Source organism: Nymphalis io, chromosome 5, assembly GCF_905147045.1.
Source record: "Nymphalis io chromosome 5, ilAglIoxx1.1, whole genome shotgun sequence".
NCBI lineage: Eukaryota > Metazoa > Arthropoda > Insecta > Lepidoptera > Nymphalidae > Nymphalis > Nymphalis io.
Window position 1 is genome coordinate 5,270,885 of NC_065892.1, and position 60,948 is coordinate 5,331,832.

General features: G+C 31.9%; 3 protein-coding genes and 1 pseudogene across 3 annotated transcripts; all 4 read left to right on the forward strand.

Annotated features, from left to right (window-relative positions):
• The window catches only part of LOC126768362 (uncharacterized), a 4,300-nt pseudogene extending 3,018 nt beyond the window's left edge, over positions 1–1,282 (forward strand).
• Positions 1,283–8,215: 6,933 nt separating this feature from the next.
• LOC126768546 (uncharacterized) lies at positions 8,216–9,115 on the forward strand. Its single transcript, XM_050486724.1, has one exon. It carries the CDS (start codon positions 8,216–8,218, stop codon positions 9,113–9,115), a length of 900 nt encoding a protein of 299 aa, XP_050342681.1.
• A 13,526-nt stretch (positions 9,116–22,641) lies between these two features.
• Positions 22,642–41,338, forward strand: LOC126768363 (uncharacterized). Its single transcript, XM_050486387.1, has 7 exons — positions 22,642–22,714; positions 36,495–36,541; positions 37,122–38,528; positions 38,597–38,867; positions 39,666–40,073; positions 40,655–40,745; positions 41,145–41,338. The coding sequence occupies exons 1-7, from the start codon at positions 22,685–22,687 to the stop codon at positions 41,333–41,335; spliced, it is 2,445 nt and encodes an 814-aa protein (XP_050342344.1). The 5' UTR covers positions 22,642–22,684; the 3' UTR covers positions 41,336–41,338.
• Positions 41,339–50,032: 8,694 nt separating this feature from the next.
• On the forward strand, positions 50,033–60,555 carry LOC126768556 (uncharacterized). The gene is made up of 9 exons (XM_050486738.1): positions 50,033–50,189; positions 56,978–57,063; positions 57,744–57,805; positions 58,129–58,235; positions 58,395–58,474; positions 58,605–58,678; positions 59,059–59,218; positions 59,859–59,965; positions 60,359–60,555. Exons 1-9 carry the CDS (start codon positions 50,175–50,177, stop codon positions 60,466–60,468), a joined length of 801 nt encoding a protein of 266 aa, XP_050342695.1. The 5' UTR covers positions 50,033–50,174; the 3' UTR covers positions 60,469–60,555.
• The last annotated feature ends 393 nt before the right edge of the window (positions 60,556–60,948 follow it).

Consider the following 60,948-nt stretch of genomic DNA (forward strand, 5'->3'; position numbering starts at 1 on the left):
CCGGAGTATTTAAGCAACAGAATCGTAGATCGGAATATTTGTATAAAATAAAATTTTCTCGAAGCCATTTAAGTCACTATATTATATAGTAATATATTTTATTTTAAGAGAACAAGCTAATGTCTCTCCTCCTGAACTGCCTCCTAATCGCGGACTTGTTGCACCGGTAACACCTGACAAGGTGCTCAAATGTCTTCGTACAATGAAAAACCGAAAAGCCGTAAACTGAGGCCCACAGGGAAAAGAAGAAGCCGCTGTACATGCCGTTTCTAGACCTTCAGAAGGCATTTGGCGTCCAACGCCAAATTATATTGAGGCTTTGAAGATAAAGAACATGCTACAAATCTATATTGACATTATCCGAGACATGTACCATAATTCGGAATCAATTGTAAGGACCACCGTTGGCGACACACACCCTTTCCCGATCACAGTTGGTGTCCACCAAGGGTCGGCCTTGAGTCCTTTTCTGTTCAGTGTAGTGCTTGACATTGTCACAGTGAAAGCCCATGAGTCGTCTCCTTGGCTCATGATGTATGCTGATGACATTGCACTGGTAGATGAGGACAAACAGGTATTGGAGCAAAAGGTGAACCAGTGGAAGGGTGTGCTCGAGAGGGGAGGTCTGATGCTAAATGTTGCGAAGACCGAGTATATGGCCTGTGGCAGTACGGACCCCGAACCCATAAAGATAGGCGGAGAATCCGTTATCAAGACGGAAAAGTTTAAATACCTCGGGTCCGTACTGAACGAGTCTGGTATAATCGACCACGGCGTCAGAGCTCGAATAAACGCAGCCTGGGCCAAATGGCGGGAAGTCACTGGGGTAATCTGTGATCGCAGGATACCGGTGAAATTAAAGGGCCTTGTGTACAAGTGCATCATCCGACCAGTCTTATTGTACGGCAGCGAGACGTGGCCAGCTCTCGCGAGACTTGTTCAGCAACTTCACGTCGCGGAAATGAAGATGCTGCGGTGGATGTGTGGCGTTACACGACTAGATCGCATTCGTAACGAGCACATCCGTGGTAGCCTTGGAGTTTGCGATGTAGCGGATAAGTTACAGGAAAGCCGTCTGCGTTGGTTTGGCTACATTAGCCGCAGACCACTAGACTATGTCGGGAACCCATGCCTGGACTTTGTTGTCGAAGGCCCTAGATCCCGCGGCAGGCCCAAGAAGCGCTGGCTCGATGTTGTGAGGGACGATATGAGAGAGCACGATCTCACTAAGGAGGACGCTCTAGATCGGACAAAATGGAGGCATAGATGCAGGAAAGTGGACCCTGGCGTTACTAGGCCGGGAAAACGCTAGGCAGAAGAAGAAGAAGAAGATTTTATTTTAAGAGAAACTACAGGGATTCACAGTACACAATAATCATCAATCTAAATATAAATATCCACCTTACCTTACTGTTTTCTGACCAGAGTGACATTACATGCTTCTTACTTTATAATCACAGACGTCCAAACTGTCGTTTATCCTTTTATTATACTTAAGTGCGAATTGTTTTTTTTTTATTGTTATTTCTATATTTTCTTGTAACTTTGAAATGTTCGAGTAAATTGTCCATTCAGTATCCGAATTTTTTTACGCATCTTGCTTTTATTACAATTTGGTTGCAACACCGTGTGGAGTGATCCAAAATACCTATTATTTAATTATTTATAAGTAATGATACTCTTAGTTATAAGTACTAAAACTGATATGCTTGGATTAAAAAAATATTAAGGGTTGTCTTCCACTCGTTACATATTCACGTGAAGACCTTAAAATTCACATAAAGACCGGCTGTCATAAATTTTTATTGCTGATTCTTACATTACAGACACTATAAGTAAGGGTTCCTAATAGAATGAATTAATTGAAAAATTATAATAAAATGATAAAAAAATCTAGTTTCTTACTTATTCCTTTCACTCTATTCTCGTGGTATTCACCCAACTACCTATCTGAATGCCAAATTTAAACTTTCTAGGTCATTTGAAACTTGATTAAATTTTTTATCTATAGGTCAGTCAGTGATAAAAATGACGATGTTTGGACGTTAATAACTAAATAACGGTTTGATATGAAATTTAAAGCACATATAAATCTCGCAATACACGAGCCAAATTTGATATGCTTATATAAATTAGTTTTTGAGTTATAGGGGAGTCAAAAGTGGCTTCAAATGGTTCGTGTACACAAGGTGCTTTTCGGCAGTTCTGTCAGCTTGAACTTGGCTTGACACGCGTGTCTAAATTTATACATATAAAGAAAAATTAAATTGTCTGTCTGTGATTTCAAAATAACAGCCTCTATTAAAGGTTGGTTGGCTGCTTGCGAATTATCAAAATCAAAAATATCATTTTTTTTTGTCTGTCTGTTTGTTCAGGCTAATTTCGGAAACGGCTAAAATTACAAATTGAAATAACTGAACTATAAGAAGTATTTCGAGGTTTCGTTTTGTCTTTACATAATCGGTTGATGTTCTCCAGTTTTAGCCGTTACAAAAAGAGATGGAGGTTTATGACTTTATTTAGAATCATTTTCAGAATTCAGAAAATTAATTTCTGTTACTTTTAAAGATTCATATCCTTTACCTTACACATCGCGGATTTTAGATAATTTACGTGCTGCTAAGCTTATCACAGCAATAGATTTGTCTAAAGCTTTTCTACAAATTCTTATAGAAAAAACTTTCAGAGAGAAGACTGCCTTCGTAATTCCTGGAAAGGGATTTTTCGAATTTGTTCGTATGTCCTTTGTTTTAATTAATGCTCCTGCAGAACTACAAAGATTAGTAGATTAACTTCTTGGTTTAGAATTCGATTCTAACGTATTTGTATATTTAGATAATTGAATATCAATTTCTAGTAATTTTCAAACTCATTTAACTCTTTTATGTAAAATTTATCATAAATTAAAGAAGCTGGTTTAACTATTAATTTGAAAAATTGTGAATTTTGTAAGAACGTTTACGTTACTTAGGCTATGTTGTTGATAGTAATGGTTTACATACAGATCCTTCTAAGTTAACTGTAATAGAAAATTTTCCTCGTCCTACAACTGTACATTCTGTCTGTCCTACAAGTACATAGTTTTCTTGGTATGTGTTCATATTATCGTAGATTTGTAGAAAAAATTGTTGATGTTGCTAATTCTTTAACAAATCTTACTCGCAGTGGTAGAAATGAAAACTAATTTATAAACCCTAAACAAGCTTTATTAACTGCTCCTGTAGTAATCAACATGTCCAGATTTTAATAAAACATTTTTTCTGCATTTTGATGCTAGCTCATGGTAGTGTATTGTGTCCGAAATATGATAATGATAACCAACATCCGGTTGCATTTTATTCTGGAACATTTAATAAATGTCAAATTAATTACAGTACAACTGAAAAAGAACTTTTTACTGTATTCGATTCAATCGACCATTTTAGACCCTATATTGAAGGTATTCGTATGGAATTTACTGTGATAACAGATCATGCTTGTTTAAAGTGGTTATTACATTTAAATAATCCAAGCAGACGCTTAGCACGTTGGGCCGCTCGTACATCTCAATTTACTTTTAATATAATTCATAAAAAAGGTACAGGTAAAGCTTACAAGTTTCGCCTGATACATTATCTCGTATTAAAATTAATGGTATTGATATTCCATTGGAAATAACTTATCCTGATGAAAAAATTGATAATCCTTGGTATCATAAAATATTTTTAGGTTGACAAAAATATCCTTTAAGGTATAAAAATTAAAGAGTTGAAAACCATGTTCTTTATAGATTTTGTAAACCAAAATTTCAATTATATAATAATTTAGCTTGGAAAATAGTTATTCCAAAAGAAAATGTTATTGATACTATTCATAATAATTATGATTCCTTAAATTCATGACATTTAAGTATTCATAAAACTTCAAATAAGTTCAAACTTCACTACTATTGTCCTAATCTATAAATACGTGAAGCAAAAACTTTGTACCCCTTTTATGACAATGGCGTGGAGGAAGAAGAATGAAATATTGCACAGTTAAAGTTTAGATAGAAAAGGAGTGCAAAAAGTATTTTTTTTTGTGAAATATTTTTTATTTAGGGATACATATAGCATAATATAATACACAACCATTTAATAACAAAATAAGTCTCACATAAGCCAACAAAGTTTGGAGTGAACCTAACAAGAACAAGTTATTTAACAAGTAATTAAAGTATATAAAGTAAAGTATTTTAAAGTATTTATTAACAAGTAATTTAAAAAGTAGAACAAAAAAAAGGTAAGAATATTAATGACAAATACAGTTTTTAAGGCTTCTAAGAACTTATACAAATTTACGTTAAAGATCTTACAAAAAGCGAATTTTAGCAAAGTCAGTTACACCTACATACACCTACACATAGGGACATAAAAGGTATGGTTTGAACGGGCAATGGAATGTGGACACTTGATATAAATGTTGTTGACTAAAGACATTGAATGTCGATTCAAGTTATTTACAATTTTGTAATTCTCAATCGACAAAATGTTAAGCTTATTAATAGAATTGGACCCAAATTTACCCGTTAATCTTCTAATAAATATATTCTGTGTATTTTTGACAGCCATAATATCTTTTGAGTATTGTGTATACCAACCCGTTTTGAAGCGAATTCCAAATTAGATTTTACATACAAGTTGATATTTTTAAAGTCTCTTCCCTGGCGATATATGAAACCTAAAATACTGTAAATTAATTAACATGCCTGATCTATATATAAATATGCATTAGAAATAACTTAAATTAATAAAATAAAACATTACACACACTACACACACATGTACGCAATTACGCATATGTATACACATCCATCCTTTTGGTAATGGTTATAGACTTTGGTCAAACTGAAAAGAGATTAATAATTAATCATGTAATATACTCTTTTGCTTATGATTAATCCTATAATTTGTCTAATAGATTGTGTTGTGCGTTATAATATATTTATTTTGCCAATTACGTATACACATCCATCCTTTTGGTAACAGTTATTTTAATAATTATTAGATTTGATCATGTAATATACTCCTTTGCTTATAATTTATCCTATTATTTGTCCAATATATATTTATTTTGCCAATTCGTTAATTATTTATTAAAAGTTTTGCTTTACAACTAAAGATCACTAATTATTATCTGTAGGAACCGCACGCGCACTGTCAAACGCAGTTGTCAAAATCAAAAAGTTTTGCTAATAATTTCGTTTGGCCGTGAAACCGCGTTTGAGACAGAGATAGTTTATTAATGTGTGCGTATAATATTGCCATAGTAACTGCATTTCCTGTTTTGGGAGATAAATAATTTTCAGGATTTAATAAAAACAAAATAAGCTTATTAAATTTTACTTCTTAATATGTAGTTTACACGTAATTATCAAGAAATTTGTAGTGAGCATAGTGCAAATTTACATGCACATATTTAAATAAGTAATTAATAAATTCATCAAAATAAGATAAATATTATTATTTATTTATTTTTATATTTCTAATATTATGATTTGAATTGCGCCTTAAAATAATAAAAAGCAATAATTATTTTAACAAATTTGCTATCAATTCGTTCCTCTGCAAAAACATTTTATTTCTCTTTTTGCAAATACTTGTATGTATGTAATAATTGTATGTAAATTCTACCAACAAACGGTAGTAAAATCAGGAGTTACTGTTTTCTTATCAATAAAAATACATATTATATATATATATATATATATATACTTATATATATTATATATTTTGTATTTATTACATCACAGTAACGAATTATATCATATATAATCTATATATTAATATATTATTTTCCATTAAATTATATACCTTATTTTTATCGAATTCCTTGCTCTTAAAGACTTTTACTTACGTAACTGAGACTTTGTAATAGACGCGTAAAATAAAGTTTTAGTACGAGTTTTAGTAGTATATTTGTGACATAAAATTTGTTCCTATGTTATTTCAAAGGCAAACTAAACAAAAGTTAAAAAATCATTAAAAAAAATACTAACTACTTACCTGTTCCCCGTTCCCATAACTTCTGCCGCCAAAAATTTTCTGGAGAAATTATTTTTATTTGTTCTTTAGATGTGTGAAATAATATATAAAAGTAGTAAAGTAACAGCTTGAAATGTCCCACTGCTAGGCTAAGGCCTCCTCTCTCTTTTGAGGAGAAGTTTCGAAGATTATTCCACCACGCTGCTCCAATACGGGCTTGTATAATACACTTGTGGCAGAATTTCAGTGAAATTAGACACATTCAGGTTTCCTCACGATGTTTTCCTTCAAGATCAAGCATGAGATAAATTAGAAACACAAATCAAGCACATGAAAATTCAGTGATGTTTTCCCGGGTTGGAACTCACTATCATCGGTTAAGGTTCACGAGTAAAATAGAAATAACTACTTTCATAAATTTCAAAATACTATTACGTTTTACTTTAGTATCGAAATAACATCGTAATTTTATAAATTGTTATAATACAAAAACAAAGTTGCAAAACTATCTGTATATAATACAAATACTATACAGTACCTATTTTTAAAATACTTACAATACATACGCATTATATAGTTGCAAATAATTTGCAACTACAGAAACCTTTTTGCATGGTACTAAGATTCAATTCCCAAGTTGAATAAGAAGTTGCTTCGCTAATATGTTCCGGGTTAGCTTAGTTCCCGACTGAGCAAGACAGGTTGGTATTTAATCTATTCAGGGGAACAAAACCTTTATAAACTTTTACATATATCTAATAGTAAGACTGCAATTTACACTATCACTTGTTATGGGAACAATTCAGAAATAGAATAGAACCTGAATTTTAAGCTCGCCTGGGTAGGTCACATTCACTCATTATATTATGTTCACTGTCAAGCAGTAATACTTAGTTTTGTTATGTAGCGGTTTGAGAAGTTAGTAAGCCAGTAAGAGTAAGCATGTAGTTACATGCACGAGGAATTTATGCTTCATTTTCAATAATATTTTAATGTTTCTAATTTCCATAATTATCCATATTTCAAAGTTAAATTTTAGAAGGCATTTTTAAATAACGTCAAGTAGTTCCTTAAATCTATAAAATGAAAAACCGACAAAACGAAGACTGATACCCCATATATTCACAACTGTTCAAGCATATAAAAGTGAAATTTGAAAATGACACTTACATAATAATTTGCACATATGTATATACGTACACACATACATGAAACCTGAAGACATTACACTCCCTTTTTAGGCAGTCGGGTAAAAGCCGTATCACAGTAATTGCATATGCTTACTCGTTTACCTTAAATTAAATCACAATTTTATGTTGATTTTGATCAATTATTTTGAGAAAGTTTTATCACCGTTCCAATCTGAGCTCTGTATTTATATGTTTTAATACCATAATTAAATTAAACACACTTATAGCATTTCGGATTTCTTTACAGTATAATTTAACGGTTTTATCAAAAATATGAATATTAAACAATAATGAACTTTACATGACTAACAGCAGTATTCTTATTATTAAAGCGCTTAAAATTTTTTAAAACAGATTCATATTATATATTCTACACAGAATATCATTTATATATTCTTTTTTAGATAGAATTGATTTCAATTATTTCAAGTATTCTATGATAAAATATTTTTTTTTATTTAAATAAAACATAACACATATAAGGTTTTAAAACAATACGGTTGTTCACACCTGGCTAGTTCACTTAGGTTCAATCAACCCTTTGCGTCTACAGAACTCCTTACTAGACTAGACAGCAGTCAGATCTCGAACTCAGAACGAGCAACGCAAGGTAAGTTTTATCTTTGTAATTACAAAGTTTCCTAAAAGTAAAATTCAATTTTCGTCATTAAAAATATAAATTTAGGTAAAAAATTTTGTTGAAAGTTAGTTACTTAGTTTAGTTTTAAAAAAATCGTACGGGATAGAGATAATAATTCCATCTCCGTGTAAGTGGCAATCGTGTGCTTACTTTTAAAATATTCGGTTGAAGTAAGAAAAAAACTCTTTTTAAATATTATTTGATATTTACTCTTAAAAAATTAAATAAATATTAATTGAACGAATTTGTAAGTACCTACAACGTGACTTAGGCCACTAATACCTCTCTATCAAAAACGTCGTTTATAAAAACTTCATTTATATATTTTTTTAAATAAAACTGAATCAATATATATCTTCATATAGTGTTATCTCAAATTTCAGATGCAGTGTTTCATATGTGTGACATATCTTATGATCATAGTCACCGCGCGTCCACCAAGGGTTCGAGAAATTTCCAAAACAGTTGAAAAGCGGTCTATATTCAATGACGTCATACAATCACTTCGAATGCGAGCACAATTACCCGAAGATATCAATTTAAATGACGAAAATAATTTAGGACTCAATTACGACAGATATGGAATTGAAAATGAATCTCTTCAGTTACCTAATGATCTCGATTTCTTGCCGCGACGAAACGACCGACTAGAAATGCCGCCAATTAAATATCGTTTTCCAAAAAGTCTTATGAGCAACGATAGTATTAATAATCCAGAGAGTTCTAAAGAAGAAATTGTTCTGTATGTGAATACGCCCGGCGAATATAGCGAATTAAATCCTACCACAGAGAAACCAAAGAAACAAAAGCGACCAAGACCACCTGTTAACAAAAACAAATATACAAACAAGAGTGAAGAAGATGTTAAAGAATCAGAAGCAATGAATGATAAACCATTTATGAATACAATGGCTGGACAAAGCCAAATAGGTAATCGAGAATCTCAAACCGTGGTAAAACCGACCGTGATTGTTAATTTCAGAGGATCTGTCATGCACCGGGAAAGTGACATTAGACTTGAAAAAAGACGAAATGAAAATAATACAGTAATACCACAAAATATTTTTAATATAAATCAAGAAATTAAAGTTGAAAGAAATGACGCGCGAATGCAAGCCGTTGACAGCGTGAAGAGCTTAAATTTAAAACAAAATATAAATATTAAAAATCATCCAATAGATGAAGACATGATAATGTGCGAAACTTCTTCATCGAAAGATAAGGAAGAAAAAAAGCGATCAGATCGTAAATATAATGTCTTGCAAATAAGGTTTACAATTTAAAAAAATAACTAAGAAAAAAAAGGTTTAAAGATAATTAAAGAAAATCCATAATGATGTACTAAGTTACTGTACTATAGATCCAGGGTTATAATTTTGATATTTCTCAATCTAGCGATATACTGGTATCTTGGTTTTAATATAAATTTAGTGTAATTTTATGTTAGTGTTATTTGTTTACTATTTAAGTCGAGCCTAAAATAGCTTTAAGTGTACTCCAATAAAACAATTACTTACATTTTTCATGTCTCAATAATTATATGAATACCCGTAAATTTGATTAATTTGTAATTAAATTTATCCAGAATAATAATAATAACGTTTTTTTGTGTTACCAAAAGACTAAATTAAAATGATATTTTATTACAGCATACATTATTTAAATATCAACACATTTTTATATAAACAATTTTATAAACGAATAACATAAATGTTTCTATATCATTCGGGTTTTATTATACTATATATACTTTTTTATTTTACCTGACCATTCAACAGCTGCTATGCATAGACAATGTATGTATATATATATAAATATATATTATTTTTTACTCTTTTCTTTTAAATTACTCCGATGATGATATCTACATCTTCAACGCGCCACTAACCTTGGGATGTTTTAACTATTATACCTGTAGTTAAACTGACTCACTCACAATTCAAACTGTAACACAACATTACTAAATATTGCTATTCGGCTGTAGAATACCTGACGGGCTCGCACAAGCAAGTTTATATCATCATCGAATAGCATACATACGAGTATGTAGGGAGTAATTTAAAAGAAAAGAGTAAAAAATACATACATTGTCTGTAAAGGTAGCGTACCTTGTCCTAAAACTTTCCGACAGGTACTCCCTGAAGGTCGTAAAGGTATATGCGCCAACTTCGACATACTCTGATGATGTGGTCGAAGCGATGTACGAGGACATCGCAAAGGCCCTCAACGACACCTCGAAGGCCCACTACAATGTTGTTATGGGAGACTTTAATGCTAAAGTGGGAGTACAAGATAGCGGTGAATCGAAAGTCGGACCTTACGGCTTGGGCTGCAGAAATCACAGGGGGCAAATGCTGGTAAACTTTCTCGAAGCGCAGGGGCTTTTTTTGATGAATTCTTTCTTTCAAAAGAAGCCTCAGAGGAGGTGGACCTGGCGAAGCCCCGATAACGTGACAAGGAACGAGATAGACTTTATCATTTCGAATAAAAGGCACATATTTAGAGATGTTTCAGTGATCAACAGGTTTAATACCGGAAGTGATCACCGCTTGATTCGAGGCACTCTAAATATCAACTTAAAAGCTGAAAGATCGAGAATGATGAGGTCTACTCTCGGACCTACCATGCTCCAAGCTGCTCAAGGCTCCGAAAAGTACCAAATGGAACTTCAAAATCAATTCACCGCGTTGGAACCCATAAGCAGCATTGATGAGAGAGCCGACACGCTGGTCAAAATACTGCAAAACACATCCCGCAAGTGTTTTCCGCCACAGAGAAGAGACAACGTACCAAAACTCTCTGCTGAGACACTCGAGCTCATGAGAAAACGATGAGAACTACCATCGTTTTTGTCAGATAAGGCCTTAAATCGAATAATAAAAACGCTGACTCGACGCGATCTCCGACGCTCCAATACCCGTGCCATCAAGGCTGCGATTGAGCAAAATCGGGGATCGAAAGTGTTCGCTCGCAAGTTTGGGAGGCCGCGTCTGACAAAACTTAAAACTGAAAATGGTGGGGTCGTTACCTCTAGGCCTGAGATTGTCGGAGAAGTAGAGAGGTTTTATGGGCAGTTGTTCTCTTCAAGATCGGATAAACCCGTGGGAATCAGTATTGATGACCAGCGCGCCCCTCTTATTTTTATTTTTATTTATTTTATTTTATTTATTTATTTTATTTAGTGTACAGGAAACAAACAGCGAAATAATTACAATAAAATAAAAAATATAAAACAATTCTTAAACCAAAACAGTTTCCATTTATAAATTAATCATAAGTAATTACAAAACAAGACATTTTTTATATTTAATAGGTGCATGAAATTATATAATTCATTTATATAATTTAATTTAATATAAATTTAATTTTTAAATCAAGAAAAAATAATTTAATAGTAAATAATCAAATTATAATTAATTAATTAAAAATGCATGAGTAAATTAAGGCTCTTCAGAGTATAATATTTCTTTTACTTGCAGTTTGAATTTTTTAAGGGAGAGATGAAATATATCACATTCAATAAATGTTTTATTGTACTGTTTAGATGATCTATTAATAAATGCATTTGCTGCATATTTAGTCTTTGTCAATGGAAAATCAAAAATAGATTTGTTGCGACTACCAGGGCGAGGACACTTGATATTTATTTTAGAAAGGAGATAAGGGGAATCAAATATGTTGTGGATCAATTTATATAAGAACACCATATCACGTTCAAGTCGTCTCTGTTCAGTTGTCGGTATCTTTTCTATTTGATTCAAATTATTTATAGACGAAAATTTTAAATATTTTAAAAACTTTTCCTGAATATTTTCGATGAATTCTATATATTTACTACACTGTGGATTCCAGACAGTGCAAGCGTATTCTAGAATAGGTCTCACAAATGATTTATATAAAAGAGCAAAAGTTGAAACACGCTTAAACTCTATGGAAATCCTCAGCACAAATCCTAGCATACGAAACGCTTTAGAAGTTATGGAATTTATGTGTTCATCGAAAAGAAGTTTAGAATCCAGTGTTATTCCAAGATCTTTGACCACTGATACACGTTTTATATCATCTTCCTTAAATCGGTAGTTGTAAATGATCACTTTTCTTTTTCTGGTATATGTTATACAATTACATTTCTTAATATTCAAAAACAGCGAATTGGTAGTACAATAATCGCTAAGTAAATTCAAATCTTTTTGCAGACTAATACAATCATCAACACTCTTAATAATTTTATAAGTTTTTGTATCATCAGCATATAATAGAAATTTAGAAGATGCAAATACCGAAACAACATCATTTATATATATATTAAAAAACAGTGGTCCAAGATGTGAGCCTTGAGGGACTCCAGATGGAACGGGTAGAAAAGATGAGCAATATCCTTTCACAGTCACGGCTTGACTTCTATTCAATAAATATGACTTGATCCATCTAAGGAGGTCACCATGTACACCGATGAACTCCATTTTTGCTATTAAGATAGAATGAGAGATTTTGTCAAACGCTTTGGAGTAATCGGTGTACACAACGTCCACCTGATATCCTTTGTCCATTGCAGTCATAACATAGTCAGTGAATTCACACAAATTAGTTTCAGTTGATTCTCTTATGCACCATTACTCCGAGGAGCTCCCGGTCGTTGACCAAGGCGAGATTAGGGCGGCTCTAGAACAGCTTAAAAACAACAAAGCTCCGGGAGATGACGGAATCACAACAGAGTTGCTTAAGGCAGGCGGGACTCCGGTCCTGAAAGAGCTAGCAAGCCTCTTTAATTCCGTCATCCAACATGGCAAGACCCCGGAAAGGTGGAGCGGGAGTGAAGTGGTACTGTTTTTCAAGAAAGGTGATAAAACTCTCTTAAAAACTACAGACCAATCTCCCTCCTGAGTCACGTGTATAAGCTGTTCTCAAGAGTCGTCACTAACCGTCTCGCCAGACGACTTGACGAGTTCCAGCCCCCAGAGCAAGCCGGCTTTCGATCAGGCTACAGCACCGTGGACCACATCCATACTGTTCGGCAGATTGTGCAAAAGACCGAAGAATACAATCAGCCGCTGTATATGGCATTTGTGGACTACGAGAAAGCCTTCGACTCCATCGAAACCTGGGCAGTGCTCGACTCATTGCAGAGATGTCATATCGATTGGAGATATATCGAGGTACTGAGATGTCTGTACAACGCCGCTACAATGACTGTCCACATCCAGGACTGTAAGACGAAGGCGATCCAACTGCGCAGAGGGGTGAGACAGGGGGATGTAATATCCCCGAAACTATTCACCAACGCGTTGGAAGACGTTTTCATGACGCTGGATTGGACTAGGTATGGAGTCAATGTAAACGGCGAGTACATCTCACACCTTCGATTTGCCGACGATATCGTCATCATAGCAGAGTCGCTGGAACAATTCACCGAAATGCTGCGTAGCCTAGGCGAGTCTTCCCGGTGTGTCGGTCTCGGTATAAACTTGGACAAGACCAAGGTCATGTTCAATAGGCATGTCGTGCCGGGACCGATATACGTCGAGGGGAAACTTCTCGAAGTTGTTAGTGAATATACCTACCTAGGACAGATAATACAAGTCGGTAGCAACAACTTCGAGAAGGAAGCCGATCGAAGAATTCGCTTGGGATGGGCAGCATTTGGCAACCTTCGTCAAGTCCTCAAGTCGTCTATACCGCAATGTTTGAAGACGAAAGTCTTCAACCAATGCGTCTTACCTGCCATGACATACGGTGCCGAAACGTGGACACTAACTGCGGGACTAGTCCACAAATTCAAAGTCGCTCAGCGTGCTATGAAGCGAGCAATGCTCGGAGTATCTTTGAAGGATAAGATCAGAAATGAGATTATCCGGAAAAGAACCGGAGTCACCGACATAGCTTGCAAAATTAGCAGGCTGAAGTGGCAGTGGGCTGGTCACGTATGTCGTAGGACCGATGGCCATTGGAGCAGACGAGTCCTAGAGTGGAGACCGCGAATCGGCAAGCGCAGCGTAGGGCGCCCTCCAGCCAGGTGGACCGACGACCTTAAGAAGGTGGCGGGCACCAACTGGATGCGGAAGGCGGAGGACAGGGAGCTTTGGCGCACCTTGGGAGAGGCCTATGTTCAGCAGTGGACAACGATTAGCTGTTGATTGATTGATTGATTGATTGAAGTCTGGCTGGGCACCATGCTCTCACTATTAATACTCCCACCAAATAGCAATACTTTGCTTTGCTGTGTTGCAGTTTAAAGGGTGAGTGAGCCAGTACGATTATGCATGACGGCATAAAAGAGCGTCATGCCGTTTACCAGCACGACTAACGAGCCGGTGCCCAAGACGCGCCAATACATTTTTCAAATAAACAGTAATTACATTTCTACGCATAGCTATGTTTGGTTTGGAATGTGCATTTTACTGAGAATACCAGTACCAAGAATATAGTAATTATTCATTTAGACTTGTTAAGATATACACCTTATAGATATTTATATCTTACTGCAGATAATTGACATATAATACCTCCACCTTATTTTTTCTTTAAATAACAATTACGTATATAATAATGTGTTTTGTTTAACCTTATTACAATACAAAAAAATCTTGAGGCAACTATCTATATAAATATAAATGAATGTCTGTATGTTTGTCCTCTATGCGTTACTAAACCATTCATCCGATTGTGGTGAAAATTCGAACTTCGAACAACTCATATTTCTGCGTCTGCCCGTAAAGGATTCTGGCGCAAAAACAAAAGTATTTTTCTTTGTATGTTTGGCCTTCAAAAATAAAAACAAAAAATTAAAAAAACAAACTGCATATATTTTAACCTTGCGAAGCAGGGAGCTAATATATATTAGAAATGAGAGTGTCCATAGAATTTTTAATAATGTTATTACAAATGTGTCATCAAAACATAGCCGTTTATATGTATAAATGAATCACATCAGTTACTAATATGAAAACTTGTATTGCCTTTTCGATCCGAGCAATAATCCCGTTACATACTAATACGTCGACAACAAAATAACTAATTTAGAAACCTTTTAAGGACATTAAAAATGAAGTTCCCGCCTGTAAATGACCCACTGCTTGGCTGAGGCCTTTTGGAGGAGAAGGTTGACTTGGACCACTCATTACATATTCTACCGCCAAACCGTAATATTAATTTTTTTGTGTTCCGGTTTGAAGGGTGAGTGAGCCAGTGTAACTACAGACATAAGGAACATAACATCTTGTTATCAAAGGTAGGTTAATGATTAATATTTCTTACAATGCAAATATCTATGGGCAGTGTTGACCACTTACCATCAGGTGGCCCACTAATCAATCTGCTTACCTAACACCATTAGCTTATCCCACCACGCTGCCTCATCATGTGTTAGTGTGTTGTGACACATTTTATCTGAAACATGCAGGTTTCAGAGACAAGCACAAGAAAATCAGCGGTGCTTACCCTGGTTTTGAACCTAGTATATTCGCTTTATATTGTTAAGCTTGATGCATAACGTTTACTTCTCAGACACGAACTAACTATCAAATGCGCCTTTAAAATAATTTTTTTTACATAATGACCCCGTTACAAGCACTATAATACATAACATTTTGGTTAAGCGTTTCTGTTTATTCCTTGAGAAAGACACAAAACTCACAACGGTACACAACATACAGATTTTGATTGAAAATTTTTAACTTTTTAGACAACAAAAACAATAGAGTAATATGTTTTTTTTATATTTATGTTCTTATTTGATAACGTCATACACGGTACCACAAACAACCCGTAAATATCCCAGTGGACAGTCAGAAGGTCTAGCAACTGACCTTATGAAAACGAGACGCAATTGTCGTCGAGATTCTTCTTTAAAATTACAACGTTAGAAATACACAAGAACCGTTAATCGAACAGTTTTTTAAATTATATTTTTATTAACTGTCCATCTTCGCTTCGCACGGAAGTAGTTAAGATTTAATAATTATAAAATATGTAATATATACCTAACATAATTCCCAACACATATTATATTATGTACATATGTTCATTCGGATTACTATCGCGCCTTTCCTAATTAATTTATCATTACACGTATATGCGTATATATATATATATATATATATATATATATATATATACGCATATAGCGTACACACTTCCAATTATATATATATATAATTGGAAGTGTGTACGCTCCCGTGCCTCAGAAAGCACGTAAACCCGTTGGTCCTGCACCTGAACTCTTTCCGGTCGTGTCGGATTGCCGTCCCATCGGATTATGAGAGTAAGGGAATAGAGAGTGCACCTGTGTTTGCGCACACACTAGTGCACAATAATATCTCCTGCGTAGTTGGCTATCTCTCTTGAGATTGGCCGCCGTGGCCGAAATCCGATTTCGATTTTCCAATTTTAGGCATAGTATACATAATTATAATAATGTTTTTATACATAGTATACCATAGTATACTATGTATAAAATTGTGACATTTAAGCCCGTATAACAGAACGACACTTAGTCGTGAATCTAGTTTAGTCTAAGTCTTACTTGTTTAATCTGTATGTAGCATAAAAAATAAATATTCAATCAAGTCTAGGACGTCAATTTTAACTTCTAATCTATACTAATATTATAAATGCGCTAGTAATTCGGAGAGCCGAGATGGCCCAGTGGTAAGAACGCGTGAATCTTAACCGATGATCGTGGGTCCAAACCCGGGCAAACACCACTGAATTTTCATGTGCATAATTTGTGATTATAATTCATCTCGTGCTATTCGGTGAAGGAAAACATCGTGAGGAAACATTCAGGTTTGTCTAATTTCACTGAAATTCTGCCACATGTGTATTCCACCGACCGGCATTGGAGCAGCGTGGTGGAATAAGCTCCACACCTTCTCCTCAAAAAGGGAGAGTTGGCCTCAGCCCAGCAATGGAACATTCACAGGCTGTTACTTTTACTGTACTGGTAGCAATTCTGTCTCTCTGTATGTCTATTACTCTTTCACGGCTAAATTCTGAACCGAATTTTTCAAACCAACTTTTGAAGATTTTGCAGCTAATTTCTATAACAATAAAATATTTTCGTACCATAAATATGATCTAATGATACAACCAAGAAATGGTTGTTTTAACTTTGAGCTCATTTTGTTTGTTTTTTTAATATACATATGTTTCACAAAACGTGATTTTCTATTAAATTTAAATTACAATAAAAAGTTTACAAGCTGAACACTATTAAAGGACAGTCAATAAACGGTACTTTGACATTGTACGTTCTTACAAAGAAAATCATTAGTATAAAAGTCTGTCTATTGGTCACGATAATAAAACAGTTATATTGTATATATAAACCTTATGGCGTTTTCTATAGCCTTTCTAAAATACTTAAATGGTAATGAGTAATCTTAACATGGTTAGGCAAAGACTTAAAAAAGTTCGATAAAATTTGTCCGCTCACAGAAATAAATTTAACGGTATATTAATACATATAAAAATTATAACGGTATCGTGGTTGTGCATGAAATATCATTATACAGCAAAAAAAAGGTTGACAATTGTAACAGCTTTAGGGTTCCTTCAAAAATGCTATTCAATGAATATTTATACGCATTTTTTATAGTATAGGTAAGCGGACGAGCATATGGGCCACCTGATGGTAAGTGGTCACCAACTCCCTTAGACATTGGCATTGTAAGAAATGTTAACCATCGCTTACTATTATTGTCGCCAATGTGCCAACAACCTTGGGAACTAAGATGTTATGTCCCTTGTGCCTCTAATTACACTGGCTCATTCACCCTTCAAATCGGAACACAACAACACCGAGTGCTGTTTTGCGGTAGAATATCTGATGAGTGGGTGGTACCTACTCAGACGAGCTTGCCCTATTCTAATATAAAGCCCTACCACCAGTAAATAGTAAAATAAAAAATAAGTAGTTTTGAAACATCAAGCGTTACAACCGATACGGAATATCCAATTAGTATAACTATTGTCCTATCAAAAATTTTATAATAGAGGCTAGAAACATTTTTTGAAGTATTTTCCAGCTGGTTTTTCGAAGTATAATATGATCGATCGGGCTTAAATCTATACAGGTTTATTTTGTTATTTGACGTTGAAATATTTATTTTTTTATATAATAAATATATTTTAAATAGAGTATTCTTAAAATAGTTTAAATATTGTATAAAAAGTTATCATGTTTTACGTGTAACGATTCGTGACGCTCAAACGACTTAGAAGAATTTAGTGAGGTGTGATACTGTTTTGAAATAAATAAGGGGGCACATTTTCTTAACATTCGTATCAATTAAAATATTTTTTAATTTAGGCTTATTGAACCTCTGTATTATACAGATAAAGTGCTTGTAATATTTTTTTTTTGCGAAATTTAATTATGTTTTACTTAAATCATTAATATTTGCGGAAAATATAATTAAATTTTGTCATATCATCATTGGCTATGTGTGGTGCATTTAGAATTCTACCTTGCTGTATTTAATATGATTAATTGAAACTACCTACTCGAAAATGAAAATAATAATAATATTACGAAGATATTGTTTGTTTAGTTCGAGCTTGTCACGATCACGTAAGTGCCTTATTTTTGGTTCGTGTTAACTTTAAGAAAACTTTTAATTTACATCTAGACTTAATTTTACAAAACTAATTCCTTATAGCTAAGCTGTTAGCGGTTATTTATTTAAATACCGATCTTACGTAGAAACGTAATTTATCGGGTGATTAGTGTGTCAATATTGTGTCTTCTTCTTTCGAATGTCAAATCAATAATGACAGAAAGAGCGAAATCAGTGTAAAAACTAAACAGCCAACGTTTATAAGTGAAGCAGATGAACATCAAATCAATTCAATCAATTTATGGTCGATTTTATGTCAATTTTATACTTTTTACATGATATTTAAAGCAGAATGTTTCTTATGTTTACAACAAACATACAATTAATTAAATCTAGTTTGTGAAGCGACGAGTCAATGAACTAATAAATATACTAATATAAAATCAGATTTATGTACTTCCTTTATAATTATATATACTTTTATAAAACCAAACTCGTATATTTTAAATACGAAGATAAAAATAATTATACATACTTAAATAAGTATAGGTACAGTAGTGCTATTCGCTTCGTATTTGTAGTTTTGAAAACCGACATACGCTATTTTGATGCGTGTGTATCATTTATATTAGCATTATTAAGTCAATGTCGCATATCACATTTTGACATATCAAGATCCTGTTCTGCGGTGAGTTTCGAGTTTGTTCATACAGAACAGCGGTGCTATTCTATAACTAACACTTAATTACTCACCCGTTAAATCTTGACGACCGATTTGTGACCGATTTAGATACGTGTATTCTTGTAATGTTATAATTATTATGGACAATATAGCATATAACTCTCACGACCATTTTCTGCGGCGAGTTTCGAGTTTGTTCTAACAGAATAGCCCTTCTTTTTTATAAATTTTAAGTGTTTGCCCAAATACTAACTAACATTGGTAGAACTTCACACCTATTATTTTGTAGCGTTTATTTTCTTGCATCTAAATTAAACCTTATGTACGATAGACTATATTCAAATAAACCCGTCTAATGAGCTGACATTTATCGACCTTCTTCTTTCTTCTTTTGTTTTAAACTGTTGGTAGTTTTCCGTTTCCATCATCAACATCTTAAACATGTTCATGCCACACAGCATTGTTTCTCCCTGCACTGAATACGATTTTTTACACAATGAGGTTAAATTGATTCTTACCAGATCACACTAATGATCAGTAAAACTGGTGGATCTTTTATTACCAGAGCGATCACCTTCCGGATCATTGATTCATGAAATCATTGAGCCTAACGAGCTCGTCACATAAAATACAATACTAGTATTTAATACTATATTGGATATTCTTATTCTTACCATTTTATAAAAGTATTATAAAATACTTTTAAATCCTTTTAATATTTTTATCACTCTACGGATTTTTTGTTTGAAAATAAAAATGATTCTTATTGTTAATAATGATTAACATTAGGTACTTAAATTTTGCTAACATCGCACGTTATTATTTGTACGCGCGGCGTCGATTAAACTTCATTAAAGTAGCTTTTATATGTCTGCATAGGTTGGAATTTCGGGTCGGCCCAATAAAATTTATTGGAATTTTCTGTAGAGATATTCACAGTAGCACCTTGAAGTTGGAAAGTTAGCAATGTTTCATATCCGTGTCTCGTAAATCACATAAGTAATGTTATCTTCTACACGATTGGATAATATTTGAAATTTCATCATGACTCGGTCAGGTGGACATAGACAGGTTAATTTACATAGTATAATAATACCACAATGCTCCTTCATCTTAAGCGTTACCAATCTACTCCACTCCACTTTCTGGTAAGAGGATGTTGTCCAAGCAACCCGTTAGCCTATTATTTTTCGGTATTTATTATATTTATTATGATATATCCTGGACTTATTTCCGGTTCTTCTCGTTAGCATCTACATTTCGTACTTGTGCGGTATATTTCAATCAGCGTGAAAATGTTGTGATTTGAGAGTATACTCTTAATGGTAAAATACGTTTGGCGCCAATTGGTATACATAATTGAATATCTTGATATATTAATCACAAGAACTTGTAAAGGTTTATCGGTTATTATATTATCTTGGTTTTTTTTTTCAAGTTACGAATGATGTTATAGACCTGCTTATAATAAACATAAAAATTTGTATACAAATCTTCTAATTTCAGTTCAATTAACGATAATTATAATTTATTATTTGTAAATTATGACGGTATGATAATTAATTCTGAAACGAACACGTTAGCCACGCAGTGGTAGTGATGTACTGCCGTAATATATGTTTGTTTCGGTTTTCGATTATCGATAGACACTAAACATACGAAACAATCAAATGTCTGTAGAGTATTTTTCAAGGTGTGTCCTGAGATGAGATGTGTGTCCTGAGAGAGAGTGCGTACGCAAGCACAGATGCACATCTCAGATTTTCATTCCCTCACTTTTATCCGATGGGACGGCAATCCGACACGACTGGAAAGAGCTAAGCCGCTAAGCCAATGGCTCCACGTGCTTTCCGGCACGAGAGTGCACACACTTTTAACAATTTCGACTCCGGTCTCCGGCCAAAATCGATCAGAAGGACATGATCATCATTTTTAATGAGTTTTTATTAAAAGATTGTTCAAATTAAAACAAGTGTCAAAAGTATGACCCGTTACAGTATACAAATGGAATATTCCGGTACCCACCAAGAAGTTAAAGAGGAGTCTACTGAAATTAAGTAGAAATATTTTGGCATAATGACATAGTATTTGGTATAGGCCACGCCTCTTCCCTCATCTCCTATCGCAGTTTTGGTGGGTCCCGAGTCTTAACAAGGAAACCAGTCAAGCAAATTAACCACCTGATTGATGGTAAGCTTGTGGTATAAACTATTCCTAATATTGACAATGAACTGCTAAACAAACATAGGATCTAAATTGCTGGATAATTACATTATTTTTTATGGTATGGTTTGGTTAGGTTATTGAGTATATTTTAAATTTTTCCTATTATTTGAGTTTGTTTGTGAAATGAATTTAAAAATTACCTATCAAATTAAGGTATTAAAAAGTCAATATCAAAATGTATGTTCCTCGATTAAGTTAGATTTAAAATTGATTTTGCGTCGAATGTTTTATTTATTTTTTAAAATGAAAAATTTAATAGATACACATTTAAATAACTACTAGTTAAATAATTATCAACGGACAAAAGAATAGATGTTTTTTTTTTATTATTACACCATAAGCTATACATATTCGTATGTCACTATGACTTTCACATCCCTGCTCGGTAACTATAGAAACACGAATCGATCTCGACTGAATTTCCTTATGAATTACGTTCAATTTATTAATCAACAATGTGAAAAAAGCATTATATTTTTCTTATTAACGTAGCTTTCATCATCACAAGCTTAATTACACGAATACTTATTTATCGTATAAAACACCAAAGGAACGATTAAAATATTAATACTATATACAGCTATGATAATTAAAAATTATTTAATAATATACAGTAATGTATTCATTTAGTCAAAAAATGTTTCATAAAAATAATGATTTTCATAGAAAATATAAAGGCAAATAGTACGTAAATAAAAATTGATCTTGCTGCGATCAATACTATGTGTATGTGTCAAGCCCATTCCCGTTCAAGACGTTTTACTAAAAAAACACAGAATCGAAATCTCGTTCCCTGAGATTGTAGCGATTTTAAAATTTGCCTTACATAAATCCAACAGGTTACAAAATTGGAAGTGAGTGTTAAAGTTGAGTTTCTTTTGCCGGTTCTCCTCAGGTCTGAAGTGCTATTTTCGAATCGTGGTAGAATTTTTGACAACCAATATGTAAGTGATACTTCTACATTTGATAAATAGTTTCACCTTGCCTTTAAAATCCTACATCTATACTAATATTATTAAAACGGAAGTATCTCTTTCTGTCTGTTATGCTTTTACAGCTAAACTAATTGAACCGATTTTAACGAAATTTTATATCAGGCGAGCTTGAACCACGAGGAAGCATATAGCCTACTTTTTTAGACCCTTATAGGCGAGCGAAGCCGCAGACGAAAACTAGTACTCCATAAATCAATATAATCAAAAACATTGATATGTTAAACAAAACACACCTTTAAGTCGTAATCGAAAACTATAATAATAGTAGGAACGCGACGGCTTGACCGCGAAATTTAGAAAAAGCTTCCGAACGCTCGCCTCATCAAACAACAAACCAACACGAGAGAGAACGCACGTATCTGAAATTATAACAGATTTTGTTTACAACAAAAAATGCCGTTGAAATATTCGATAGCAGTTTTGGTGAGTTAATTCTGTTAATATTTTGAATGTAGCCTTAATTGTTATATATGTTTTATGTAACTTTCTTTCAATTAAAGCGTATTGATTTCTTGCCACAATAATTTAAGAACTTCTGGGAATTTCTGTGTTAATTTAAACAGGTATTAATTCTCTCTTTTTCTCGTCTTGTTTACCATTATTTATTACAAAAATAAAAATTCAAATAAATGTTCTCAATATGATTCGAGTAATCATATCATTGTTTTCAAAATTTAAGTAAGAATTAAAAAATATTTAAAAAATATATATAAACAAAAAGATATTTAATGATATAATATATTGTGATATGTGTGATATAATGATACAAAAATATATTTTATGCCATTCCGCCATAATTCCGCCTCTTTGCTTAAAATAGTTTAAAATCGGTTTTAAAAACGACTCATTCTCAATATTTTGCATGTTATTTTATGTTAGGTTAAATCATGTATAAATAAATAAAACTAATAGTTAATTTATAAAACAATGAAAGGAAATTAAAAAAATTTAGTTAATTTTAATTTCAAGTACAATCGTTACATTAGTGTAGGTAGGTAAGCCAAGATATTTTATTGAAGTATTAATTTCGTACCAAGTCTGATAAATATTTGTATGCACGGTACGTTTCAGATTAATTTATATTAAACTCAAGTCCTGTTCTATCTTTTAAATATATAGCTTACAAAATAACGAGAACACTAGCTTCTGCTGCCCGTAATTGTATCCGAGATTAATTTGAATTTAATTAATTATTAATCACGTGTTTCAAATCCATGATCGACTTGAAATTCAAAATCGAGGCTTGTTATAAAATGTATTGTTTACATAAATTGTTTTCATTTCTTTATTTTTATTTTAGTCAAGTATATATACAATTAACTTGAAATATATTAATATTTAAAAATCGTATCGCGATAAATAACTCTTAATAAATATTTCACACAAATACGATACAACTCCATATAGTTCTATATAATAATATTTTATACAGAATGCAGTAAAATGACCTTTTAAACAAAGCAGCAAATAAACACAATACGATAATAAAAAAAAAAAACAAATCAATGATTGATCAGAATGCATACAAAAAATAACACTATTTCATCTTATTCTATGGTATAGCAAAGTGAACTCTATCACGATGGTAATAAAAACTAAATTTTGTTAATGTTTGTTTAACTTTCTCAGTAGGTTCTCTAGACGCTTGCGAATTACGAAAAACTATACCATCTCTTATATAAAAAGAAAATAATATATAATGAGGATAACAATCGCAAGTCGGACTAAAATGAGGGTAATGCGTTTTGCAGTTACTGTGAAAGTAGGCATCTATCAAACAGCTCTTTTGAGTTTATCACAATATGTAGGTAATATATATCAAGTTGTAAGTCTTATTGTGTGTTCTTAAAACGAACGAGACAATGGAATTTGTAACGGTTGCTATAATCCGATGTACTTATATGATACCGTTTATTTAATTGGAGGATTTTGTTTCCATTGCCATAATCTCACAATTTGACAGATGGACCTTTCTATGAAGATTGACATAATGATTAACAGTAAGATTGATATTGGCATGACATTTTTTAAATATAATTTATTTATTTTTTTATTATTTATTAGAAAATAATGAACTTAAAACAAACATACATCAAAGTTTGAAAATATTGACTGGAATAGAGTCAAGTACACTTGCGGTCTCGGTTTTGATTTTTTATTAAACCAATAAGCTGGTTTTTTTTCACTAGTGGAAATATGACGACTTAATTTAATATTATGGAAATAGGGTAGGGTGCCAATAAAAGGTAATATAGGAACTATTATTGAAAACAATACTTTTCATATATTTTTGGGCTAAAGACTATATTGTATTAGCTATTATCATGTCAACTTTCAACAAAATCTATCCAGTTGTTTCTTGACGTGACATGACGTAACGATTTATGTATAAAGGCAGACACATATCAATACGTAAGATGTAAATAAATAAGTTCCTAATTGTTTTTTTTTTAAAATTAAAAATAAGATTATAATATTTTTTTATATATACATAGATATTTATAAAGCTTTAAATTTACATTAATCTTATAAAATGACGATTCAAAAGTACTCACAATATCTTTAATGGAGTATATTTTCGTTTGATTGGATTATATATAATATAGCAATTTAACTTTTAAATTATAATAAATAATATAAACAAGGAAAATTTTGCGTTTTCTTTGTTTCCGAATCGTGTGACAAATAAAATCAGACGCTAAGGAATGTTCTAATACAAGTCAATGATCTGTCAATAAAGCTTATTTTACTTGAACGCGCACCGAATTGTGAACAGCTTATAGAAATTCACTTAGAATATCAGTATCGATAAAATAAACACAGTTTTTAAACACAGTAGGTACTGGCTGCCCGTCCCTGCTTTGTACGGGTAAAATATTCAAAGTAACCTCTTTAATATTTTAATTTGGTTTAATACTTATGTTCCGAATTTCGGATGATGAAAAAGTTATTTTGGATATTTTCTGCACAAAATCCGTTCATAGTGAGCATCACCGTCGCGAAAGGGGTACTTTGCTAAATTTCGGATCAATCGGACCTGTAGTGGTACAGAGATCTCGTGATGAGTAAGTCAGTCGTACTATGCTTATATAGATTTTAAATGTCAAACGGCTTGTAAAGGTCCTCTTCTGTTATAAAGACGATTTGGGACTTATTCGACTTCAGTGCTCAACTGTATTCGTAAATATACTACAAATATTATGGCCAGAAAGTTCAGGTCTCCTCACGGTGCTTAACTGCACTACAAAGCACATTATAAACCCAAAATAAGCGTGTAAAAACAAAACGATGCTTGTACGGATTTGAATGGTTATTTTTTCTGTTGAAATCCATGTCTACCATATTTGGATATATTTTGCTAAACATAACTCAAAATATTATATCATTTATTATCATAGGTGTAAATATCTAACGGATTTACAATTTATTTATTAGTTAATTTACATTCATATTAAAAAGCTATGGTTGAACTTGCTAATCCCAAGACCAAACACTTCAATTTGGTAAGTTCGTACAAGTTTGATAGCCTGCTTTTTGAGAAAAGTTATAGGCTAATAGGAAATCTTTAAGCCACGACTCAAGGATTGGAACAGTAACTTTAAATATCAACTTGTATATATAACAAACTGCTTGTAACGCGCATTTATAATTCAATTCCGGTACATAAATGTGTATATTAAATGTATGCGCGCATAAAGCTATCAGACACAATTCAAATCATAATATTTCCAGTGCTGTCGACGTTTGATGTTTTGTAATGTAAATAAAAATTAAATTCGTTTATATTCCAGTCTTTTTTATATTTATGAAAAATTATTTAATTGATTTTCAAATATTTATACTGATTGATTTGCAATATTTAATTACTTTTGAATCGAATGTTTGGATTAAAAGGACATAATTAATTACACTTTATATAACTTTTACTTACAAATTGTGCAAGCGACTACGCGTTGATTTTTGATTTATCCAGACATTTCCAAGTATAAAAAAATATCACTGAAATCCATCTCTAGAATCTCGTATGGTTTTGCATACATGGCAAAAATTAGTAGAAACCAACAAGCAATAAGTTTAAGCAACATTAATTTAAACTGTGTTATTTTTACAGAATTGTTAAAGTTTCAGAATATTATGTGATGACAATGTTTTCTTAAACGATTTCGGCCATTATGGCCTTTCTCAAGAGACTAGCCGCGTTTGTTATATTTTAGTCTCAGGTGTATGCAAACACAAGTGACTGCTCAAGACGAACGGCTTATTGTGTTTTCCGAGGCACAAGAGTCTAAGTACTGTCAACTTCCAAATTCCGGACTGTTATTGACAATTAGTTAACAAACTCTTAGGATCTCTCATTATATAAAAGGATATAATTATATTATATTTTATAAGTATGTATGATAAGTGTTTTATAAATCGAACAAAACTTGGTTTACAATCGTTTAAAATTACACTGTTTTCGACATTCTATTTTAACAAAATTTAAATACTTATATATAATTTAAATTATTTACATTTTTTTTTATAATTTACATAATATTTTATACAATTTAATCTTTTCAACCGTTTTTTTTAATATAATTATTTTTTCTGTCGTAATTAAATTTAAAACATCTCTTATTAAGTAAAACCTATATATGTAGAGAATATTTCGTTGATCCTATTGAGTGATTCAATTTTATTAAATTTGTTCTTTTTTTGTATAGAACCGGTCCACCCTAATAGCATCGTAATATAAATCGAAGTCGATTGTACCAATATCTCAAATACATGGAAAATAATTTATATATAAATGTGAGGTTCAGTGGTGTAAAAAAAAAACTCTAGAGGAACGCTTTTATGCATTATTGTAACATTGTTAGTATGTTGATGGATTATGAGCCAAGCCAAAAGGCACCTAGGGAACTGGCTATTTCTTCGTATATAATATATATTTAAAATTTATAAACAAAATCTGCCAAAAAAAACATCCCGATGTATTCTTTCATTTTAGGTCAGGGTATTTTCTTTTCCGAACTGGTGGTAGACAGTAATTAAACAATCAATAGGTAAGTGTGCTTATATATTGTAACAGTAAGAAACAGCAACAGCCTGCGAATATCCCACTGCTGGGCTAAGGCCTCTTCTTCTTTCTTTTTTGTGGAGTAGGTTGGGAGCTTATTTCACCACGCTGCTCCAATGCAGGTTGGTGGACACACAGTGTAATTACAGGCACAAGGGACATAAAATCTTAGTTCCCAAGGTTCGTGGAGCATTGGCTATAAGCGATGGTTGACATTTCTTACAATGCCAATGTCTAAGGGCGTTTGGTGACCACTTACCATCAGGTGGCCCATATGCTCGTCCACCTTCCTATTCTATATAAAAAAAAAAATGTGGCAGAATTTCAGTGAAATTTGACACATGCAAGTTTCCTCACGATGTTTTCCTTCACCGTCAAGTACGAGATGAATTATAAAAACAAATTAAGCACATGAAAATTCAGTGGTGCTTGCCCGGGTATAAACCTACGATCATCGGTCACGGATCACGCGTTCTAATCACTGAGTGATCTCGGCTTTCCCTTCAAAACGTATAAATCTTTCGCCTTCTATATTGAATTAAGGATTTTGTTTTGGTTGTGGAAAAGCCAATACCTGGTGGTAATTGAGCAGACCAAATCGTACTCAGATAATTATTTTTTAATTAATTAAATATTAATTTAAACAGTGACTGTACGTGTAAACAAATAATATTCACAGCTATTTTTGAAATCAATATTTAAATGTTGTGTTTAATAACTTTATAATTTCTTCCGACTGTCTTTCTGACAATTATTTTTTTTGCCAAAAAATTCATTTTTAATTAGTGTCGAAATAGTTATGCTGAAAGGTTAATTAATAGTTACATCAAATGTCTTACAATTAGTGTGTATTTTTTAATTTGCAAAATATTGTGCAATGCACGCATATTTTACTGTCAAATTAACTTTTACACAAATTTGTTTACATTTATATATTTAATTGACATCCTCGGCTTATTTCATAGATATGTTTCAAATTACGACACATTTTAATCGACTTCAATAACACAGGCTCTCAATTAGTCGTATAATTTTTATATACGCTTAATTAATTTTTATATGAAACGAGTATCATTATTTACTTTGCATTGGATTAAAAAATACATATATTTTATTATGTATATATATCTTGTAAAATAATTAATTTAATAGCACTTAAGAGTATAAGCGTCACTTAGTCTCCGATTCTAATCCAGGACCCCAGTCTTGTCAAGAGATTCTCAGTAGCAGCCCACGTTTACCAAGTGAGAAATTACATTCCCTTACCTCACATAGGACATAGAGGCTTTGGTCCTGCACTTGATGACTCTGCAATCGTGTCAAATAGCTATCCCATCTCATTAAATAAAATAAATTACATAAAATCTTAGTTCCCAAGGTTGGTGGCGCATTGGCTATGTAAGCGATGGTTGACATTTCATACAATGCCAATGTCTAAGGGTGTTTGGTGACTACTTACCATCAGGTGGCCCATGTGCTTGTCCGCCTTTCTATTCTATAAAAAAAAATTATGAAAGTGTGAAAATAGAAATCGTACCTGTATTTACGTATGCAATTTTATGCACTATAGTATCTCCTGTTAGTTAGTTGATATAATAGAAGTGACCCAATATTTGTCAGGACTACTTAATTCGTGATCATTTAAGTCGTGACGGTGTCTTTCTAGAAATACAATTAATTTTCGGTTCATGTTTTAATTTATTTATTAAGTGCTTGTTGCCCTTCACGTTTATAGAGAGGTCGTATTATATATAGTATATACGTCCATTAATAATGATCCTTTAAATTGTAGGTTACTGTGTTGAATTTTATAGGAAACAAATCGTTTTTGTTCATCAGAAATGGATGGCAACTTAATATTATTAAAATAAGTAATTTAATTTTATTATTTTCAATTTAAGGTTATCGACCCGTGATGGCCCTTTTGGTAGAACTCGTAAATCCTGACCGAAGATTGCCGGTTCAAAACCTTTAATTTGTGTGTTCATCTTGTGCTCGGCTATGAAGGATAACACTGCCAAGAAACCTGCATGTATCGTATAAATTCTGTTACATGTACACACACATTTACAAACATTCAGGCACTTCTAAAGGTTGGTTAGGATAGTTTAGTCAGATCGACACATACATTTGTGTTGTGCAAAAAAGAATTGAAAAAATCTCATTTTATAATAATAATGCTCTCCTATCAACGACAATGAAATTGAAAATGCAAATGTTATATATTTGCATTTTTAATTCAATGTATGCGCAAACACAGGCTCACTCTCTATTACTAACTCTGATGGTCCGATAGGACAAAGAGAATCAGCCACAGATCTAACGGCTCCTCCACCTGCTTTCTAACACACAAGTGAGAAATATTAGCAACTACTTACCAATGGCAACTACTGAAATTTATTTCCTTGTCATATACTCAAATAACTTTTAAAGACGCAAACAAGACGGGTTTCGATACCGGAACCTGAATTCATATAACCTAGCCACTAAACCATTGAATCGGATAACCGATATACAAATAATTAAAGCACATTAAGTTTTAATCTTGGGAAGATAAACACATTCTTAATAATTAGTTGTTTAAAATCAATATCTGATATAATATCTGCTCAAAAAACTTATTTAAAAAATCTTATTAAGAACATATAATTACCAAAGAACGTATATAAGCAGAGTAACAAATATTAATAAACGTTGACATTAATAAATCGTATTAAAATTGGACTTCAATTAAAAATAATAACATTATAATGAGCTTAAAAGAGAAACCACTAAGTATCTTGAACGAGTATTTTCTTCTCCGTAATTGTACATGATACAAGATTATAGGAAAATAATAATTAAAAAAAGTGTAAGTAAACATAATACAGCCGTGATGGAGGATCACGCAGCAAGTCACTCTAAGTTTTCCTTTTTAACTTGTGTTTATGATTTATCTTATTCCCATTGGTGTCTAAAAACATCGTGAGGAAACCTACACGTGGCGGATGATAATCGGCGTGATAAACCGCGTGAATCCGTTTACCCGCATCAGAGCAGCGGTGTAGTAAGCTCCAAACCTTCTCCTCAAAAAGGAGAGGTGGATGGTGGACAGTTTCGCAATGGGATTGGATGGATTGATTATAATAATAAGCTATATTTATCGATGTTTTTTGATATGAGATTTATATTTATTAATAAACCAAATTATAAACAATATATTATTTATAAAATACAGCGGCTCATATAACACATTAAAAATAATAAAAAATAGTTACTTGATATAGATTTTCACGGTAACAGAGCGTGTCTTAAATAAAAGGTTATAGTAATGAGGTTTTTGATTGTTAAAAGCCTAACGGAGTTTTTGGAACGCAATGACTCCGTGCCAAGTTAATAATATTGCTATTCGGAGCTGAGTACAGTTACATATGTATTAATCTTTCACGACCTTCGCTTCACTGTGTGAAGTAGAAGTCCCGTTCGATAAAAAATTGAGTTCTTTAAATAAATATAAGTCGAGGTGGCCCAGTGGTTAGAACACGTGAATCTTAACCGAAGATTGCGCTTTCACACCCGGGCACGCGGTTAATTTGTGTTTATGATTCATATCGTGCTCGGCGATGAAAGAAATTATTTTGAGGAAACCTGCATGTGTCGAATGAAAGTCAACCATATGTTTATCCACCAGCCCGCATTAGAGCAACGTGTAATATGTGCTTCAAACCTTCTCCTCAATAGAAGAAGAGGTCTTAAGCTTATCAATGGGACATTTACTACCTAACGTACCTACTGTTTAATATTCACGTTTGATATCTTATGTCTTCATTGACGATATTTTTGGGAGTAAAACCGAGTAACCATAAGCAACATCCATGGTAGGGACGTATTTACCCTATTGATATGAGGCACGTGCCCGGGCAGCAGCGGACGGCATAAGCGGCTTTCATAATAATCATTACAACCATACCATATTTGATACTTTTTGATTTGACTTTTAAAAGGATATTTAGAAACTTAAAAAACGTCGCACAAGTACTGTAGATCTAATTATTATTAGTATTACCTACTAATATTTTTAACAATGATGGACGATGAAATCATTTATTATGTAATCAATATCTAATGCCCACGGGTTGCAATGTAATGGCTCTTGGAATTTGTTTGTAAACAATTATACGATACGACTCTCCACCTGGTTCCTACGTTGATGGCTCTATGCCAGAAACTTACACACAAGAGCCAAAAGCTGTACAAACTTACAACTCAATCAGAGGCGCCCTGACTTCCTATTAATATACTGTCACTTTATAGCAATCGAATCGAAATGTAATCATCACTTTTTTTCTTTTCATAACACAATAATTGAGTTGCAGTTCGGTCGAAGTCGGTTCTGAATAGAATCGGAAACGCATCGTAACAGTTATAAATTAGTACTAATAAATTTAACTGGTAAACAATATGTGAACGCAGAGTACGAAGAAAAATAAGGATTAGCTTTTCATTTAAATAAAATATGAATAAGAAATAAAATAAAACAGATACAGTTTAGCACAATATAACCCTGATAAAGCAATAATCAACCATGTGTGTTTTTTATATATTTTAATACAAACACTTAAAACACTTTTTGACAATATACATTTTTGTTACGATAATTTCAAAGTAATCAAACGATTTTAGATTTTTTTTTTTTTTATAGAATAGGAAGGCGGACGAGCATATGGGCCACCTGATGGTAAGTGATCACCAACGCTCTTAGACATTGGCATTGTAAGAAATGTCAACCATCGCTTACATATCCAATGCGCCACCAACCTTGGGAACAAGATTTTATGTCCCTTGTGTCTGTAATTACATTTATGAAAAAATATTAAAAAGTTAATATAACATAGATATAAAGACATCAAAAAACGTCAAAAGTTCAAACACTTTTGAATCGTTATTGAGCATGTTAAATCCAAACATAAGTTAACTAAATGAAAAGCCTTTTTTTTGTAATGCCTTACTGAATAAGCTTATATTATGTATATTACCAAAACTTATACCAAAAGATGCAACGTGTTAAGGAGAAGGTTTAAATATATAATATTATTATATAAGTAACTTAAAGCCGAGATAGCCTAGTGGTTAGAACGCGTGAATCTTAACCAATGATCGTGGGTTCAAGCCCAGACTGCCTCACTAGCCCACTAAACTTTGTGCATGTAACTATGTGCTTAATTTGTGTTTAAAGGCTTAAAGGCTGTTACATATACATTACACATTTATAAGTAACTTCACAGTTTAATACGATTTAAAAAAGTCGATTGACGTGACGCAGTCGCTACTAGGTAATAAAAATAAAAATGTGACAATTAAATGCTACTCGTAAAGACAAAAGACATGTCACCCATTAATTATTGTGTTAAAAGGTTCACAGTTGTTATTTTTAAAGGGATAAATTATTTCATTGAATAGTATTTATAGTATATGAAGATAATTAAATTATTGTGAAAAATAAGATTTTAAATAGGTTAAATTGTTAAATATTTCTACACATTTACTTTCAAAGAGTTTTTATTAAGGTCTATATTAAATAAGCAAATATAATTATTATATATAAGTCTATAAAAATAAATTAATAAGCAAGTTGTTAAAAAAACAAAATTAATAGAATTTGCACTAAACATTGAGGAATAAATCTATAATTTTTGTATTTACTTATATGATTAACGTGTATTTCTCATATTAAGTAAATAGTGTTATTTTTTGAGAAATAAATGTCTTAAGCCAGATTATTATAATACGTGTCTTATATTGCAAGACTCTTGTTTAACTTAAAGTGACTGAATAAATTACTGACTTATATGTAAAGTATTTAACGAATATGATATATAAATTCAATAGTATTAGTATATTTTAAATTAATCAGCGTGAACCAAGCCATCCAATCTTACCCACGCCTCTACTAAAACTACCAAAGCAATTTCTATAACAAACAGCAATGCTATTCCGTAAAAATTCACTTCATTACTTATCCGTGAAATGTTGACGGCCGACTTATGTTGATATACTATTCTGATGCATGTATCCTTGTAATGGTATGATTGTTATGATAAATGTCGCATATCATTTTCTGACATTTTACGATCGTTTTCGGCGTTGGATTTCGAGTTTGTTCTATATACATAAAGAGTGACCACCGATTTCAAGTAATTGGTTAACATACATCGCGTCAAAAATATAACGTTTTTTGAAGTCGTTTAAAAATAAAACATACGTTTCATTTACGGCAACGTAACATGCTAATGTGAAAAGGTGCGAAACTAGTCCAATAACGGACAACGAAAGGCACACAAGTTACAGATTAAAAAGAATAAAACACGTCGGCCGTAAATTAAAAAATAACACTGACATGACTCATAAAATACAAGATTAAATCCTAATTATCTTTATTTATTATATTTTGCGATACACAGAAAATAGTTTACGATTTCTGCAGTTACTTACATAAAAATGAATCTTTATGGTCAATCTGTCGAATAAAAATACGGGCTTTTGTAAGAAAAAATAAATTAAGCACGCGCACATAATTATTTACTAGATGCTTTGCGTTCTGATTAAAAATGTAAATCTGCTAAATATAAATATATAAAACCTTCGTATTAATAATATGACTTGGTTATAATCATTTTAATTAAGTCTAGCTGACAGGGTAAGAATAAGGAATTATTCTGGTATGAAGGCTGTATAATACCATTTAACAAATGATAAACGGTTATAGTTTTTTGCAATAATTATACAAGTTATTTTCCTTTTAATTATATTTTAGAATTTTTTTATAAAGTTTATGCGATATAGCTATAGAATTTCGAAAATAGTCACGCGTTGGACAAAAGTGTCCTTATAAAAAATGAAAATGAGTCTGCAATTCCTTCCTAGTAAGTAATTGGGCTAGAATTTATCTAGCATTTCGACATCCTTGTATGTCTTGACAGACTACTGACATTTTGAATGTAATTATTTGTAAGGACGCGCACAAACTTCCATCATAATATATATTATTGGTATCCACTCAAATATAAGTCCACATCAATTCATTAGGAAATAAAAAGTTTATAAGAACTTTATACAATACATTTAAAACACTTCAATATTTTGATCACATCTGAAATAATTGTAAACTCATTAACTTATTAGAAAAAAATAAAATTTATCATATCTATTTTTTTTAAGAAATATTTTGCAAACATTGGCCTTATTAAACTTAACTAGTAAATAACTTAAATAATTAAGCTATGCATAGTTTTAAGAAAAGTTCTAAATCTATAGGATCACCATTTTCAGCTCAGCTATTCTACTTCTTTTATAAATATACCAAAATGAACACGTATGTAAATGAAAATAAAATTAAGCGTCAGCTGATTGTTTTCTTGCACAAATAACTCATGACCTTTAATAAAACCAAGATTTTATCTACTAGGTCAATTGTTACAAGAAACTTTCACATTCACAATATTAGTATGTACATATATTAAGATAAGTTCTGCTGATGTTCGCGGGAGCCTTTACGTACTTTTAATACAGTAACTATTTATAAATGTATCTTAATCCTTGACATATAAAACAATAACGGTGAACCCAATAAATACAATTAAGAATTAAATTAATACCTTCCGTCATGTTTTTATTTAGATAATGTATGAATAATTTGACGGGTGACTGGCGCAATAGTAACTTGTACCTTCAACGTTGACAATCGCAATTTAATTTCATAAGGTTATAAATTGTGATATTACTCTATATTACATAAAGGTTGTACAATTGTTTCCGAGTTTTCAATAGAAGCTTTGTTTCTGTAACTATGATATAAAAGATTGCTTTTCGCGCTAAAAAGTTACAGAACAAAATAAATTATTTTTAAATATTATTTCGATTTTGATACTAACCAAACAAGCATCTGTGCCGACAATTTTCATCGGCTACGGCAAAGTAGGTAGTAGTAACATAATTGTTTCGTAAAAAGTACGATACATAAATACAGAACTTCCAAATAATATTAAAATGATAATTCAACATCTATCAGATAGGTAGTTTTTGCGTAAAATCGAAAAAAAAACAAACGAAACTAAACGTTTTTATAATATTAGTATGACATTCAAAAGTACTTAACGAAACTTGATTTAATAAAAAAAAAAATTATATATATATATATAAATTCATGTTTTTAACCAGAACATGAACGGCATCACAGCAAAGTAACGGTACAATTATCATAAAAACAGCCCACTATTACATTCTTATATTCTTAGGTGAGAGTGACGAGTTGAACTTTTTGTTCATCGTTCTACTTACGAGCCGTCGGTCATGTTTAATGGCAAATATTAGCACTTTTTGCAAATGAATCAGTCTACAGTCAGTGTATTCATATGTAATAATATTATATTATATTATATATTTACATAAATCCAGAGGCATTACCTTAATAAAGGTGATGAAAATGAATTAAGAACGAAATTGAAAGCCAGCTCAGTGACCGACTCGACAATAAAATATTTAAGAAAATATTTCCATTAAAATTCCAGCGTGATCTACGCTTCTTGTGACCCAAGAGGTTGCGCTTATTTAGATGAACCTTGCTGCGTCTCGAGCACAATGTCTATCATAACGCGACATCGCGTTCTAATTATAAACTGTCTCGTTGGTCAAGTGACTAGCTTTATAGGCTGCCGAAGTGTTGGGTCCAAATCCGGGTCGAGTTAATAAATCTGGCAAGAAATTCTTAGTAGCATTCCCGAAGGAAGCTCACAGTGTATACACTCTCACTTAAAGCCGATGGACTAACGCTTGATCTCGGATCGTATTGAATTGCCTTCCCATCGGGTTATAAAAATGAATACAGACTATATGCAACTACGTTTGTGCATCGATCAGGCTTACATCATCAATTACATTATAATTTTAATAATGTTAGATATTTATATTTGTCGTAAATAAAGAACATATTATTATGTAAGTCAAAGATAATGAAACTAGTGCTACAGTACTGTCCTTTTTTGTGCTTGTTTACAGTAAAATCCAACATGGATTTGTTTTAACGGTTTATTTTCACGCTAAATAAACTTCCAAAGTAACAACACTAAAGTGGTCGTGAGAATCTTATTTATGCATTTGTTTTAGATGCTGTTGGTTTGCTGTCTAACAGAGGTGTCATCACGACCTAATGAGTAAGTATAAATAAGCAGTTTTTTTAAGTAGTTTAATGAAATACTTATTGTAATTAGTATATTTAAGTAATTCTCAATATACTTTATAGTTTAAAAAATAAATTACATTAATGTATTATTTAAAAATTTTTTTTTGCTCATATACTATTACTCAAAAATATTTTGTAATAGATTTAGGTCATTAAAACTTATGTTTACTATTTGGTACTTTTAAAATTTGATTTAATTTTAAAATGATACAGCAAAGAAATTTATTGTTCACCAATAATATTAGCATTATTAATGATCGTGTGTACATATTTTATAGAAATATGATGAATAACTATTATTCTGTATAAATATTTATTTACATACGCTAACAAAACTAAGGATTATTGTGCACAACTAACAGTATTTAGTAAAGTTTCAAGTGTGAATCTACTTAAGCAACTTATACTGGCCGGGGTAGAGGTTCAGGTATGCTGTTTAATGTACCTTATGCTTACATCACTGCTTTTATAATTCACGCAAAAATAATCCGCTTAGTCTAAAATATCAACGATAAATGAAATTGTAATAATGTATAATTAAATATTTTCAGATCGTCAGTAACTCAAGATACTACTGACAAGGCATCTTCTAAAGCTATTGCTGACACAGAAGATGGATCTATTTCTTATCAAGCAGATTCAAATATAAATATTAAAGAAGATAGTACAAAAGATATTGTTGAAAAAATTAAAACTATAAATAGTTTTCTAAATAAACCGTCTCGGGGTCAATTCAATTTAAACAAGCCTTACAGCGATAAACCCAACGGTATCGATAGAGAAACTCTAGAAAAAATTCAAAAAATTATAGCGTCAGCAAAACCATCAAAACAGACACTCGAGGATCAGAAACAAAACAACTTTCTCACCGAAGATGATGATCGAAATTATTATTCAAGATCTTCAAAACTAACACCTAATATTTATTTTCCAAACCCAATGATTCCTTATATATCAAACCCATATACAATGAATGTACCAGTTGTTTCCCCACCTTCTTATAATGAAATACTTAATGGATATGCTACAAATAATAATTTGAAATCCTATTCAAATGAGATATATCAAACTAGACAGCAGCAGCCATTATTTCCAGGGTTTCCATCATTTCCGACATTCTCATCGTTTCCATCTTTCTCACTAGATAGTTTTCAACCATTTGCTCAATACTTTCCTGTTTTGATAAAGAATCCTTTGGTTGCCTTTAGTCAAGGTGGTGGTTTGAATAATTTAATTGAATATGGACAAAACGCTGATGTGTGCACCAGAAAACAAAAATCGCCTACTGACAAAAATGAGAAAGATATTGAGAATTTAAAAGAACCATATACTACTGCTAAAAATAACAACTATGCTGATATTAATAGCGATAATACGATTTCCGAGAAGAAAACAATTTCGAGAAAATCTCGTGAACTAAAAAAGCGAACTGTTTCTACGAAAGCACCAGAACAAGAAATCGAAGAAAGTGAAACTGGTAAAAAAATTTACCCATCAAAACCAAGCATTACTCGCAAACCAAGTAAAAGACCTTCGCTTGTTGAATCAACTGATGATTTTAAGAATAGTGATCCTGAAGGTGATCTACGTTTTCCCTTTGCAAGTGATTTTACTTGGTTTTGGAACAAAAAGCCTGTTGCACCGAGTCCTGGCTTCTTTATAAATAAACTTAAAGTACGTAAAGGTGGAGTAGCTATTGCTGGTCCAGGTGGTATAGCAACAGCTGGTAAAGGCGGTACGGCCATTGTTGGTCCAGGTGGACTAGCTTATACTAAACCAGGTGGTTTAGCCATAGCTGGACCTCATGCTCGAGTTGTAGCCTTATCACCTTACTCTGATCTCTTTTCCTCAATATCTCGACCTCAACACCAGGGATACGATTTCAGAGCGTTAGAATCTATAAGAGAAGGAAAAATAGTTGCAACTGGTCCTGTTATTTATTATCATCCCATCGAACAAATATGATCCTAGTTCCGATATGAAAATATATTTAGTTGTATTAACATTAGCTATTTGTTACTAATAGATACTACAATCCCGTTATGAAGAACAAGCATCAGGGCAAAGCAACTGAAGTTTTCTATTACGATGGTGAAAATTTCGTTGATCAACTTTCGCAAGATCCTACATTTGTATTTCACATTAATCCACGAGCGTTTGCAATGAGTGGAGAAAATGGTGTTGCTATATCTAATCCAATATCAAATGTGGTGATACGTAAAGGTGAACCAGGGTCAATTATACATACCCCAAGAGCAACTGCTGTAGCTGGACCGGGAGGTATCGCCCATGCAGAATCAGAATTGAATGTATACGAATATGACATTAACTAAGATAATTAAATAACGACGATGCATCGAAAAATAATTTCGACTATCCTTGAAAATATTTTTCGGCTATATAATGTTTAATATTGATATATTACAATGTATATTACATGTAAAATAAATATTAACAGTGATAAATTACCATTGTTTTATTAAAATAATATATTAATTCACATAAATCAATCTTAAGGTCAAATAAAATAGAATAAACTAAACTGAATCGTCTTGGTAGTACCACCACATCGTCACATCAGATATTCTACCGCAAAACATCAGTACTTGTTATTGTTGCGTTCCGGTTTTAAGAGTGAGTGAGCCAGTGTAATTGCAGGCACAAGGGACATAACATCTTAGTTCCCAAGGTTGGTGGCGCATTGGCGATGTAAGCTATGGTTAACATTTCTTACAAATGTCTATGGGCGTTGGTGACCACTCATCAGATGGCCCATACTGATAACTCATAAAATATTGTCTTTTTATAAATATAGATATAATATACTATCTGTTTTCATAAAAAAACTAATTTATTATTTGATTATTTAAAAAGATGTCAGATATGTATATTTGTTAAAATGACAAATTATCTTACTTATAACCATCTCATATTCATCAGAGCTTCAGCATTCAGAGCTTGTATAGAATTTTGAATCAGACATTAATGTGTTAAGATATCATGTGTCAGTTATTTGATTTTAAGGTTATCTAATAATCATCTTATAACATACAAGTATTCAATTTAAGGAAAAATATTTTATTTTTTATAGTGGTGCTATACAATACATCCCTTTTTATGGAGGCGCAAAAGGCCAATATTTAGAAGTGAAGAAAGATACAACAGGATCAATTCTTAGCGAGAAAGTAGTGGCTGAAGAGAGTATAAGTAATGAAAACATAGTCAAAAACAAGGATGAAAGTCTGCTGTCCAAAGTATTAGCTGCAAATTTACAGAGCCTTAAAACTCTATCGAATAATTTACTGAAAATACACAATATAGGACGAAAAACTGGCCGTTTAGGTAATCAAGAAAAAAATAGATTCAAGGGTCAACTATTTTCATTAGGGGAAGCTGCTTCTAATACTATTAAATTGATCGATGAAATAGGAGATGATGTTGACGTTCTGTTTAAAAAAAATGCAAGCCTCACAAGAAAATACGACGACGCATATGACGATGATGTAAGTAATCTTTTCTATAGATATGTCATTATAAAAGTATTTTGGAAATATATTATATTTAAAATAACTAATAAGCACTGACAAATAACTAATACACTTGAATAAAATAGCAGACTTTTTTCGAGGTTCCTTGTACCAACTTCGTACAAAGCTGACCATCCTTCAAAGTCTTTTATTTATGTTATTTTGCGGGTTGTCAATAGAGGTAGGTGCCTTACGTGCTTATAATTGACCTTGATCTAAACATAAAAAATATATTGTTTAAGCATTTTCTAAGACAACCTGTGATGTTTAATTAATAATCAAAACACTGAAAAGAGAAGGACTTTTTAAATACCACTGACTTTGCTATTGGAAGTTAGACAATTTATAATATGTATTGGTCGAAAAATAATGACATAGATAAATAAGACACATATACGTAAGCTTAGCTGTTTAAATTAGGAATTAAAATGAAGTTTAAATTCCTAATTTAAAAAAATTTTATCTTTACATAATTGTTTGAAATTCAGGGCCTTATTATTATTCAATTCTGTGCATTTTCCTATTTTCGATAATATAAGGTATTATTCTTAACCAAGGTTGGCGAAGAAGGCATCAGCATCGACTCTCCAATGGATACCGGTGAATCTTATCTCGAGGGCACCATAATTGCTGAAGCGAAGCCTGTTGGTATGTTCTTGAAATTCGAGCAAATAAAGCATAATAAAGAATTTTTTTTCTTTATTTTAAAATCTGTTCTTATTACTACTGTAAATTTATTATTTGTAAGAATATAATTACATGTTTTCGACATTTGACGTTTGTAACGAGACCTTAATAAAGCCCGCATTTTTTGTAAAAAGTCAAACTTTTTTTTATATAATTACAAATATTGGTGTTGTCAGATATTATTAGGATAATTTAACTAATATATACTTATACTTTTTTAATAATTCAAACTCACAAAATGTAACTACTATTATAAAATAGTACATCACTTAAACAAAAACGGCGCATGCATCTTTGATTTTAAAAATAGGAATTTTGTTATATTTCACATTTTATTTAATGCTAATTTGAAATTTCTAGGTTTGGCAGTGATTGGTGAAACTGGATTAGCCGCTTCCCGGCCAATGGCAACAGCGGTGGCGGCCTCTGGTGTCGCTATTGCTCGCCCAATTGGAACAGCTATAGCTGGTTTCGACCCTAGTCTACTTGGTTTCGACTACCACGTCAACCACTCTGAGCAGAAAGTTAAATACAAGGGTCAATCCTATTAATAACGAAAATCCTATTAAATAAAAAAATCTCGTATAGATGACACAGAGCTTAAATACACGAATATAACAAAATAAATGTTATATTTTGGCCAATGTAATGAAACTACTTTTAATACAATTTTGAATTATAAATGTAAAAACACAAAATTAGAATCCTATTTAAATTTTGCACATATTTTATGATGACTTCGCTGTTTGTGAAACTTAGGAACAATCAACTGTATAATATGAATCTATCTAATAAGGATTAAAAAAAATTCAATTTCTTATTCAGTAATTTTAAATAACAAAAATTGGTTCAACGATAAAAAAATTAAAACAAAGAATACATTTAAAAAAAATATAGTGAACAAAAGTTGATGGTTGACTAAGTTATTGATTCTGGTTTAATACTTCAATCAAAACGCTATCGGTTTAGCACATATTTACTTGACATAGATATATGATAAACATCAAGCGTTGATATATAATAATAAGTCATCATATTAATATGTTCCTTATAATATTTAGGTAATTATTAGATGAATTAAAAAAAACTTAAACAAATACGTGACACAAAATAAAAACAGTCATAATACTCAAAAATTTGTATTTGTACAAGTTTAATTTAAACAGTTAAAACATCATTTTATATAATTTATATACTTACCTTACATTTTCATTGCTTTCTAAGACATAACGATAATACACGTGTTTTGCTATTACATATATATATAAAATAATTCTAATTGTAAGTTAATAAATAATATAAATGTACAAATTAAAGAAAAAAATATTGTGATAAATTATATATTAATAGATATTTAATTAATGATGTATATTTGAAATTTTATAAATAAATCAAAAATACTTTGTATTATAAATCCTTTTATTCCCCTTTCTTGATCAAATATAGGAAGTTGAACATATTGTGTAAAAAATATTGTAGAAGTAATGAAGGGATTATTTAATTAATTATTGGTATACAATTTACCCCAGAATATTTTGTTTTATAATCTAAACAATTTAAAACGCCCTCTGTCGTGATCTTAGTAATGTCATTCCTATCTTATGATTCACATATCTTAATAACGAGACGATAGATGGCGCTTATACCTATTTATTCCGCAACTTCACTATCGCCATATCCCACGTCCTTTACGGGTATTTGTATTTATTGTGTAGAAAGCTATACAAAATTTTCATCCGGAAGATTGAGATTGCTAAAAACAACAGCCCTAAAATTACAGACATATTACATATCAGACTTCGAGTTGACTAAAAATCCCAAGTCTGCCACTGTTATTTCAATCTTTCAATCATTAATAAATAAATAACCATCCTTGATACGGAATCCAGAGCTCAAAGCGAGTATTTATAATTATGGCTATTTATAAATAGCCTATAATAATATTTGGGAGCTATTCTTTTGCTTATAAACAAATCTCATATAATATAAAAAACGTTGATAATAATGAAAGCTTACCTATTTAATTATAAAGATAATGAAAAAGCTTGAAACTTGTAGTTGTTAATTTAAAAGCAGGATAAACAATGATTTAATTGTATTTAATTAAATATATAAATTAGTGGAAAAGAGAAGCTACCTGTTGAGTTTCTTGCTAGTTTTACTCGATAAAATCTAAAATCGAACCAGAGGCAGTAATGTGATGATTCAAAAGTACAAGAATAAACAATACTTTGAATTGAGTAATTTATAAATGCAAAATATAGATTTACAAATACATTTTGTACACCAATGTATGGGAACCATAATATACATAGGTATATATAAACATAGGTATGTATTGTTGCTCGTTGTCAAATCAATATTTATAATGCAAATGGATACTATATCTCGATATTTTTTTTATCCTGAAATTTAGATTGTGATGCTGCTTAGTAATAGGCATCCAAGGACATTACGATACAGTAACTCCTCTCCCTTTTGAGGAGAAGGTTTGGAGCTTAACGTGGTTTCCACCACGCTGCTCCAATGCGGGTTGGTAGAATACACATGTGGCAAATAATTTCAATGAAATTGGGCACATGCAAGTTTCCTCACGATGTTTTCCTTCACCGTCAAGCACGAGAAGTACTATAAAAACAAATTAAGCACGTGAAAATTCAGTGGTGCTTGCCCGGGCTTCAACCCACGATCATCGGTTAAGATTCACGCGTTTTAACCACTAGGCTATCTCGGCTTCACTTTAGGGACATTAAAAAATATTAATATAAATTAAACTGGTGGTAGGGCTTTGTGCAAGCTCGTCTGGGTAGGTACCACCCACTCATCAGATACTCTACCGCAAAACAGCAGTACTTGGTATTGTTGTGTTCCGGTTTGAAGGGTGAGTGAGCCAGTGTAATTACAGGCACAAGGGACATAAAATCTTAGTTCCCAAGGTTGGTGGCGCATTGGATATGTAAACGATGGTTGACATTTCTTACAATGCCAATGTCTAAGGGCGTTGGTGACCACTTACCATCAGGTGGCCCATATGCTCGTCCGCCTTCCTATTTTATAAAAAAAAAAAAAAAAATTAAAGATACACCAAAGGCACAGTACACACACACGTCTGTGAAGATAAAAATACTAGAAAAAAAACATAGTTTTTTTAAGTATGCGCTATAAACCAGAACTAGTGTCTAGTAGCTTCATGTCTTTGCATATAATAGGTCAGATAGCATCTGAGCTACATACATTTATGGAAAACAAAGTGATCTAGATTTGTGATGATAATATATAAACAAGCGATTGTATGAACATAAACAAGACATTATACTAATTTATATCTGTATGGACATTATTAAATCGTATGTGACTCTCATTTAATAAAAATATTCAGACTCCTTTGAGTTCATACTCAATTCATATTCAAGGTCAAATTCAAAATATTTTTTCAATATAAAAGATGCTACACCTGCTGATTGAAGGATTCGGAAATAAATATCTCAGACCCAAAAAGAAACCGGTCATAAACAATCAGCGGTATACCAAAGACAATTTTGGTTCACAAAAAAAGACGCATATAATTTATTAAAATTGTCTGGAAGGCAATCTTTTCATTCCCAAAATAAGATATCGTCTTAAGTTGCCAGTTTGGTTATATCCTTTCTGCAAAATAATGTACATTTACCAATAAATTTAAGAAAGTATGTATGAATGCATATGTGTACTTATGTATTAAACAAGCGTCATACCTAGTTTTTAGCTCTAATTACTGTGGATACTAGAAAATTGCTAACCTTCCCTTAACAGCTTTCATATGTAATAATTTCCTAAACTGCGTTAAGAACTTATTTGTAACCTTCGTAATCTTCATTAAATTTACTGTAAAATGTTCAAATGTTTATTTATGGCTTAAGTTAAATCTTGAGTAGCGTCCATATTTCAATAAAATACTTAGTATAAAAATTATAATATGTACATGGACTTGCAACTTATCACCATTCTTAATATAAATAAACACATATTAAGCACATAAAAATTCAGAAGTATTTAAACGGGTTTGAACCCTCATTCTATGGTTATAATTCTCTTATCCTAACCACCGCACCATCTCTACTAAATACACACCATAACAATATAAACAATTTACACCATCATAATATGTGTATTTCCTATCAAATAAAAAAGTTATTATGTAACAGCGACATCAAATACATAACAATATTAAAAAATGTAGCTCTAAAACTGGAAGAATTGCATATAAGTTCGTCTCTTTCTCTCTTTTGGAGGGTGAACGATGAATACGCCGATTAAATACAAGCAATCAACATGTATCATCCAGCTAGGTGGAGTGACGATATACGCAAATGGGCGGCGGATGCAAATTGGGAACTGAAGATCGAGCCCATATCCAATTAATGTGGGAACCGATTAACATTTACATTACATTACACACATTTACATATAATTCTCAAAGAACCAAAATAAGTAAAGCTATTATTTTTAAACTACGTCTGCTTAAACTACATCAAGTATAAGAATATGCATTAAAATATTATATTTATACTACGTTTTTAAATTCTTTTACTTGCACTATCATCCAAAACTGAGCAAATTCAAAATTACAAGGCTCTTACTCATAATAAAGTTAGTTGAAAATAAATTGTAAACAAATTAAAATTCCATTACAATGATTAATATATCCTACGTAGTAAATCTTTGGCTTTAAGAAAATAAGTTCGCAGCATATTAATTATGAAACCACGTGTCCGAAATTAACATTAAAACATTTATGTGTGGAAATGCGTCGTATTTGTGCATTACATTGTATGGCTTAAATAATGTATATAAAAATATTATGGTGTTGTATTGAGATACAATTTCGAATTACGTAACTAATTTACTGCGAATAATTTCACTGATGTAAATTTTACGTTGGCTACACACTTTTTCCCAGATTACTGGTATTGGCCAATATAACATTTATATAAAAATCCTTTAAGATTTAACTGTTACAATGAGTTTTTAACAGATAAAAGAAAACATTGACAAGGCACTCTTAAAATAGAAAAAGATGCACATAAAACATATGAGGAATTAATAAAATGATATAAATAGCATAAGCACCTAGCTTATATATTTTATATCATTGATTCTTAAATATTTTTGTTTTACTACCTCTTAAATACTACGTATTGGTACGTATTAAAAGGTAATACTTTTAGGATTCATATTTTTGCGCATTTTAGTGAGTCTTTGTCTGACGTTTCCGTATTTTGCATGAGTAAGGCAGGTTTAAGGAAAGCGTTAAACAAATACGAGGACGTTCCGAGAAAAGATAAGACCAATTTTAGTGAATTGCTGTTGTGGCTAAAACTTGTAACGTCAATGGGATAAAGCCAAGACTTTTACATAAATAATAAAAGCATAAGTGATAAAATAAGTCAAAAACAAGGGCGTCTACAACACATGACAGAGGTGAAATTTTTGCGTTAAAATCATTTTATCCAAACGTTACTTATAAAAAGTTTTACAAGAATTTGACTTTAACTTGAATCATTTGAGTGGTCAAAAACTATTACATAAGTACGTACTCTTAAAACATAGAAATATTTTTTTTTATTTTTGATGGCGAAGCGAAGAGCCTTTAGCTTAGGCCCGTGTATTCGTTTGCGTAGGGGGCAGGACAGGTGTTAGGTAGTTTTTAGGTTAGCTTGCTTCATATCAAATTTTATCAAAATAGATACAATAGTTTAACCGTGAAAGTGTAACAGACAGACTTATTCACAGTTATAATATTAGATCATATCGATAGTAATATTACAAATCAATACTACTAGAAATAACGTAAGCTAAACATAAGAAATACATATTGTTCCGTTTCCAATTATGTCTGATGCAGTATTTCGAACACATTGCACCATCATTGGTCAGTATAGTTTCGGGAAACATGACACATGTAAATACTAAACAACAATAAAAAAGAATCGTACTCGGAACTGCTATGAAGTATGAGTAGACCGTGCGATTGTAAGCAAGGCGTAACACCTCATGCTTGGCAGCGCACTCGTATTGCATATGTGTTACAGTCAGAACTATTTTCCGGTCAAACTTACGCTTGTTTGGTTACTTTTGATTAATAACATTTAGTTTTATTTCTGTAAGCACTCCACCTGACTGTATTTCAGCACAAGCACTGTATTTGACGGGCCGGTTGGCGTGGTTGATAGATACTAGCCTTTCACGCCAAGGTTGTGGTTTCGATTCCCAACCAGGACAGACATTTGTGTGTATGAACATGTCTGTTTGGCCTAAGTCTGGGTGTAATTCTATATAAGTATGTATTTACAAAAGAAAAGTAATATATGTAGTATATCAGGTGTCTGATTTCCATATTACAAGCTCTGCTTAGTTTGGGATCAGATAGCCGTGTGTGAAAAATGTCCCAGGATATTATTATTATATTATTATTATTATTTTTAATACCCTTCCCCAGGTGTCAGGTTTCCGAAGCGGTTATTAGAAAATTATATAATTTTTGGCTGGATACGGCCCTTCGGCTGGCCGGGTATTGTAAGCCAGTGCCTTGTAGGCCTATTATCCGGAGCTAAACATCAACCGCATTACCATGTTGTACCGAGGTACTCGGTGGAGCTCACTTAATACCCTGGCTACTAGTACTTGACCGAGAAAATTAGTTAATCAAAAGTTTAACTAATTTTCTCGATCAAAAGTTTAACTAATTTTCTCGGTCAAGTACAGTTTTAACTGAGACGAAGTTTTGACTGTGACATGTATAAAGGGAGGTGAACATCATCAAATGATGTACCATCCATTTGTTTACATTGTATATATTGTCTTCGTGGTTTTTTTATTTTTTTTACTTATATATTTTTTAATTTATAAAATAAATAGTTAACGTGATTAAATTTTAAGCCAAGAAGGCAATATTAAGATGAAAAAATTTAGAGAAATTTTGAAAAACAAATGAAGAAGTATTTTTTTATTCTCTAACTATTTATAAATAGTGATATGATAATTTCATCTGGTTAGCAATCTATGAAGCTGTTTTTTAAACGCATCGGAAGATTTCTGTTTGAATTGTTTACAAGATGAAACTAATATTATTAGCATTTGATAATAGGTTCAAAGTTTTGTAGATTTATTAATAGAATATGAGTTATAATTTCTTAAACTTCAGTATTTTATTATTATTTTTTATTGACTATCCTCTGTTTTTTTCCTGAGGTTTAAAGTTAAAGTCTACAAGTTTAAAAAAAAGTAACTTATTATACCTGTTGGCAAGGAATTACCCACCCTTACCTGTTAAATTTGTATAATGTATATGGACTCACTTACACGTAAGTATTTACAACCCAGACCCACTCGCTTACGTCAGAATCTGACCTACGTGTTAAACATCGTATATAAATTGTTATATTAATAATTAATAATAATTATTATTATGTCCGCTAATCCATAGTGGATATATGGAGTATTAATTCTTCCTTCAAACGAGGCGTGAAGAGGCATCTTGTGGGCTGGCAAGGTGGGGCAGCTAGTGCAGAACATTCTTCCCGACTGTACTGGCCGTCGTCGCGTTTGAACTCTACTACCACTTACCATCAGATGAAGTAGAGTCATTTCTCTTCCCGGCAAATATAAAACCTACCTACCTACTCCTAACCATATATAGAGGCCCTGCAGAAGGATTTAAGAGTATTTTAGTTCAAGTATATCAGTTTTAATGTGAAACATCTGTTGAACGGGGATCCCTTGGGTGTAAGAACGACTCGAATGCCGTGACGGTAAACGGCATGACGCTCTCTTAAGCCTTCTTACCTGGAGGATAATTCTACTAATCTATAGCGATTACGATACGTTTCTGATTCAATTCCAATCCAACTATATTTGTTCGGAAAGGGACATATACGATGTTAATATATACCTTTTATGTCAAAACTAAACTTAATTTTTAATTTTTATACTAATAGTCAATAAATAAATTACAAGTAAATAATAGGAAAGCGGATAAAGGGCGACGATTACGCTTCGATTTAAAAGTGTCAATTTGTTAGTAGAATTAGTCCCCTGCTCTGTCATCGGTTTCTACTCCATTGTGTGTGCGCGTAACACGAATACTATATAATTCGTTGCTATATATTATAATACTAATAAGAAAAATATATTTATTTCATTAATTATGTTGTTATTAAAATTATTTCAATAACCATCAATTTTGATGTGTCGCATCTGACAGGAGTGACATTTTGTTATATTTAAATCCCGTTCGAGTTTGTAGGGGTAGTTTATCAGAACAAAAAATCACTTTATTACACATAAAAGTCGTTTCTTTTGTGTACAACCGATAAGTTGGCCATGCGCCAATTATTATAATCATTGGGTTTGCTTCCGACATATTATAATTATTTCATTAATCTTTTATGTTAGGTAAAATAACATTTTTCTTATTTTTTTAGAAGAACATTTATCTGAGTGCTTTATCTTATAAAGTGATCTTAACTCATATAAAACTATGTAGATCTGACAAAAAAATTATAATTGCTTATTTTTATTTAATAAACGAAAATAGATTTGTTGTTAAGGGATAATCTCCGTACATAGATTTTGCTTTGTTGGATGTAGGTAGAGACCAATTATTTCAGCATCAAAGTACTACCAAAGATAGGATTTACTACTGGATGAGGTTACTTTTCTTTTGCCTGCATTTACACTCCTTTCGCCAGGCTACTGTTAAACAGCGTCACGGTAGCATGCGAAAGCGATCCCGTGGCGCTCCTCGTTAAGACGGGAAGGGTACCGCTGGTTTTTTAGTGGGTTTCGGATGTTCGGGGCGCACTCGGCGCCTTGGACACCGGCGAGCGCCACATAGCCCCCCCACTGTTCCCGCGGGGGAAACGCGTAACGTGTTTTTCCAAAGTTAAAAAAAGGCTACTGTAAAACACTGGTTCACTCCCTCTTCAAATTAAAACATAGCACTAATAATTTTTAATGGTATCCAATCATAAAAGCATACATAGACTACATATACGTATATTGTGACACTATGAGAAGTTTTTATTTTATATATATTTATATAAAAAAAATATTTGTATTTTATATGTATGTTTGTTTATATATTTTTTTGTACATGTATGAATGTTAAGAGAAAAAAACATTGGTAATAAAATACTGATGCATCATTATTGTGTATAAAAAATTATATTATTGTTACTTATATAAATTTCAATAATCATATTATGGTAAGGAGGCGGTAAAGGAAAAACCAGCGGGGCATGTCTGCAACCCTGCGCACACGCAACTCTTAATATAAAGCGACGGTAGCAAGTACAGGCGCATTTCCCTAGCGTCTCTTGCGCAGGTGTTTTCCTTAAGTGTAGTGACAATATGGCGACATTTTTTGTAAGTTAATTTTCTTTTTTTTTACAACAAAAAAGTTATTAATAGCTTTTATACAATAAAGAATACGCTTTAAATTAATAAACAGAAATTTCCTTTTAGTCAATATCAAAATATTTATTCTATATAGAATTACAATTACTCAGCCCAAAATCTATTAGCGGTTCCGCCGTGACAATAACGTTAAGCCATGTGTGACTGAATCGTTAATATTTCTTAAACTGTCAGTGTCTTTGGGCTGGAGTGTCCATTAAAGTTAATAACTTAAAAAAGACACCAAAAGTAGAAATAGAGTAAAAGCCTCATTTCTTCATGAAACAAATAATTTATTGAGCATAAGAAAAAGTTTGAACAATTACAAATAGGCAGTGGATGTACGCTATGATTTGAGTTATAGTAGGATGGATATTGGAATATTTTTTTTTGGATGGTATATTATATTCTTATATTTATTTATTTTTAAATTACCACATAGTTTACTTGTAAAAAGGAATATTATCATAAATTACCAATTAAAAAAAAGGATTTTTTTTTTGGATTGATGCACAAGAAAACAATAAAATAATATATTGTCATCAAAATCCTATGTTTGTACAAAATTTCAGACTTACAAGTTTAGTGAAATTAACGCTGTGAAAGTCTTTTAATATACTAGTTACTTGAAATCTCCAACTGTTATTTGATGATATTTCAAGGCTTATAAACACTTCACGTTTTTTTAAAGCCTATGATAAAACAGTGGAAGTTAATAGCTAACTATATATAATTTGAATAACTTCAAGACAAAAGTAAATTTAGCTACATATGTACGTACTCTTTATACTTTTATTTATCATTGATCATAAAAATGATCTATGATAAATCAATAAACAAAAATTTATTTCCAAGCCAAAATTTCCTTGATAAATATTGTATAAAAGATTTAAAAAGGGTAATATGATACATTATAAATAAAATGATATGTTCATGCAATCCCTAACAGAACCGTGACAAATTGACGTCTATTTATTTAACTTTCTTATTCATACTCTATGTATAACTTAGAAAAACCATAGACTTTGGAAATGGTATTTCGTCTAATCGTATGTGTTGTAGATGCATTATGTTTTCAACATAAGTTCGTAAAATAATATAATAAGCGTATTTGAATTTAAAAAAAAACATAATGGATTAAATATTATCAATATATTTGTAACAGTTATTTAATTTTATTTTTTAATTATTTTACCTAAAATTAAGTTAAAAAAGAGAAGTGTTGTTTTGACAGGTCTGGCTTTATGTGAACTATTTATTTTAATTCCATAAAAGGTGGATCGAATTCCTTAAAAGTAAAAACTTCATCATGCCAACACTATAATATATACTGATATTTAGAAACTAGAACTGATACTATGAAAAGTAAAATAATAACTATATTTGCGTGTGCTAGAATGACACATACCATTTCTATGTTTCACGGTATCGTAACAAACTGTCCCACATAATCCTTGCTTCACCTGTAATTATGGAGGTTGTGATGGGAACTCGCCTCGTTGGTCACTCACTATTTGAAATCCTTACTAAACACATAAATACCTGTTACGTAATACTAGATGAGGCCGCAATTTCATTTCTAACATACGTAATGCAATGTTATTGTTCGTTATCTTAACTTTTATAGTGAGAAATTAGAATAAATGCGATTAGTTTTTGCTAAAAATAATGTAAAGACAAAATATGTTAATAACTATTAAGCATTTCGGAAATAGAAGCACCAATATTTATTAAAGGTATGATTTTTTTATAATGTCTTCAACGCTTAAGCGGTCTCATTAATTATATTGTCTGTTATGTATTTTCTAAAGGCAGACGAGCAAATGAACCATATATAATCGTTTAACATCTGCCAGTAGCAGCCGTTTGGTACTGCAATAAGTATTAAATTATTCCTTTGCTTGTTTTGCTGACGTAGTCGTTGAATTACAGATTAATGACAAAATCAGCATCACAAGATACACGAAGGATTATAATAATCCTAAAATAATTGTTTATGTTGTTCATTAGACGAACACTACTATAATGAACTTTTACTATTAAAACAAAAAATACGAAATTCAACGCAGAGCACACAAGTAAAATGATATGCAACATTGAAAATTACAATGTTTTAAGGATAAATGCAGAGAAATAGCGTATCACTAAGAAATTATTATCCAAAATTATGATTTTAAACGGGTCACACCTCAATCAATATATTTTTTTAACTCTGTTCAAACACAAATTGTTCGAAGTGTCTTTCTTTTTAGAACACTATGACCTGAATCTGATCATTTATATTTTTGGAATAAGGCATAAGTTTCGTTTAAAAAAGTCACTAATATATACTACTTATTTAAATTTCCGCGAGCGAGGCCTCGACTTGTAGTTGTTATTATATGAAACTTAAATTTACATAACACAAGATTCTATTACTTTAGGCATATAAAAATATATGTACATTTAGGTTGAATGTCCCCATTATGTGTGCTTTCGCTATACAAAATACGGTATCAGGGGTCAAAGAATCTACACACAGAAGTACGTTATCTTAAATATTATGCACGTTTAATCTTACGCGATTAATCTGAAACATGAAAGCAAAATTTCATAAGCTCTTCGACTTAAATTTCTGTAGAATTTTATAATGTTATTCATCTATTCTCTAACAAACATGAAACTCACCGCAGAACAGCATCACCATTGTAAAATATCAGGAAATGATATGCGACATAAAGGTAATCGTATTTATAATAACCAGCGCTTTACCCGCGGCTTCGCTCGCGTTATAATTCTGAATTGCTTCATAATCATAATTCATAGCTCTTTTTTCAAAAATGTAGAATTTCATACAGACTTTCACCCACATTATCACTACCTTAGGGGGTTACGTTTTTAAAATCCTTACTAAATGCTAGTCTACTGAGATATAAATTAAGTTATGACAACATTGCTGTATCGAATTGTGCGAGAGCAGAAAAAACATTTTGTATTAAAGGGGATGCCAATTTATCATCAGTTGTAAATCACCTACGTTGTTGAATTAGTCGGATCAGGTTGTTAGTATATATGTACATAAAGAAACTACTGTTCACAGAAACAGCTTCGTAATAGTATGTACATATATGATGTCAAAAACGGATATTTTTTTACTCGTGGTAGGGCTTTGTGCAAGCTCGTCTGGGTTGGTACTACCCATTTATCAGATATTCTACCGCAAAAGTACTTGGTTTTGTTGTGTTCCGGTTTTAAAGGTGAGTGAGTTAATGTAATTACAGGCACAAGGGACATCAGACCTTAGTACCCAAGGTTGGTGGCGCATTGGCGACGTAAGTGATGGTAACATTTCTTACAATGCCAATGTCTATAGGCGTTGGTGACTACTTACCTTCAGGTAGCCCATATGCTCATCCAACCTACCTATTCTATAAAACAAGATAGCCAATATATAGCTATCAATTCATTTTGATGTGACATTTAAGCAAAAGTAAAATCAGCCGAGATGTTAGAACACGTGAATCTTAACGGATGATCGTGGGTTCAAACCCGGGCAAGCACCACTGAATTTTCATGTGCTTAATTTCTGTTTATAATTCATCTCGTGCTTTTCGGTGAAGGAAAACATCGTGAGGAAACCTGCATGTGTCTAATTTCATCGAAATTCTGCTACATGTGTATTCCACCAACCCGCATTGGAGCAGCGTGGTGGAATAAGCTTCAAACCATTCTCCTCATAAGGGAGAAGAGGCCTTAGCCCAGCAGTGGGACATTAACTGGCTGTTACTGTACTGTACTGAAAAATTTAAAAAATAAACTTCAACATTCCTATTATATTCTTCTTTTTATCAAAGTGTACCCATCCATCTTTATTGTTAGTTTGAAATAATTATTTTTTCGTTAAGAAACATATAGTGCAAATCACTCCTTATTCCAAGCAACATTCGCACCCATTTCAATCGTTATACGATATATTATGTCATTCATGTCCACGTTTACGAGCCATTGGCACGCAAGTGGGTGAAGGTTGCACCAGAGTTACATGCTAATATGAAGCGTACTGTCTTCCTTCCGTCGAGTTAAATTGCTGTTGCTAAATGGGATGTATTGCTCAAAAATATACTTAGATATAAAGTTTACTATGTAATGACAATATAATGACATAAATTTGTTTGATGTTCTTCACTGCATATTATTAAACAAAGTGCCCCCGCGGAGTCTGTCTGTATAAATGTGATAAATTCAAAAAATAGCTAACCGACTTTCGTACGGTTTTCACAAATGAACGAAGTGATTAATTACGAAGGTCTAGATAATAGTTCATTAATGTTTTGTGTTAAGTATGACTATAATAAAATCTTGCCGTGTGCCACGTTAATCAATAGAGTTATATATATAATATTACGATATATATGTTTTATGTAAACCCTTGTTCAACCTGTGCAAAGTCGGGACGGGTGGCTAGTTTTATATAAAAAAAATAATAACCCTTCATATACCAGCAGTAGGTAAATAAAACAAGTAAGCCAATAGCATCTAAGAGTTTGTTACTGATGTATATAATTGTAGGGTAGTAAAAAAATGCACCAACTGGATGCGGAAGGCGGAGGACAGGGAGCTTTGGCGCACCTTGGGAGAGGCCTATGTTCAGCAGTGGACAATGATTGGCTGTTGATTGATTGAGTAAAATTAAAGCTTAATTCAAAGTCATAGAATAAATAATTGAGAAAAAAATAACAAAAATATAAATCATTTATTGTTTCAATTATCAAGTTTTTGTTTCAGCAGGTAGCAATTTAGTACAATTAACATATGTAACATTTACAATTAACTGTCATCAGAATTATAAATATCCACTCACAAATAAAATTATCATTAATGATTGCAAATTTATTCGTATCATTACTTATTGATTAAAGCAACGAATGCCAATGGTAATTAATTACTATTTAAATCATCTGTCATCGATTATGATCTAACAAAGGGGGTGGAAAATAACGCTGACATACGCAAATACATTTTCCCACATTCCATTAGCATACTCAGATCCAAGTATACAAAATCACTAGTTTAAGATATTATTTTTTAACTTAAATCTCAATCAAAACACATCAACACTCCACAAATGAAACAGACAACTTTCAAATTAATAATCAAAATTTATATTTCTGTTTCGGTCCCTCTCCCTATGTCCTACATTTTTCTTCTCTCTTTTTTCGTCACTTTATTTTGAAGAATAATGAAAAAATCATTAATTATTCCGTTTTAAATCAATTTCATAAAATGTCATAAAATTATTATAGCCATATAATCAAACCATTCAGCGCCTAGTTTCATGTAATTCTCTGGAAGTTACTATAATCATGAGAACCCTCTTCATTTCATTCAAAAGTACCATAATAATTCTTTACATGTAACTACTAAAAATATAATATTAAAAATATATGTACAATATTGAATAGATATACCAGAGATTAGTGCATAGACTCTTTTTTTCTTTTTATAATCATTTATTTCCAGGAGATAATCCAAAAAGGATTTCTTGATTTCCTCACAACTGCAAGTAACCTTCGAAATGTGATTAGCATTGTCAATGTCTAATAAGCATTTTTATCACCTCCACCTAAGCCTACGGAGTACGCACGTAAATTAATGTATGAGCTATCTTCGTGCCTTACGCCATTTCAACATTAAGCTTGTGTCATGAGTATTAGCGAAGAGATCACAATGACAATAGCATAATATTATTTTCGATTGTTTAAAAATTAAAATAAGATAATAAGTAATAGCTTTCGTTTGACGAGTTAAAGTAATTGTCAATCATCACCAACACAAGTAGCACTAAATCATATATCTTTATAGGCGCGTTGCGCTGGATTATCTGGATGGCTGGATTATTATATATGGAGTAGGACAGAGACTCATCGTCGGAACGTCACGGTAGTATGCGCAAGCGTCCCGTGACGTCCCTCGAAAAGATATGGGTACCGCTGTTTTTTTAGTTAGTATTCCGGTGCCTTCAGCGCCGGCGAGTCTAGACTATTGTGGAAATTAATGAGGATAATAATGGTTGAAATTTCTGTAAATACTAACAGTATATACAAATAATATATGTATTTTAACTATTATTTATTATAAATTAATCTGTACAAACTTTTCACTTTTATCAGAAATCCCTATGACTGTCTGTTTTTTTTATATATGTCTTTGATAAGTCATTTGAACTTTCAGACCAACATACTATTCATAGTGTCCTAGTATATACTGCAACAATTCTAACACTAAATAGTCCTTTGGTGAGCCATTAACAGAGACTACAAGAAATTTTGTAATATTCGGGTTGAATATAAATCGATACTTTACATTAATTAAAAAACTTTAAAATTGAATTAATTTTTACACAACAGCGATTAAAAACATTGTCCAACAATGTAATTTAAATGTGGTAAAACGACGAGATAAAAACCATCATCACAAAAAACGACACTATTTGTTCGCCTTCGCTCTGATATACCATTGAATTCATTACCTTAAATGAAATGTGCGTATTTTGTGTTTAATGTTTTAAGAAACCACTTTTATCACAATACTTTCAAGGTTGAACGTGATAGCTCAGTAGATCTTTTCACAATAACATACTTCGCATCTAAGTTTTTCACTTAAGTTTACAACACTTTTTAAATTACGTGTGTCCTTTTAATTACCAAGATTTCTCTGTGCATTATAAATTGTATTAAAATATATATATAAAAAAATATTTTAATTTTTTTACTTTTTAGTTTTTTATTGTTTCGCTGTACGCGGCCTGCGCAGCACCTCAATCAAGACTCTATCACCAAGCGGTACAATACCAGCAAATAAATCCGTATGTTGAATAATTTTTAGATAACCTTTTAGTATATAATATGTATGTGTCACCGTCAAATTGTAAGGACAGTGAGTTTGTACTGGCAGACCGATTTAAAACTCTTCGAAGCATTCAAGCCTTACTAATATTATAAATGCAAAAGTACGTTTGTTTGTTTGTTACGGTTTCGTGTCGAAACTACTTCACCGATCATTATGTAATTTTGCATACACATTGTCTGGGATACAGAAAAGGACATGGGATAACCTACCACCTACGACCACTCGTGGGCAGAGCCGTTAGTCCTTACTAGTTTACAATAAAATGCATAAAGTTTCGTTAAAAATCTTTTAGATTATGTTAGTGTGCTTATAATTTAACAAATTAGTCCATTATATTACAAACTTATGCGCCGTTCATAATTTTTTGACAATTTACAATATAGCTTGATTTATAATAAACTAACGGTCAATACAATTACTATTATCCGGTAACATATTACTTATGCAACTGCAACTGAATTTTAAGCCACCATTTTTCCACATTTATAAGTTTATTTAGTGAGTACGTTATTATTTAAGCTATTTTGACCACATAGAACGAAAAATAACAAATTTGTGGTAACATTGGAGACGGGTATTTGAACATAAAACTGATATCGATATTATTTAAATGCTAATATCTTCATATTGTTTCAGTTTGGACTACTATTTAGATAATCCCGAAGCCAGGAACTATTACGAACAAGAACAAAAACAAGGTAAGTTATGGCTGTTAATTTTTTTTTGACATGAATACCGTGAGTCCATCAAGATATTTAATATAAAATATTTTTTTATTATAATTAAAGTCACAGAAATGCAATGAACAATTTTCATATCCTTAATTTTTCTTAATAATTTTTGCTTGACGGTGAAGGAAAGCATTGTGAGTAAATCAGCATCTGCAAACAACACGCAATGAAGCAGCGTGATAGAGTAAGCTCCTAAACCTTCTCCTCAAAAAGGAGCCCAGTTGATGGACATTTACAGTTATTACTTAAAAAACGAATCACATATTTACGATGATTGTATATTGTTTCAGTTAACGCAAACTCCCATAATGCGCCAGCGCGCCTTGAGACGCTAGAGCCTGACAGTGAAGTTGAGCTTATACCTGGAGCACAACAACCTCAGCAGCCACCACAGCAGGTGATAAATGACGTCACATACATTGATTACAAATTATATAGACGAAAAAATATCGCCTGCTAAATTAAATTAGCAATATAATTATTAAGATATTGCTATTATTTTGTTTTTATAATAATATGTCTATATATTTACCTTTATATATTTTCTCATTTTTAGACACCTGTTGCACCCAATATACCAGGTTTGATTCCCGGTCAAAGAGTATTTATTGTTCACATGCCTGTTCCTGGGTATAGGTTTGTAAATTTATTTAATTAATTAAAATTTTTACCTAATATACTATACACCTACTATATACCTGATATATATAATATAATGAAAGTTGCATAAATCAAGTTACTTCACGATAATTACTGAAATTTACAGACCTGGTACTGTTGGTGGTTACCAGCCAGTTTATGTAGTAGCAGCAGCGCCACAAGCAAATGCAGGATACCCTGGTAATTAAACTTTGTTCATATAAAAAATCTAAGTTAAAACATACTGTATTTAATACTTATACTTTGATGATTGTTTGTTTGATACTTCGTTCAGCAGCATCTTTAAGCTAAAGCTGCTCCAATCCAATGAATATCGGGAAGTGCTGTATAGTTTACGTGCATTTATGACATATAAATTGTAGTTGAACTGTAGTAAAATATTAAAGTAACATTAAATTAAAAAACAGAAGGTAGAGGTTCTGCTCTAAAAGTAATTAAAATTCATCAACCGTTCGAGTGTTATTAAAGGGCAATCATCTAAACAAATTTACTAAATTACAAAGTAAAATTTAATATTTTACATACACTAAATAAGTTACATTATCTTCTTTTTTTATCAGGATACCAGAACCCTGTCCTATTAGATCCATCTGGCCAGGGTGCTCCAGTACTTGGTTATCAACCAGGAGCTCCGGGAGTTCAAGCTAATCCAAATTTAGCGGTTTCTTTTGGCAATCGACCCTTCAACTTTGGATATCAAGCACCAATCATTGCCTATCAGTAAGTTGACACAGATCAGTCAGAAGCCGAGGAACTCGGATAAAACATGCGTGAGACGGTTATAAATTATTTAAGATAATGTTCAAATTCTGGCAAGCACCGTTGTTTATTTATAATTATTTTCGAGCTCAGCGATGAAGGAAAGCATTTAAGATAAAACCACGACGCCTCCTTTTTTATGATTTTTTTAGTTATTTTGTATTTTAGAGATTGAAAGAGATTACGGACGGGCAAGTGGGCCACTTGATATTAAGTGGTCACTACCGCCCATAGACATTGGCGATGTAATAAGTGTAAACCATTCCTTACATCGCCAATGTACCATCAACAGTGTACCATAAACCTTGGGAAAGGAGATATTACGTCCCTTGTGCCAGCAGTTACACCGGCTCACTCACCCTTTAAGCCAGAACGCAAAAATACTAAGTGTTGTTGTTTGACGGTAGAATATGTGATGAGTGGGTTGTACCTACCCAGACGGGCTTGCACAAAGCCTTACCACCTAGTAAAATCTCCGACGAAACTCTGCTACATGTATATATCTAACTAACTCCCAAAGCAAGGCATTTACCCAACAATAGGACATTTACAAAATTAGCTTATTTTTAATGTAAAATACTTATTTTACAAAAAATTACAGGCCAATAACAAAGGATCAAGGTGAAGTGCCTGGCGCTCTGCGTCTCTCACAACTCGTCTCATTACAAGGGCAAGTCAAACAAGCCAATGAAGGTCGCCAAAACAATGGTTTGGATAATTCCTATAATAAAATAAACTGACAGCTTATCGTATGTTAAGAAATCAATTACTGTACAATATTCAACTGTCTATAGTTCGATCCGTGTATGATACCGTAATTCACCTTAAATTCACTGAAATCTAAACAAAAACCAGGACAAGCTAAAATATAATATCGTATTTTATTTTATAACGTTTTAGTTTAGGTGCAGTTAAATATACAATCTGTATTAATGTTGTAGTCTTTTATAAACTATAAGTTACCATTATGTTAAAATCCCATGTTTATTTGATAATTTGAATCTGATGACAGACAAACCTTTTACCCTTATATATATGATTATCACTAATATAGTCATGGAGAAGTAAGTGTATTCTAATAATTTTTGTTTTTTGTTTCAGAAAATTTGTCGAAAGCTGAACCTAAAAATGGCAGTCAGGTTACAATGGAGTCCAAACAACAGGCCCAAAATTCTAAGCCGTCATCAGCTCAATTTAAAAACAAGGCATAGAATGTTTTAACTTTTATTTTTCCAAAGATTTATATTTAATTTTATATCACTTACTTCAGAATACTTTTTCTATTTAAAAATGTTTTACTTTCAATATAAATATGCAAAATACAGAAAGAAACGATATAATAAAAAATAAACATTATAATCTATTAAGAAAAATATATTTAAAGAAATATATATACAGAGATATAAAACTGAATCGCAATATTGATTTTCTGATGATAAGACAGTTCTACCACGCAACTTCAAAATGAATTTGAAAATTGTACAAACATAAGGAAGGCCATTTCACCATTCTGGTTGCATTACTATGGCTTGCTTTTTCACCCTAGCATCAATTTTGGATTTTGTACGAAAAGTGAAACGTTGTAGTTAATTTTTAAAATAAAATTATTACATAAATTATTTCTATTTATAACTTTCATATTATTCTAAATGTCATAATATGAGAATGAATTAACTTTTGGTACCTGATTG

Excerpts from the sequence above, each read along its gene's own strand:
- LOC126768546 (XM_050486724.1), top strand. The coding sequence starts at position 8,216 with ATGCAGTGTTTCATATGTGTGACATATCTTATGATCATAGTCACCGCG.
- LOC126768363 (XM_050486387.1), top strand. The coding sequence starts at position 22,685 with ATGCCGTTGAAATATTCGATAGCAGTTTTG. Across the intron at positions 40,074-40,654 it reads ACGACGCATATGACGATGAT|GTTGGCGAAGAAGGCATCAG; the intron begins GTAAGTAATCTT and ends TTCTTAACCAAG. Across the intron at positions 40,746-41,144 it reads TGCTGAAGCGAAGCCTGTTG|GTTTGGCAGTGATTGGTGAA; the intron begins GTATGTTCTTGA and ends TGAAATTTCTAG.
- LOC126768556 (XM_050486738.1), top strand. Across the intron at positions 57,064-57,743 it reads CAATACCAGCAAATAAATCC|TTTGGACTACTATTTAGATA; the intron begins GTATGTTGAATA and ends ATATTGTTTCAG. Across the intron at positions 58,475-58,604 it reads ATGCCTGTTCCTGGGTATAG|ACCTGGTACTGTTGGTGGTT; the intron begins GTTTGTAAATTT and ends TGAAATTTACAG.